The 60,948-nt window shown below is 36.7% G+C and overlaps 1 protein-coding gene and 1 long non-coding RNA gene across 2 annotated transcripts; both read left to right on the top strand.

Moving 5' to 3' along the window:
* The first annotated feature begins 1,400 nt into the window (after positions 1-1,400).
* LOC117341466 lies at positions 1,401-29,721 on the top strand. Its single transcript, XR_004535636.1, has 3 exons — positions 1,401-1,607; positions 27,666-27,903; positions 29,569-29,721. It is a non-coding gene; the product is annotated as an uncharacterized LOC117341466 (long non-coding RNA).
* A 1,882-nt stretch (positions 29,722-31,603) lies between these two features.
* On the top strand, positions 31,604-55,305 carry LOC117340874 (carcinoembryonic antigen-related cell adhesion molecule 1-like). The gene is made up of 11 exons (XM_033902650.1): positions 31,604-31,725; positions 35,434-35,730; positions 36,032-36,313; positions 39,036-39,294; positions 40,825-40,985; positions 42,443-42,554; positions 43,391-43,516; positions 44,168-44,294; positions 46,193-46,309; positions 47,766-47,834; positions 48,099-55,305. Exons 4-11 carry the CDS (start codon positions 39,162-39,164, stop codon positions 48,199-48,201), a joined length of 948 nt encoding a protein of 315 aa, XP_033758541.1. The 5' UTR covers positions 31,604-31,725; positions 35,434-35,730; positions 36,032-36,313; positions 39,036-39,161; the 3' UTR covers positions 48,202-55,305.
* Positions 55,306-60,948: the final 5,643 nt, after the last annotated feature.

Here is a 60,948-nt window from a genome sequence, read left to right as displayed (position 1 = left end):
TTGAGTTTCTTTCAGTTTCTTCGTCAATTGTAAGATAAACATTAATCAAATCTTAGTTCTATGAATTAAACGGCTGTGTTAGTCATCACCTGAGGTCCGTGTATGATAAATGTATAGGTTTTGTTAAAATTTATATGACGGCATTCAAACACATTCCTTCAACATATATGTAGAAAAGCCGGTTCTGGGATATTGTCGATAATATCATACAGATACTATAGATATATCTAGGTCAATTACTGTGTCGAGGTCAACTTCACGACCGCGTGAATTATTCAGAAATGGAAATAGATTTTAAGAACTTAAGCATAAATGCGAGGTCAACGTCATGGAAAACGTCAAGGTTAATAACATGGATTTGTCAAGGTCAAGTCAAGGTCGACGTCATGGAAAACGTCAAGGTTAATAACATGGATTTGTCAAGGTCAAGTCAAGGTCGACGTCATGGAAAATAGGTTAATAACATCTTTTACACATAGTACATACTTAATTACAAATGTCTCAATACTCACACATTCACTCAAATTAACACTCACTCTAATATTCACATATACAGCATAAGTGCTGACACGGCATTCGAACCTAATACCAGAGACATATATATGTCTCTGCTAATACATATGTAATAACTAAAAAGACTTTCTTTCTAGTTTAATTTTGTATCGCAAACAAAACAAATACACGTGATAATGTAATTGTTTTAATGCTTAAATCATTTTCTTTGGCGCACGTTGACACTACGTCAAAATCACACCTTCCAACATTTGAGAACAGTCACATCTTTCTGAGCCAAGAACCCAGACGTTCAGTATTATCCTTCATCCAAGAAGAGGGGAACTTTATTGAATCACATTTCAACTTCAACATTAATTTAGGATTAGTAAGATTGTCTTAGCTCCACCTGGCTTCATTGGCGAATCGGTCTGAACACGGACATATGTCCGTAGTCCGAATGTGTCTGACTATGCGTCCGTCTTACACTAATGTTCGGTTGGTAGCGGATAATATATAAGCTTTAATTAACATACAAATTCGGATTAACGAGTCGTATGTATGATATAGTTTTAAAAGTATTTACCTTGTTTTTAACTACCGTTACGGTATACATCTACAATAGAACATGCACAACTGTGAACACTTCCATCAGGACAGCGACATCGACAGTAAGTAAATATTCGCCCTTCCTTTGAGTATAACAGTAGTCTAGTCTTCGAACCACCACATTCTCCATAAATAGACCTTTCTTAACATCGTCATGCCTCAATGGTCACACATTTACATGCAAAGACAAGTTCAACGCAAGGTAGATTTTACAATTATTTGTGTATTTCATAATGTTAGTTACGCTATTACGAATATTCGCTAATGGATTAATAGGTATTTAATGTCTGGCGGAAATTAATTAATAGATTATTAATACGGTACAGGAAGAAATCGACCAGGTGCTTAATTAGTTTCCCCGTTAGTGCCTCATAATTGCTTTTTCACTCATCTCGATTTCTCTGTCACCGCGTGTGAGTGTTGTCGTCTGCGATTGTCGTAGTAACAAAATGGCGGACTGTAAACGTTCAGTGGCTGAGACGGGTAACCAGGTGAGAAAAACACAGGTAAGTCGTTTTTAATGGAATCTTTTTGTCTGGGAGATCACCAGAATATATAATTCAGTAAAGATATGGCTAAATTTATGGACCAAACTGTCTAGAGAGGAATAAATTGACAGTTACTCGAGCCGAAGTGTCTCTTTCATTATCTGACTATATACACACGTAGTAGTAGTAGATAACGTTTGTGATTTACCTGTACAAGATAACTAACAAGTTACCATAGATACTGTCAGTGATAATGACAACTGATGACAGGCGTGATTGATGAGGTGATAATTTATCCAGGTGTGAAAAAACAGGTAAATTTTCTTTGAATATATTTTTGATGGATTATATAAAATTCCTGTTACGGATATAAATAGGCTCTGTAAGAATTTGTAACCGTTATAATTGGGAAGGATCGGCACATATCTCATAATCACTACATTTAATACAACCATGTTCCTAATTAAGATGGCTGATATTTATAGAGGTTTTCCATTTGTTGCTATGATAACAAACAAGATTGATTGAATTCGAGCCTTGTTCAACCAGAAAGCGTGCTATGACTACAATTAATCATGTATAGAGAACTATATTAATATAGGTTTCATTTTTAATTCTCTTTTTTAAGAATTTCTTGTGAGGATGAGGGTGTACATGTGTGTGTGTGTGCTCATTAACTGTTTGATAACTTCTCTAGAACACATTCTACTTTTAAAAAAAAATAAAAAGTTAAAAAAAAAGTTTTCTGATTTTTTTTCTGTGTCAGTTATTGGTTTTATAAGACAGAGGAAGCATTTAACTAACATTTTATGTAAAGTCTTTTGATTTAAATAATAGATTGACCTTAGGTGAGGTCATAAAGAATCTTAAAAATGTTGATTTGTCTATGTGAGACATGTGATTAAATTACCTACTGGCGTGTGTACTATAACAACACACGGGACGTTTAAATGTAAAGGTAATCTGTATTTTATAACAGAAAAAAATAATATTGGTGAAGATTAAAACACGTTCTGTTGTGGAGTTCTCGAGTTAGGCAATTTGTTTATTATATTGTATAGTACTGGAAGGAGTCAGTGATGTGTTGACTTGTCCTATTAATACGAATATTAAAATGGATTAATAATATAAACAGCACATTATTGAATTATGTTGTGGTTATAACTTGGTAGGTTTTGACATGCTTCAAAATAACCCTTATGGTTAAATCTTTGCATGGATTTCAATTAAAAGGGTTTCTATGATTTTTTTTATGACATAGTCTATAAATATACAACAACATTGTGAATAACCATTCTAATTAAAAAGTTTGTAGTTGGTGTAACCACTGGGATCTGAGAATTTCTTTTTCCAGTCAGAGACATATAAATATACAGTGGAACTTCGTTAACTCGAAGTCGACGGGACCACGAAAAAACTTCGAGTTATCCGAGTGTTCGAATTAAGCGAGTTATCGTTTATGGTGAAAAGTTTGGTCAATATTTGTCAACATTTGTCAACATTATATAATCATTATAACTTCGCTCTGTCGCTCATCAGTTTAGTGTGAAGACTGGTCAATACATGTAAATATATATGTAATGTTTCGTTATGTCACTTGTAATTTGGTGTAGTTTTGCCGATATACAGTCACGATAAAGTTTCTTTCACTTAGTCACTTCAATAACGATCTGATGTGCAAGTCATGTTTGCAAAAGGTAAACGATAAAACGGAATTCGACAAAATAACAAGTTGTTAATGTCAAAACAAATAACCGTTTAAGTTTAACACAGATTGCATACAAAACGTAACAGAACCATTACCTTTTATTGGACATATATAAAATACTGTTTGATCGGCCTACTTACTTTTTATTGATAACCACGCCATTTCCATGTGTATTAGCACCGGAAGTTGGGCTGCGCATGTGCGTATAAAATGTTACTGTAACTGAGTTGGCGTTTTATCCGATTTAATAGACAGCACTGACCGTTACAGTTGTACTCTGAACACCTCGGCAGTAATTACGCTATTGTTTCAGCAGTTTAAAGATTTAATAGGCGCCGGTGACTGTGTCATTTCTACATTTGTAAAAACATCAACCGGGTAGATCTACCGGTGTGTCAGAGATTAGTTCCGCTTGAGCGAACGGGTAGATGAGTTGTTGACTATCGTGTGTACTGATATCGGCGACCGCCTTGGGAAATTACCTGATGCAAGTAAAGCAGTACTTTTTATCACCAAGACTTGTTGTTATAAGATTCAACCGACAATTTCTTTAATGAATTTATGAAACACTTATAATAGCATGTAGGTTAGTAGTGCCGATATGTTGAGTATTACAAACGGAATTTAGCTCTTAAAAAATGTCGGCGTTTGCCACCGATCGACGAAAATTATACTTCGAGTTATTCGAACATTTCAAGTAGGATTTTTATTGTTGGGACCAAATTTTTACTTCGTATTATCCGAGTTTTTCGAGTTATCCGAATTCGAATTTTCCGATTTTTTTTTACTAAGATAAAGAGAGAATTCGGCCGGGACCGGCGAGGTACTTCGAGTTAAGCGGGGTATTCGAGTTATCCGAGTTCGAGTTAACGAAGTTCCACTGTAGTTATTTAGGTCACTGTTCTAGTCACAGGGACAAGGCACGTTACTATATGACCCAGAATGAAAAATTTACCCAAGGGTCTGGACCCTAGACCATTTATCATTAACTAAGGGTCGGACCCCAGCATAGTAAATTTTTCATTCTTATGGACAAACTTTCCTGGTACATTTATGAACATTCCTGGAACTGGAACTATATATATAGAAGCACATTTTGAGCAAGTTTGGTTATTTGAACTAGAGCCATCCAGGTATATACATGTAAGTTAGTATTATTCAATATGATGTGTTTTCAGAACCATTTCTAAGGGAACAATAAGGGTTCTAATTGGCAAAAATTGAAATATTGTCTGATTATGCTGAAAATTTGTATGTAGAGTTTTGAGGAAAAACATCTATTTTCCAAAACAAGAAATGTTATTTGGTTGCCATGGTTGCAAATGATGGGTACCATTAAGGGGTAAGTTAGCCATTGGCTATAAAGAATTACAATTTTACTTAAGTATTATAGAATATTCGTATAGACTCAAAGTTGAAATGAAATTCAGAGTTAAAGTGGATCGAGAAATTGAATGAGTGGATTGTGTAAAAATAGAATATAGTTATAGTGAAAGACAATTTTAAGTTTGGCTAAATTTACTCAAAAGTTGTAGCCGCACCGATTCTCAGTGCTAATTTGGCTCATGAGTGTTGAATTTCTTTTGAAGTCTCAGGTTCAAAAGTTAAAAATAATTTTTGTATATATAGAAAGCTGAAACTTTTAAATCATTTATGGACCGTGTGATTCGTAGATGTTTCAAATTCCTAATACTGACTGATCAATCATTTATGTTTGTCCAAAGGTTTTTAGGTCAGGTGTGAAATCTCACTTAAAAAACACAAACAATAATGTGTAGAAGAGTGTGAAAGCTAATGAATGGAATATTTATAAATCTGGTGGATCGAATGAATTTAAAGATTTTAGTCGTAGTAAAGATCCCAAACACTACCTGGTACTGTGTGTTGTGGAGGTAGAGAATGAATTGTAAAACTCTAGCCTATAGCTACATCATGTCCATTATGTTAGTTTTTACCTGATAGATGTTACAACATTGGTACAATACGATCGAGTACCTGGTACTACGACGATACAGCAAGTGTTTTCTATATAAAAAATAAATAATTCATTTTATCTGTGTTTCAAATCAATCGTGTTAGTGACATTGACGGCTCTCAGATTTGTACTGAGGTTTTCAAAATCAATATTACAGAATTGTACCATGATTTGGTTTTTTTTAGTTTATTTTTCAATCTATATATTGAAACAACAGATTCATTATTTCAAATACAATCTAGAAGGTTTTACACAGGTTAATGAATATCAATGATATCCTTACATCATGCTGGTCTTTTGAACTTAGGACTTTCATGCCAATATATTGTGGGTCTTTTGTATAATCCTTGAGATAGCAGGTTGTAGAGACAGATTGCAGGTGTATTTTTATCATAAACCTATATTTAATTCATCTGAATAGTGAAGCGGTTCATAATGTACACATGTACTTAATTACATCCTTTTGAAATCCAATATTGAAAATTACAAAATTTTGAAAAATTCATTGAAATTATGGGTCTTTTGCAAAACTGTATGCATTGTATATTTAGGAAACTTCAAAATGGAAGAAAAATGTTTTCCCTTTTAGACAGGTATATATTCAGGTATTGAATCTCAATCAAAAGTTCATGACCTTTCGCTCCTTGTAGAATTCCTGTGAATATGTCCACTAAGCTATTTTTATTACTAAAGGGAAATAACTTGTGATTTTAAAGCCCATTACCAGAATTAGATGGGAAAATACCATAGTCATAAAGAGTAAAGCCTTAGTAATGAATACCGAATGTACACATGTGTGTCGACTGTTATATGACTGTAGAATAGACTGACTCAGTTGGGGACTGAATTAATCGAAAACAGTGACATGAAATGTTCGCTTTGATTTTTTTCCCTGTGGAGATGGTTTATTTACAGTTTATAGTGATGTTGTGGATACCATGACACAGGTGAAACACATTTAGCATGTACATGTAATATTTACCTGGGTTCGAGTTTTTGTAAAACCTGAAACATTTGAGCCCGTCAGTTTAGACTATCTCCACATTTCAAGAAAGTATACGATAGGCTTGTTTATTAGTCCCCTACCGGTGAAACCGGAGGTACTATAAGCTTCCTTCCGTCCATTCGTCAGTCCCACCAGCTGGCCGACTGTTCGTCCACTCAGTTTTCCGCACTTTTCTCAGCCATGCTTCAAGGTATGTTGGTGAAAGTTGGCATGTAACTTCAGTATGAGTAGCTCTAGCAGATCCAGCTTGAGTTTCAGGGTTGTTCGGTCAAGGTCAAGGTCTCTGTTGCTATTTGTAGTGGGAGCCGGTAGGGCACATGTACTGCTTTAGCAATAAACAGCAATACCCAGCAGGCTTATTAGTCCCCTGCCGTTTCAAAAACGGGGGGACTTTAGGTTTGCCCTCCGTCCATCCGTCTGTCTGTCTGTCATGCAACAGTTGTCCGGACAACTCCTTCTAAAGTACTACTCCGATCTTAACGAAACTTGGTATACATGATCAGTATAACATGTAGTTGTGCATCCCACATTTGTTTTTTTCGAAAAACCATTTAAAAAAAAATTGGAAATGAATAGGTGCACTTCTAGCTCAGGCAGGGGACCTTGTATTGCTGTTGCAATACTATCCATCCTTGTTGGTTGGAGGTTTTACAGTTGTCGCCTATAACAAAGATATTGCTCAGGGGATGTGAGGGGTCCAGTAGTCACGACCGATGGGACTTGAATCCTGGGCCCCTCTGGTGAGATATGCCCTATCCATCAGGTACATCCAGAGGGCTGACCCTGGTATCGACATGGGTTGGACAAGTTGGTCCTTGTTGGCCCTGTGTTGACCACGTGATGGGCTTGGTCAGTTCATTCTTTAAAAGTATATGTCGGATACCCAACTGTTACAGCCAAGGGTTTCTGTTGAGACATTCAAGGGACCAAGCAAAACGTGTCTTAATACAGAGGTTTTAACATTCTGATATATCAGAGGAAGTTCCCTTCATTTCACTCTCGAGAGAGAATTGAGGAAACTTAATACAGAGGTTGAGGTTGTCATATGGGCCAGGGGGGGGGGGGGGGGGGGGGAGGTTACAAAATAGAGTAAAATTATTTCATTGTTTGAATTGTATCAAAAAATAAAATGCATGTGATATAACTTATAAAAAGTAATGGCACTGCATGTGTATGTTTACACAATCATAAATCATTTCATATAACTTCAAACATAATCTAATAAAAAATGTTTGACAGCTTTTAGAATAAATTCTTTCTTATACAAGTATCCATTGTCTGTCTCACTCTGAACTCGGCCATTGATCTAACCAGGCTTTCAACAAATGGATACATTACTCTGGAACATAAATCGATAAAAGAATAAAAATATAGAATAACACTCCATATCTGATTTCCAAGAGAGGACAGAATTGGCAACCTGGAGAGCAGTTCAGAAAATGGCTAGTGAACAATGAAGTTCATACAAGTTTTAGTGCCTTTTCTAGTGAATGGTTTCAGATGACTGGTTTTGTCGATAAACAGAAATAAAAAGGGCAAATGGTGATACCTTTACAAGCATGATACAGATGTAATTGAATTTTTAATAACCAGGATATTTAGATTTAGCATTTTGATAAATCAACTATTCTGTCTCCTGATCGAGACATACCAGTCACTGTGAGGAAGGTTTTGGGTTCTGTCACCTGACGAGACATACCAGTCACTGTGTGGAAGGTTTGGGTTCTGTCCCTGGCCGAGACATACCAGTCACTGTGAGGAAGGTTTTGGTTCTGTCCCTGGCCGAGACATACCAGAGTCACTGTGAGGAAGGTTTGGGTTCTGTCACCAGGCCGAGACATACCAGTCACTGTGAAGAAGGTTTAGGTTCTGTCCCTGGCCGAGACATACTAGTCACTGTGAAGAAGGTTTAGGTTCTGTCCCTGGCCGGGACATACTAGTCACTGTGAGGAAGGTTTTGGTTCTGTCCCTGGCCGAGACATACTAGTCACTGTGAAGAAGGTTTGGGTTCTGTCACCAGGCCGAGACATACCAGTCACTGTGAAGAAGGTTTAGGTTCTGTCCCTGGCCGAGACATACCAGTCACTGTGAGGAAGGTTTTGGTTCTGTCCCTGGCCGAGACATACTAGTCACTGTGAGGAAGGTTTTGGTTCTGTCCCTGGCCGAGACATACTAGTCACTGTGAGGAAGGTTTGGGTTCTGTCCCTGGCCGAGACATACTAGTCACTGTGAGGAAAGGTTTGGGTAGCAGCATGAGACTGTCCCCTGGCCGAAACATACTACTGAGTCGTCAATAATTGTAGTTTCTAATCCTTGTCAGCCCCCAGAATTTTCAGACTGGTTCACCCGTTGTCAGTATAATGTGATTATGTTGGGTGGGATCTGATGAGTGTCTTCAGCAGTATACTTCAGTGAGGTAGCACTATAAATCGGCAAAAGTTCTGGCCTATCACAAGCACAAACATACTGCAGCCTCTCAAAACACACACATACACCTCATGCATGTCACACACAGGGGAGGCTTTTACTTATATGACCATAGCTGTCGATAGGACTTTAAACATTCCAAACCTATATTTTGTGAGTGAAAGACTGATCTTTGTGAGTATGTGAGTGTTTTTCAACAATACTAAACCAAATCAAACATTATATCTGTGACTACCTGATCAAACAAGGTAACTGATATTGGGCTATTTATTTTATTTATTCAACAGTTTTTACGTCCGCTGTTACGACCTTGCGGCCTTTCAGCTAACGATGATATTGGGTCAGTTGTATCCAACCTTATGATAATGAAATGCGACTCCAGTTTCCTGTGTTAGCTAAAGGAGAGATCCCAATAGGTCTTCCACACTGAGGATTGCTGAATTCTCACGTCTTGTCTTATCGTTGTAGTTTTGTTTGCGTCTCTTAGATTTTCCACCCCCTATACTGGTTTATCTATTTTCTATTGTGTTGCTGATTTTACAGCTGTTAGATAGATTGTATTTTATCCGATATTCATTTGCTATTTGTCACATCCACACTTTGAATAATTAATAACTAGTAGTTAAGTCAACCAATAATCATCCCTGCATTTAAGTGTCGGTGTTCAATCATCCAGAAAGTGTTTGGATAGATTCAAAGTGTTTTGGATAGATTCCATTTTGTTTTTCCAAAGTTATCGAGGTAAACCTTAACTGTGAACTACCGCAACATGGAAACAATAGGCTATATAGTACAGATTGGTAAATCTATGTATATTGTTATTTTTTCTGGGTGGACAGAATCAAAATAATGTGATGGTTCATGGATATGGGCATTTCAGCTGCATAGTCCAAAAGCTTAGCTATTGTGGCTGTGCGGTTGAGTGTCATGTCTATGTAAGTTAATGCAATGTCAAGCGTGGTTAGCTCTTATGGATGGGTGACCGCTCCGTTGTTTCACCGATGTACGTTACATTTGGTGGCAGCGAACGGGCCTGGTATCCTTAAGGATCGCCTTGGACAGCATGGGAAGTACAATGTTCCTGGAGACTTGTTGGTGACCAGGGGTTCTGGTCATGAGGCGGCACCGCTATAACAACAAGAGGGACATTTGTGTTTGATGAGGATGCCAGGTTGAACCCATGGAAGCTTTGGGAGAAACCTTATCAGCGAAGGGGGAAGTGTGATGGTTCATGGATATGGACATTTCAGCTGCATATTTAGTCCAATAGCTAGCTTTTGTTGCTGTGCGGTTGAGTGTCCTGTCTGTGTACTGAAGATAAGAAATGTCCAGCGTGGTCAGCAGTCTTGGATGGCTGACTGCACTGTTGTACATGTACATCAATCCACTTTTCAATAACATTTTGCATTTGGATTTCTGCCTTAGCATGCATGGATATAGAAGTAGCCAAAAAAGTGCAAAATTAGAACATTTTTATCATTGAAATAACGTAGCCAAATGTTTTCGAAGTAAACAGGTTTGGAACATCCTCTAATTTCCATGAGGATGCAGTTGAACTCCAACGCAATCCTCTGGGATATTACAAGGGATAAATGTTCCTGTTGTGAAGAGCTGATAGAATTTTCAGTACAGGGTGACCTGCTACATTGTACTCATTACAGAAAATTGAATAAGTATTCACAATGAAGGACTGAAAAGCATTAGTGTGATGTTAAATTAGTCCTCTATACCTTAATTAAATTCATGGGATAATCAGACTTGGTACCTTAACGAGATGTTATAATAAGGGAGGTTTCACAAAGGTTGTAATAGGATTATGTCATTATATTGACCGTCTGTGATAAAAAGACATTCTAAGGAGCTTTAATGATGTGAGCTACGATCCTTACAATCCATACAATCGATATGATCAGAGGATTTATCGAGCTACACACTACATACCTGTATGTTGAGTAGAATTGTGGTTTCAGCTTCAACCACTCGGCCAGATTTACATCTATAAAATTCCTATAGATAAGACACAACTACATTCTGTAAACTTCGTTATTTCTGCGGGAGCTTAATTTCACGATTATGATAGGTAAACTACACACATGAAAGAAATGTTTGTATTCGATTTGCCTGAACATCAATTCTCCCCTCACATATGTCCACGGGCTAGTGGTCTAGTGGTATGACGCTGCATGGTGTATGTGTCCAAATAAGCATCGGTTAGTTTGAGTCCTGGCACGGGTGCTCATGTGTTGTATCCTTGAACATTGAGATAGGTACTCTGTTGTGTTCCAGTCAACTCCAGTGTATGCATAAGTAAGTATGAAAATTCCATAGACAATTTGTCTACAGAAAATTGAAATCTCATGGCCCAAGTGATTTTTCCATAGACCCTGCATTTTGTATGACAGAGATGAACGATGCCTTTCTTTTAAAATTTATGATATTATTTGGCTTAGCACCCTCTAGTATATGAGCCACGTTATTCCAGTTCATACTTGCTCATATATATGAAGCTATTATAAGTTATTAACACTTTGTTCTCAGTAAAAAAAACGCACCTCAATTGTAAGTTTTGATGTCATATGATCATTTGTCAGAAAATACAGGAATATTGTTTACATGAATCGTAATGTATGTCAGGACTCAAAATTTGCATAGCCAATCGGGCCAACACTTAGATATTTTACATAGGTCAACCATGTTTTCTAGTCTCGGGCCATCGGACCACTTTACTTTCGAACACTCCAACTCAGCTGTACAGCTACAGCTGAGAACATGATACAGCAGTGTAAGAAACATTGTTACATCGACCAGACAGAAATTAAGAAGGATTATACTGTAAAGAATTTTGGTTAAAACATATCTAGAAACAATTTTATAGTTTTATAATCTCGGCCTACAATTTTACGTCTCAGCCTACAATTTTATAGTTTTGTATTCTTGGCCTACAATTTTATAGTTTTATAGTCTCGGACTACAATTTTGTAGTTTTATAGTCTCAGCCTACAATTTTATAGTTTTGTAGTCTCGGCCTACAATTTTATAGTTTTATGCTCTGGGCCTACAATTTTATAGTTTTATACTCTCGGCCTACAATTTTATAGTTTTATACTCTCGGCCTACAATTTTATAGTTTTATACTCTCGGCCTAGAATTCCATAGTTTTATACTCTCGGCCTACAATTTTATAGTTTTATGCTCTGGGCCTACAATTTAATAGTTCATTGTTTTCCCCTACAATTTCATAGTTCATTGTTTTCCCCTACAATTTGATAGTTTTACAATCTCCGCCTACAATTTTATAGTTTTATACTCTCGGCCTACAATTTTATAGTTTATTGTTTTGGCCTACAATTTCACCAGTCTAAAACATGTAATGGGAAAAACTGTAAGGATTATGGAAATACAATGCTTAAAGCATCATGTCATTGTGCGGGGGAAATAAGATTATCTTAGCATTTTTTGGCTATTTTTCATATTACGGCATATAAATGCTCGCCTCATTACACCTGGCATAAGGACGTGTGGTGTGTCGGACAATTAACTGGTCAGCCTGTAGGATACAAATCGTATGACACGACCTAGCCATTGTCTGGGTAATGAGGCTGGTTTTATGGCTTTTTGCATCCGCTCCTTCAGGGAACATTGCGGTTTATCACATCATTTGTTGATGGCGGATTAGTTTGTCGATACTGAGGGCTGTTCTGTTCTGTTGATGTTTGGCTTGGGGCAATTCCTTTATTTCCTGTGGAACTTTTAGTGGTTAGAACTTCTAGTGGCTCTGATTTTAGCTGCATGTATCCATTTTGGTCTCGTCGATGAACTTATCCATGCAATCTAGTGCAAATTTGTTTGATGACAGGTGCTTAATTTATTAATGCAGATTCAGACAGAATTAGAGTCTTGCTGCAAATCAGACCATGCATGCTCCAAAATAATTATACCTATAATAAAACTCCTAGGTATGTACTGGTCGTTGTATACAATTGTCGTTTCCGTGTTACCTGTCGTTTGTCGAGGTGCCTTGCACTGTAGGGGCCCCAGTGGCCGAGTGGTTAAGGTGTACCGACACTTTATCACTAGCCCTCCATCACTGGGTTGCGAGTTCGAAACCTACGTGGGGCAGTTGCCAGGTACTGACCATAGGCCGGTGGTTTTTCTCCGGGTACTCCGGCTTTCCTCCACCTCCAAAACCTGGCACGTCCTTAAATGACCCTGGCTGTTAATAGGACGTTAAACAAAAACAAACCAGACCAAAGCCTTTCACTGACACTATCAGTCTATATACCAGTAGAATGATTCACTGAGGTGACATTGTAGATGGTTCATAGGTTTACACATAATACCTTTTGTAGAAATTAGTATGTAATCATGTGCACATGCACACACTTGTGTTAGAACCTAGTACAATATAACTTACATAATTACACAATCTTCACCTGGTAAAGGGACAGACTTTATATAATTCTTGCAATACACCATAAATTTGCATATATTTAAGTGTACGCTTGCATATAGTGCCCAGATATGTTTTTGAGGTTCATTTTCAGGAAACAAAAATGGAAAATCTTTTGAGTTTTTTTTTTTCAATTTTGACTTGAACTGCATGTATCATAGCTGAGGGGCTGCGGTGGCCGAGTGGTTAAGGCATCCCGACACTTTATCTCTGGCCCTCCACCTCTGGGTTGCAAGTTCGAAACCCAGGTAAGGCAGTTGCTTGGTACTGATCGTATACGGCTTGTGGTTTTTCTCCAGGTACTCTGGCTTTCTTCCACCTCCAAAACCTGGCATGTCCTTAAATGACCCTGGCTGTTTATAGGACTTTAAACAAAACAAACCAAGCCTGGCAGCTGACTACTTCAGTATAGGACAATAGAAATCTGTAACCTACCACAGCTTCCTAACAACCTTTAATTGAAATGATCTGTACCCAATGTTTAGTAAAATGTCGGTGTGGAATGTCGGTGTGGCCCTACCAATACATGTCCACAAAAATATCACACAAGTGAATTCATTTGATAACAGGCTGAATATGTGATTAAAGTCTACCAATGTCAATTGCATTTCAGTAGAAATTCAATTATACCATCCCTTTGTTGTCTTACAGCTGACAATCAGTTAAAGGGCTGTCAATAGCTAGTACACTATAATTACATACATACATGTACATATACTGTATTTGATTTAATAAGCGAACCTGCATTCCCATATCTAAGTGCACATGGCCACATGTATTAACCTTCAGTTTTCTCACAAAAACATGATGAGTGTAGTAATTCAAACAAAAAATGTTCCTTGGGAATTAAATCTCATTGATCTGCTCCTATTTATAAATCTGTAGTCTTGTTATGAAAGACTCTAGATTGTTTTCATCACGTAAAGGTATGTAAATGGAAAATGGTCATTTTTTCCTGCCAGAATTCACCTGAAAACTTTTATATATACCTGTTCATAGTTTATTGAGGGTACTTATTTCATGTTTTTGTAAACTCATTATTCGGTTTGGTTTCATATAGTTGTATGTCCTATTAACAGTATCCAACCATTGGATATATTCTATAAATTACATTGCATATATAGAAATGAGTTTAAAAAAGTGTGTCTTCATCTGGAATTGAACCTGCACTACCCAGGGTCATTATCACACTTACCTTCAGGTGGTTTTTCATCAGTTTCAATGGGTACCAGTTGCATTGATTCATTTTTAGTTGAAATAGCAGTCCCAACGGAAAAGCTAAGCATACATATGGGAATGACATCACATGTTTTCAGCAGTAGAGGAAATAAATGTGCAAGATAATCTGTTATCAATAACGAGCCATTGGATATATTCAATAAATTACATCGCATATAGAAATCAGTACTGAAATAGTGCGGGTCTGCACCAGGAATAGTGCGTGTCTGCACCAGGAATAGTGCGTGTCTGTCTGCACCAGGAATAGTGCGTGTCTGCACCAGGAATCGAACCTGCAATCCAGGGCTTAGTGGCCAGTCACACTACCATCTGAGCTACATTTACACTTTTTAGCTCACCTGGTCCAAAGGACCAAGGTGAGCTTATGCCATACCGTCACGCATCCGTCGTCTGTACGTCCGTCAAAAATTGACTTCTTCATAACCGCAGATCGGAATTTGACCAAATTTGGTCAGAAGTATCTATATGGGGTGGGGACTCAAAATTGTACAAATGATGGGGCTGACCTCACCACTGCATGGGTTAGTATAGCAACGCATGCCTCCACTTTGTTTGATATCCATTACGTGATGCCAACTTTATAGTGCTACCTCAATGAAGCATACTGCAGAAGACACCCAGCAAGACACCCCCACCCAGTCACATTATACTGACAACGGGCGAATCAGTCGTCCCTATCCCCAAAATGCTGAGCACTATCAGCAGGAGTAACAATTACCACTTTTAAAGACTCTTGTAATATTGGACACAACCCAAAGCCTTTCACAAAGTTGGAAACGCTCAACTAAAGGCCGAAAAGTGCACTTGTTAGGTCGCATTCATTAGTTTAGAGATTTCTTATTATAGCCAGTCACTGAGGTATTACGAAATTGCCTTTGGGGCACAAGGTTGATAATCATATTTCAAGGTCATAAGTTCACAATATTCAGTAAGGTTAATTAAGCCATTATGAAATGCAGTTATAGTAGAAACCCTTATACTGCCTAATGCACGGTGCACATTAATCTATGTATTTCCTAAAGGCCATGAAAGTTGCATAAATATTCAGTTTAATTAAATGTAAAATATTAATATAGGTACAATGCGGTATGGATATACAAAAATCCCAGAATTTGAACTCTGCACATGAAAAAAATTACTAATGTAACATAATTTGTAGAAACTTGATACTAAATGGGCTGTCTATAGATCTGTTCTCTAGTGAGCTCGGCCTCTAGAACTAAAAATGTCTCTCAAGGTCGTTGTCAGCCAATCTCCTACTGTTTTCTTGGTGATGTGGCCAACACTTAACGCCAGACTTTATATACTCATTCTGATGAGTGCTTCTTGATTCTAAATCAAACATTGGTAAATATACATTGTGGTTTTAGTGACTGTTAAAGTCACATTGTGTAATAACTAGGTGGTAGTTTTTCGTTCGCCTGGATCATAAGGCTTTCATATCACTTTGGTATAGAAATACATGTATGTATGAATATTGTGGTTATTTACCATTTCCTAATTTGATGTGAAATATTTAAACAAAAACCAAAAAAATGCCTTGACCGAACTTTAAAAAATCATTGGAAAGACACGTTTGCATTTGTATTAAGGTTTTACTTGTGTATTTTAAAATTTGCATCTGGAATTGAAATTGCGATGATTTACAAAAATTTAATAAAACTTTTGCTAGCCACGGGAAGTTTTAAAGGGGGCTTACTGATCAGTTGTTGACCACAGATCTGTCACCAATACTGAGAATTATAATACTAGTCGGTTATAAAATCATATGTGAGACGGCAAAATCAGCTTTTAGTGACCACAACATCTGTGATTGCCAGCATTATAGTCCTTGTGAAGACGTAAATTTAAAGCCGTTATATATTTGTATGATTGAATCAATAATGTACTGTATAGTTGTTTAATTTCGCGGGGAGACAATTTCGCGTTTTTGCCTTTGCGACTTAAATTTGCATGGAGAATATTTCGCGCATTTTCAATTTCTTACAAAAGTAAATCAGTATAAGCTATCTTTCTTGACAAATAAGTATCTAGTGTAGGCTATATATACAGCAAAGAAATGAAAACGAAAGTACCAAGGACCTAGGACCTAGCTAGTACAACTGCAAAGATATACTCAGTAGAGATGTAAGAATTTGATAATTAAAGGCAGACATAATTATTCCTGACAAAAAAGTTTGTTTGCAGAAGATAGATATTAAATTGGGCTCCATCCTTTTGTCACATTGTCCGTACGTCTGTTCGATGGGGTTTCCTTCCACAGCATATACCCCCCACGCACTTCCGTGAGCCGTGGGCCGGTGAGAGCTAGTGATTATATGAGTCAGTATAAAAATAAAATAAAACTCTTAAGCATCTAATGCCTACATTTTAGAATTACGGTTTAAAGATAGCACAATTTCAAAATGTCAAGACTTTAAAAAGAACCTTTTTAGTTGTCCTTTTGACAATTTCAATTGGCTCTTTGGACAAATTAGATCTTTAGCATTATGAACAATAGAAAAGTTATACTTTGCATTGCAGTTCGGTATTAATTTTCAGAAATGTATTAAAAAACATTTACAGCATAGTTAAATCCCTTAAAACATATCCAAAATATTTTCCACTTTTTGGTGACAGTTTTAATTAATTCCCTTTCTGTTCATAATCAATTAATCTAATTGATCATTGACAGCTTTACCAATTGTGACGATTGATCATGAATTTTAAAACGATTCTCAGGACTAGTTTTACTTATAAATTCATATCTTGATTGAGCGCCAAAATTCAGAAGTCAGCAATACTTATGATTTATAAGCATATGAAGTATTGTATACTAAGATGTGTTATGCTAATTGGTTTAGCAGTACTCTGATGGTATTTGTATAACATCAATATTTGTACAATATAACAGAGAAAATCAAACATTCAACTACCGTAGCAAGTATATTTTTTCTGTAAAGACTGGTTAGGCGGGTTGTCTTTATGCCTGATATACATGCTAGAGCAAGGATCGTCCTAATGTGAATCAATATAAAACTATAGACAGCGGAGGGAATGTAAATATTTGCTATACATTCAAACACATTGAGGAACCAGTTTAAAACCATTCCTGTTTTCAATATAAAGGTAAAACTTGAATAATTTTGCCCCAATGTGCATGGATCCTGCTCACATAGAGCTTGTCAAATTTATTTTATTTTATTATTGAAAAAAATATGTATTTAAAGAGAACTTATAGATTTTTCCTTGCTGAAGAATCCCACGCAATATTGTTAGCCTAAAAATACACTATCAATTTGCCTACCTAACACCGACTACCCCAAGTCAGAGGACTGCATGTACTGTAATACAATATATTTTGTCTATACTACTTCTCCTGAAGTACTTAACCATTTGTAATCGAACTTTCCGCACATACATGTGCACAGATGTTTAGGGTTTTATGAGCTGTGTAATAGTGGAGAGTTGATATGTTTAAAGTATGATCCCAGTAGTGAATGTTACAGACAATATCAACACATCAGCAATCATGTAGCTATCAGTCCACCTACATGAGATGATGTGTCATGTATCAAAGTTAAGTCACTCTGACATACATTTTGACCTTTGACCTACATCCAAGAAATTGTTCATCCAGACGCGTAAATATTGTCAATACATGTACAGTAAAACCCTGTTATATCGCCACCCATTATACCGCCAAACTCGCTTATCATCCTGGATTTTTTCAGAACAAATTTCCTCCCACGCTAATGCACGCGTTTTACCGCCAAACTTGCATACCGACAAAATGGTAAAAATAACATCATCTTGACCTCGTTAATATCACCAAATTGAGTCCAGAAGGACGTGTGTTTATATGTTATTGTTACGTGACAGACTGGTGACTGACAGATCATTCAGAAATATTTATCTCTTCAACAGTTTCTTCTGTCAGTCTGTCAGTCGAAGGCAAAACAAACGACAATTCATATATTTTTCGGCGCCTGGTAGATGCACGTTATAAGTTAAACGAGGTAACATTGAAAATCATGTTGAGATTACTGTAGACCATGTGATGAAAAAATTACGATGACATTCTCGGGAAAATAATGAGATTTTATATTTATTTGTTATCAAAGTGTATAAACTATGTACAATTTGATGCAATATTTATACATCCGCAACGAAGTTAGGGGGGGGGGGGGGGGGGTATACTGGAATCAGGTTGTCTGTCCGTCCGTCCATCCGTCTGTCTGTAGACACATTTTGTCCGGACAACTCCTCCTAAACGGATGGGCCGATTCCAATGAAACTTCACACAAATATTAATTATCATGTGTAGATGTGCATGCCACTTTGTTTTTCTCAAAATTATGGTTGCTATGGCAACTGGTCACTATAAACAGGTTTTCCGATAAGAACCATAACTTTAAGTTTGTCCGGACAACTCCTCCTAAACTAAATGGCCGATTTCAATGAAATTTCACACAAATATAGAGGACCATGTGTAGATGTGCATGCCACTTTCTTTTTTTTCAAAATTATGGTTGCTATGGCAACTGGTCACTATATTACTGGGTTATCTTAGTTAGCCTCTATTTAACAGTTCCAATTCACCATTGACTCATGCAGATTGCGGGGGTATTAGTCAGCCATGCTGGCGACAGTTCTAGTTTGATATGAATCAATTGTTTTTGATTTTCAAAGTCTACAGTTGTTACGGAAACACTAGCTATAGTGTTTGGACTGCTAAGTCGGGTTGGAACGGCAAACCTGATATACCGCAAACTTGTTATGTTGCCAAAATCGCGGAGAACAGAAGGTGGCGATATAGCGAGGTTTTACTGTACTTCACATTGGAACTTTATACTTGGGGAATGTTCACCTAGGTGAGGCAGATGTGCGGTTAAAAATAGGTCACTCAGACCCACATTATGACCTTCTCCCTGCATGAAAAAAATTTGGTTGGGCCTGAATCCTGCAATACTTGTCACAGAAACTTCTCACTTCGTTTTATCAACCATTCCTTACTTAATTAGTAAATTCTTCAACTTGTTGAAAAGCAGTGACTGTTGGATTTAAGGAGTAAAATCCTAGTTAAATGGGCATTCCTTCGAATTCTTTCAGACATCAGAAAAATGCAAGTTTTCTGTTGATAAAATCTATGCCTGAATGAGTATTATATGAGATTTTGTGCTTACCAGAAATGAAAGTAATGTGGAAATGTACAGAAAAATGACATTTCGTACACAATTACCGTCAGCCTTTGCGGTAATTTGTGATACTTTGGGTTGAATTGAGAATTTTTATGATATACATAATGCTTGAAGCAGTTTGGTTTCCCTTGAGAGTAAAACTACCATATTAATTTAAAGATTATAATTTTTACAACTTGGAAAAAATACACATTTCCCCATGAAGTTTCATTTTGGCGACATACACTTTATTCAAAGGAAGGAATGTCCCTTTAAAAACATTTTGTTAAATTCTGTAATGCTTCCTATAGACTGGAACATTCAAAACTGGGGCCAGGTTTATATCATAGAGGACCTCTATTAGAGGTGTTATGTTATAGAGTCTAACCCCAGATGTATATATTCACCGGAATTCTACAGGTATAGAACACTCTAAATTAATTCAATACCTATTCTCAATTTCATCTCGTTAACTACAGGTATACATATTCCATAAAAAGCTCACAAATTAGGAAATCTCATTCAAATCGCTTGATTGTTATGTATTGAATTCAATTTCTCCTTTGTACAGACAGATTATTTTCAGTGAAATCTCGACATGTGATAAGTGTACATTGGACATTTCTATTCGGACGAGTTTTGTGTGGGAGATTTTGTCTCTTCAGATTACGGGAATATTTACCACAGTACAGGTTTTAAATGTCCCACTAGTTATAAATAGACCTTTAAACATACGCTGTGTTGTGTGCTAATGTCACACTAACTTCAACTGGACTAATGGACCATGCCATTTTATTGAGACGCCTCTGATGGCATTTTCTTACCTGGTTTCCAACTCACCTTGTCATTTTTTTTACTTTTAAATGCCATAACGACTGCTGAACAAGGGTTCAAAATCATTTCATATAAAGTTATAGAGTACCTGGTCATGAAGCGTTAGGAGTTACTAAGTCTTTACTTTTTAAAAAAAAATCACAATGGGGGTTATTTCCACAGGGGTTTAATTTTACAATTTTGATAAGTAAACTTGGGGTTGATTTCTGCAAAGAGTTTTAAAATTTTTTTGCAAATTTGATATGTACACTATACACTATAGAGGTTATATTTTCACGAGTTTTTCCTTTTCATCTGTTCCATATAGATACCTGCACATACAGTGAAACCTGACTTTACTGACACTGTTTTTGGCTGAGTCAGTGTGTCGGTAAAGTCAGTGTGTCAGATATGACAGTGTGTCAGATATGGCAGTGTGTCGGTAAAGTCAGTGTGTCGGATATGACAGTGTGTCGGATATGTCAGTGTGTCAGATATGACAGTGTGTCGGTAAAGTCAGTGTGTCGGATATGACAGTGTGTCAGATATGACAGTGTGTCAGATATGACAGTGTGTCAGTAAAGTCAGTGTCAGATATAACAGTGTGTCAGATATGGCAGTGTGTCGGTAAAGTCAGTGTGTCGGATATGACAGTGTGTCAGATATGGCAGTGTGTCGGTAAAGTCAGTGTGTCGGATATGACAGTGTGTCAGATATGGCAGTGTGTCGGTAAAGTCGGTGTGTCGGATATGACAGTGTGTCAGAAAGTCGGTGTGTCAGATATGACAGTGTGTCGGATATGACAGTGTGTCGGATATGACTGTGTGTCGGTAAAGTCGGTGTGTCAGATATGACAGTGTGTCAGAAAGTCGGTGTGTCAGATATGACAGTGTGTCGGTAATGTCAGTGTCAGATATGACAGTGTGTCGGTAAAGTCAGTGTGTCAGATATGACAGTGTGTCGGTAAAGTCAGTGTCAGATATGACAGTGTGTCGGTAAAGTCAGTGTGTCAGATATGTCAGTGTGTCAGATATGACAGTGTGTCAGATATGTCGGTAAAGTCAGTGTTGGCAATGACATTGGAGCGTGTTGCAGTAATCTTTAGGATATGGTCAGATATTCAGTAGTCATTAAAGTGAAATGTCACTGTACATTACGAAATAATGTATGGGGCAAAATTTTCATGGCTGATTTGCTTTCGCCAATTCACTACGATTACTGGGTCTCTATGTGTTTGTCTCCTGCAAATAGTGTTTAATGGCTCCTATAAACTCACCCCTACTATTGGGTTAAAGACGGCTTGTAACTTGCTACTACTGGCACAGAGGAAAGGGTTGACTGTTGAAATTATACACACTTAAATATCAGCTACGATCCTTAAAGTATTGCTGTTATACGAAATGCAATATGAGAGTAATTCCCAATGGAGAATTGGACCGAAGTAGAGTGTAAGCATTTTTTACCACATACATAATAATACTTGTATGTGTGAGAATTGGTTTGCTGATATTTGAATACACGTTTATTGATAATTTACAGCAATGTGTTAGGTATAGGGAGCCTCAAGATCACCAGTCATAGCACAGATAGATCTATACATTAAAAAGACAATAGGCTAAGTATACATTTGTCTTTTGGACAGGGTTTTGGGGTAAGTTATTTTAAACTAATTTAAGTGATTCAAAAGTTGCATGATCTGGTAAAAGGAGGAACTTCTATTTTGTTGTTGTTGCAATTTTGAACTTTCAATTTGTGATGTAATTTTTCTTTTTCTAAAAATCATAATTTGATTTATGTTGATGCTCTAGAATGCACAGAATGTATTTACGTTGTAAGTGGATCCACAATTATAACAGGTTATCTACACCAGAGACTTCATATAATTACTAAACCAGAAATTTGACAGGTTATCTACTCCAGAAACTTCATAATTCCGAAACCAGATATTTGACGGGTTATTTATTCGAGAGACTTCCCATAAACCCTTAACCAGAAATTCACTCCTATGAAGTTTTTCAATTTATATTGCAATAATTAATTTTTCTTTGATTTCATGGTAAATACTCAAATGTGATTGGTCGAAAAATTCTTTTCATTCTTCTATGAAAGAAATTCTGAGAATGGTGCGAAAAATGTGACGTCACAATACGACAATTGACGTTGCGTATTGATTTGAGAAAAAGAATCCCATTTAAAACCAGTAAAATTGTACATAAAACATGTTTTAAATTAGAAAATCATTTTCAAAAATTAATTATAAGCGTTGATGTCAATTATCTTTTAGTTTCATCGGGGTATGAAACAAATTTTGTTTGCAAACTTCTGTAAGAATCCGCTATGCGGATTCATACAGTTTGCAAAAAAAAAAATTTCATATCCGCGATGAAACTTAAAAAAAATGACATCAATGCTTAATTAACTACAGCAGAGATATTTACAATATCACAAATCAATATCATTTACCACCGAAATTTAATAAATGATTTGTTTACAAAATAGTTTATAATTAGGAGTATCCTAGCTATTTATAAGTAACTTATCCAATGAAGAATCAATTTAAAGGAGAAAACATTTCAAGGTCAAGATGTCTTTCAGGAAGAAAATGGAAGAAAAACAAAATTAATTTGATGAATTCAACAAATTAGATTCTGTTATATTTGTCAATATTTTTTCCATGTATAGAAAGTTTTCAATCTAAAAGTTGGCAAAGGTTAATCAAATGTAAACACTGCTGAACATAGTAAAATGAAATAGTATATTTTGATGCATCTTCAGTAAACAGTAGTCATTTGGCCTGGTTCTTATCAGCTTAGTCTGTTTACATACTGTCAAAATACCAATCACGCCTTTATAGAGAGAAATCTGGGGCCCTCACAGCTAACTAAGTGCTCGTCATGTTCTCGTTAAATGTAGAGTGATGATTTATATCTGTTGGTTTGGTAAATAATTATTTTCCTGGAGATATTTTTTTGCAAACACGATTTGTCATGATTACCAAGTGTTTTCGTTGAGTATGATGATGTTTATTTGTTGCTATGGTGATATTTTTCAACATAAAAAAGAATGCTCCATCACATGAACATAACATCTTAATTTCTTTGATAATTGGAAATATTTTTAATGTTCTCGCGGCAATTTGTGATCAATTATTCTTATCTAATTAATTAACCTGTCAAGTTGATTGATAAAAATAAACCAATTGGGGAATGAATCAGGTTGTCTCTGACATCAATGTGTCAAGAAATGACCTTGAATGTTTGGTCGCATCATGATCATATGTAGAATGTATTAAATGAAATTCAAGCAAACTTTTATTAAGGTCAAGGCATGAGGACCAATAATACAATGGTTATGTTTGGACTGTATGTATTATTACCTCAAGGTCGGTCTCAGGTGACACTGAATGGTTGACACACTTGCCTTTCACCTTAATTGGCAGCAGGGGTTCAATGCCCTGATTGGACATGAAAGGTATGGGTCAACTGCCTGACAATGTGGGTTTTCCCCTCTGTTTCCTCCCACCGTCAAACGGTTAACCTGTAATTCCATCAGGGCTTGGCTTGGTTAATTTTGTTTTAACGTCCTATTAACAGCCAGGGTCATTTAAGGACGTGCCAGGTTTTAGAGGTCGAGGAAAGCCGGAGTACCCGGAGAAAGTCCACCGACCTAAGGTCAGTACCTTGAAACTGCCCCATGTAGGTTTCGAACTCTCACCCCAGAGTTGGAGGGCTAGTGATAAAGTGTCAGGACACCCTAACCACTCGGTCCAGTTCCATCAGGGACAACAAGCATGATCGATTAATATAATTTAATATAACCATTTTTAGAATCGTTGTAAAATAAAGTTACCTTTATAATTTACAAAAGTACCTTACTAAAAAAGAAATGTATGTATCAATGTTTTTTCAGTTATTCCTTTTTTCAGGAAAAGCATCTTTCCTTTTAGATCTTCTGTCAGATTCTGATCAACCATAATTACTTCCCCATTTTTCCTCTGTTAGTAGGTATTTAGCAATAAGCATGACATCCAATGTGGGCCGAGAATACGTAAAGTTATTTTAAATTCTATGTACAGAGTGCTAACAGTTATTTTGATTCCAGATGGTCACAAAAGTTCATTAGTTGTAAATAAAAATCCAAACACATGTGAGGAGATGAGAGATAAAATTGTTATATTATGAAGTATAAATCAGTCTAACCTGTTTACCCCTTTTCCTTGACAAATGAAATCTTCCAATTAAGAGTAGAGTAGACAAGAGTATACCAGAGTAGACAAGTCTATTATACTGGTTTGAATGGTGGTTTAAGATCTTTGATTTGTGCTAATTTTAGTTCTATCATGTGGCATATAAGTCATTATAGAAAGCATTGTCAGTTTGATAACAAATTTTACAAGCTAAAGAAATGTAATTTCAAACTTAAAAAGGTCATGGTAATTGTATCTATAATGAAACATTTTGATTTGTTCCTTACATTTCCTATTTGAAATGTGTAAAGGTCACATAAAATTACTATTTAAGACTCTTATGAATTACTGATATTGTAGCTCTAAGACAGTTTAAATGAAGGCATTTCAATCTTTTAAATAATTAAAAACAAAAACAAATTGGTCAATGGACTTGAATGAAAAATGGTTCAATTGTCATATAATTAATCAATTCATTCATAAAACAAATGTCATAAAAAATAAGCTTCAAATACTTTTAAACAATTTTATTTAAGCTTAGAAATTTTTAAAGCTTTAGACATAAGTTTTGCTCAGAGCCTGACTATCTAAAGCTTTATCAAACTAATGACTCACTGTACCCAAACATTCATGTATTCAATTTCCTGAAGTGTCTTAAAACGACATAAATGGGAAATATATTTTCACATTTTCAAAATTAATTTTAGATGTATTAATTCAATTTAATTCATCAAGCTGAACCATCTTTTGAAGAACAAACCACTTGGATTTTGTTATTCATTCAGGCCAACAATACCTATTATTTTAGGTAAATGTATTCCGGTTTAAATATCACATCATGAACAGCCTGTCGAGTGTTCCTGGTTTGGTGGAGTCAAACAAGTTAAACAACCGTGATCGTTCTTCAGAGAATTTAAAATGTCTTGCATGCATGCACATGTATGTAACTAAACACAATATGTAACTTTGTGTTAACTAAGAGACCTGGGAGAGATCGGGGAAGACATTTTTGTCAATTGATTTGTAAATTATATAATTTTTGAGCTATCTACATGGAGTATGTGGTTTTCGAAGAGGAATGTTGTCACATATGGGTTAACGGATATCTTATCAAAGTTGATTAAATAACTTGTACAGAGTTCTAAGGTAAGATACAATATTTTGAGATAATTTAGTTATAAATTTTAATCTAGACTGTAGGGATTATTCAGTGTCATACCTTGAAAATCTCAGAATTCAGTGTCATACCTTAAAAAACTCACAATTCAGTGTCATACCATGAAAGTCTTTAAATTCAGTGTCATACCTTGAAAGTCTTAGAATTCAGTATCATATGTTGAAAGTCTCAGAATTCATGCAGTGTCTTACCTTGAAAGTCTTTGAATTGTATGTCATACCTTGAAAATCCTACAATTCATTGTCATACCTTGAAAGTCTTTGAATTCATTGCCATACCTTGAAAGTCTCAGAATTCAGTGTCATCACCTTGAAAGTCTTTAAATTCAGTGTCATGCCTTGAAAGTCTTTAAATTCAGTGTCATATGTTGAAAGTCCCAGAATTCATGCAGTGTCTTACCTTGAAAGTCTTTGAATTGTATGTCATACCTTGAAAATCCTACAATTCATTGTCATACCTTGAAAGTCTTTGAATTCATTGCCATACCTTGAAAGTCTCAGAATTCAGTGTCATCACCTTGAAAGTCTTTAAATTCAGTGTCATGCCTTGAAAGTCTTTAAATTCAGTGTCATGCCTTGAAAGTCTTTAAATTCAGTGTCATATGTTGAAAGTCTCAGAATTCATGCAGTGTCTTACCTTGAAAGTCTTTGAATTGTATGTCATACCTTGAAAATCCTACAATTCATTGTCATACCTTGAAAGTCTTTGAATTCACTGTCATGCCATTAAAGTCTTGGAATTTGACCCTATATATAGTACCTTGAAAACCCCTTGAATTTCAGCACTTGCCTGAAAAAGTCTATGTTGTCATGATGTTACCTTGAAAGTGTTACAGTAAGGAATTAATCTTAATGCCTTGAAACATTCCTGAATTTATGTCTTTGTTGTTGAAATAAACTATAGAAGATGAATTACTCTCCTAATTAAAGAAAAAAACATCATCAGTATGCCATAATATCTGTGTTGAAATTGATGATGTTATCAATTTGGATATGCTACATAAAATGATGACGTTGGGATATTGTGAGTAAGCGTCATACGTAATGGCAATGCTGTCTGATTTACCGTACGTCATGTGAGATTGATTTATTCCATCCCGCGGTAGCCGAGTGGTTAAGTTGTACCGACACTTTAACACTGGCCCTCTACCTCTAGGTTGTGAGTTCGAAACCCGCGTGGGGCAGTTGCCAGGTACTGACCGTAGGCCGGTGGTTTTTCTCTGGGTACTCCGGCTTTCCTCCACCTCCAAAACCTGGCATGTCCTTAAATGACCCTGGCTGTTAATAGGACGTTAAACAAAAACAAACCAAACATAGCAACTAATAGATGATCACCTTATGGGGTATGTGAGAATTGATTTCACCAAAGTTATATCACTGTCCTTGGAATGTCCTTAAATTTCATGACAGATGATTTTAAAAATCTCAAATGGCCAAGAAAAACAGAGCAGTTTCAAATAATTAGCTTGAAGATCAAAGACTTTATCAAAAGGTCAGTGTGGAGAAGAAAAGAAAAAAAACACCAATTAATGACTTCCTTGTCTGGAAACAGGTTTTTAAAAAGATAAAACATCAGTGATTTTAATCAACAGCATGGAAGGAAAGATGCGCTTCAAATTATTGCTCTGGAAGATACGATAGAAAGAGTATGAAGAGTGTGTGTTGAGAAAATTGGCAAACTTTTTACAGAAAAATTTAGTGTTAATCTGACAGATAAAAATGTTTATTATTTTTTACACATTATATTGATAAAAAACTGAATGAAATCTTTTTTTTCTAAATATGAAGAAGAAAAAAATTTAAATTGGAAAAAAAAAATTCAAAAAAATAAATCACTAGTACAGGTGTTATGTCATTGTTGTTACAGCTACATAATTGTCAATTTATTATTTTCCAGTATTTGTGAGTTTAATTCATTCATTTTCTTATATTTTCAGGCACAATGATACTCCAGAAATGATCAAGAGATCTTAAAGTGATAGAGAAGAAAACATCATAGCTGCCATTTCGGAATCTTAGAAAATAATTTTTGAAGAAGATTTTATGGAAATTCACAACACTGTGTTGAAGTTTGGGAGACAGTGACTGTAATAAGATATTCAGCTGAGTGAGTGGATAATATGGAGTGGACTATTATTGTACTGTCAGCCCTGGTTGGTTTAGCTACAGCTAATGGTGAGTATGCGTTTCACTCTTGATATTTTACTGCTTCAGGCAACCAATATCTTTGAGATTAATGGTAGGATTTATAATCATGATATATAAGCTAATAAAAAATCTGTTCGTTCCATCAATCCATTTTATTTTTTGTATTGTGAATCTTTATCCAATAATGGGGGCCGCGATAGTGAAGTCTGTTAGAGCGCCAGACACTTAACCTCAGGTGAAGATCTGAGGTGCACGGTCCGACACTCCCTACCCGTGTCGGTGCATGGTCCGACACTCCCTACCCGTGTCGGTGCATGGTCCGACACTCCCTACCCGTGTCGGTGCATGGTCCGACACTCCCTACCCGTGTCGGTGCATGGTCTGCACTCCCTACCCGTGTCGGTGCATGGTCCGACACTCCCTACCCGTGTCGTTGCATGGTCCGACACTCCCTACCCGTGTCGGTGCATGGTCCGACACTCCCTACCCATGTCGGTGCATGGTCCGACACTCCCTACCCGTGTCGGTGCATGGTCCGACACTCCCTACCCGTGTCGGATTGTGTTTCACAGGAAGCTGTGAAACGGGCCGGTCTCTCTGTACTGTCCTGGTTGTTTCCTTGAGCAAGACATTTTTCCATAATTGCTCTGGATGTCACAAACAAACAATCTTTATATAAGATTGTACAAGATTTCCCGTCCTTTTAAATTGTACCCTGAATTACTTTTTTAATGGTTACTAGTTGTTAGATAAAGTTGTTAAAAAATAAAGCATTTCGAAGAAATTATGTGAAGATATCTTTTTGAAATATGTGGGATTTGGTGGAATGCACACCTGATCCAGCTGTTGTGTTCTAAATGTGAAGGGGCTGCGATGGCCGAGTGGATCAGGTGTCCCAACACTTTATCACTAGCTGTCCACCTCTGGGTTGCAAGTTCGAAACCCACTTGGGCAGTTGCCTGGTACTAACCGTAGGCCATTAGTTTTTCTCCGGGTACTCCAGCTTTCCTCCACCTGCAAAACCTGGCACATCCTTATATGACCCTGGCTATTAATAGGACGTTAAACAAAAATAAACCATAAAGTCCTAAATGTGTATTATCCATCATTATTGTTTGTTAACCAATGAGACAGACGAGGCACGAGATCAAATATAGCAGTGTAGCACAATGCGATATCACTGTATTTTAATATTTGACATTTAACTGTATGTTATATGGAAGAGCTTGGTTGTTGGAATAATATTTTTGTACAAAATGAACTCGACAATACTCCCGAGTACATCACGGTACGTACCGCCATGGCATTTTGAGCAAGACTACACTGTCCAAATCTGATTAGATGAGCCAGAGTCAACTACCAGTATTCATAATAAAGCAACAGAGAGCTGTGTTTAAGGTGATTACTGGCTCGAGGCGACTTGTCTCACACTTGTGACGTCACAGCCCAAAATCTATCTAGTGACGAACAGCCCAAGTGCTGTTGGCTATTGACAGACAGGTAAAAATAGCCAGTTTTCACAACTTATATTTCGGGACAGAGAAAGCAGTTTTCGATGGCAGTTTTCGATAGCTTCTAATGTGCAGTTCAGCTAATTAATTCACAGTTGAAATCATTCAGTGTTTACTCTAATATGGAATGAATGTATAATGTTCCAATCTGTACTATGCTTGTTTATTTTTGTAAAAACAGTTCCGCCGGGAAAGCCTACAATCGACGGATTTAATATCTCTGCTGTGGTCGGAACTGTAGTATCACTGACGTGTACGACAGTCGGAGGGATACCTAATCCTACTCTTTGGTGGTACCAGAACGGCGTACAGGTGAAACAAGACTCAGTCTTAGTGGTACGTACTGTCAACAGGTAAAAATATAAAGGTACATACTGTCAACAGGTAAAAATATAAAGGTACATACTATCAACAGGTAAAAATATAAAGATTCAGTCTTAGAGGTACATACTATCAACAGGTAAAAATATAAAGGTACATACTGTCAACAGGTAAAAATATAAAGGTACATACTGTCAACAGGTAAAAATATAAAGGTACATACTGTCAACAGGTAAAAATATAAAGGTACATACTGTCAACAGGTAAAAATATAAAGGTACATACTGTCAACAGGTAAAAATATAAAGGTACATACTGTCAACAGGTAAAAATATAAAGGTACATACTGTCAACAGGTAAAAATATAAAGGTACATACTGTCAACATGTAAAAATATAAAGACTCGATCTTAGTGGTACGTACTGTCAACAGGTAAAAATATAAAGGTACATACTGTCAACAGGTAAAAATATAAAGGTACATACTGTCAACAGGTAAAAATATAAAGGTACATACTATCAACAGGTAAAAATATAAAGATTCAGTCTTAGAGGTACATATACTATCAACAGGTAAAAATATAAAGACTCAGTCTTAGTGGTACGTACTGTCAACAGGTAAAAATATAAAGACTCGATCTTAGTGGTACGTACTGTCAACAGGTAAAAATATAAAGGTACATACTGTCAACAGGTAAAAATATAAAGACTCGATCTTAGTGGTACGTACTGTCAACAGGTAAAAATATAAAGGTACGTTCTGTCAACAGGTAAAAATATAAAGGTACATACTGTCAACAGGTAAAAATATAAAGACTCGATCTTAGTGGTACGTACTGTCAACAGGTAAAAATATAAAGGTACATACTATCAACAGGTAAAAATATAAAGACTCGATCTTAGTGGTACGTACTGTCAACAGGTAAAAATATAAAGGTACGTACTGTCAACAGGTAAAAATATAAAGACTCGATCTTAGTAGGTACGTACTGTCAACAGGTAAAAATATAAAGGTACGTACTGTCAACAGGTAAAAATATAAAGGTACGTTCTTAGAGGTACGTACTGTCAACAGGTAAAAATATAAAGGTACATACTGTCAACAGGTAAAAATATAAAGACTCAGTCTTAGTGGTACGTACTGTCAACAGGTAAAAATATAAAGGTACATACTGTCAACAGGTAAAAATATAAAGACTCAGTCTTAGTGGTACGTACTGTCAACAGGTAAAAATATAAAGATACATTCTGTCAACAGGTAAAAATATAAAGACTCAGTCTTAGAGGTACGTACTGTCAACAGGTAAAAATATAAAGACTCGATCTTAGAGGACCAGACATTTGTGATTCTAACTGACATACTACAAAAAATAGGCACAAGACAAAAAAAACAATCAGTTCGAATGTAGAGACCCTTGAGAAGGAGACCATAATAATATGAGGCCTGATATTCATGAAACTTTTCTCATGCTTAAACACGAAATCTGTATTCAACCTAACTTTCTTTAAACATTGCTAAGACATCATAAAATATTCTAAAAGAAAACCTAAACATCAAAAATAATATGTCTTTCCAAAATTTCTTCAAATATCACTGAAACAAAAATTAATTCTGGTTTTTCACCAAAAGTATTTGACCTCAAATTTCACAGGTAGGTTCATTCAATGCAGCCCTCATAGGCTATAGGATCTTTTGTGCTGATTATCTCTTCATTGATTACCGATGCATATAGTGATTGGTTAATTCCTATAGGAAGCAAATATAGCATTTACTGACATGTCAATCTCATTCATGGTCTGATTTTGAGCCTTACGGAATTTGTCTAGATGTTGTAATTTGTACGAGTTCCATTTTTGGTAATGTCATGGAGCACTGTTTTGTAACTACAGGGGACAGACCACTGTGAACACCTACACCTTCACCCTGCAACGAAGCAACGAAAACGATGTATTTAACTGTACAGCACGTAACACACAGGCCGCCTTATGGACTTCTGTACAGTATATTAACATCTATGGTTTGTACCTACTTAAACATTTCAGTACCCACACATATGTCTAATATATGTATACTTTTACAATTAAATTGCTATCAGGTTTTTAATTTTTTTTTTTTTTGGTAACATATGAAATGCAAAGCACCCACCAAATTAGCAGATTTGTAAACCAAATTGTTTGAGACATACATTTTGATATTTTGGAAGATAATTCCATGGTAACCATGGTAAACCCTTTACTAGCAAATATGGGTTTGGTATAGTGATATATCGATACCCATGTCCAATCCATCATGTCTCCCAGTTCCTTACCTAAGATATACTGTAGATGTCCATGGTTTAGTGGTCATCTTATTTTACCGCTTTTCGCTCTAGAAGCATTACGCTAAACTATGACTGCTAATTGCACTTTCTATAAGCTATTTTTATATAAAAACTAATTTTGGTGTGCCAATTCATCAATTCCTTAATCTGTTAAAATTTGGAAATGCGCTCAAATTTGAGTGCGCCAAATGAAGTACAGAGGAGCCCACTTATTTGCATATCGGTTATTTGAATATCCCGCTTATTTGCATAAAATTCTCAGGTCCCGATTTTTTTCTTCTTTATCTTTGTATTTTAATCCCGTGTATTTGCATCGACTAAAACACCGACTCCCGCTTATATGCATATAAAAATTCCAAAAAATCGAAAAATTTTAATTGATTTTAGGGTATTTTTGTGATTTTCCCGTAATAAAAGTTTTATGAAAAGTGTTTTTAACTTACATATTGATTCGACACGATGTACAACGTTATCTAATCATTGGTTCCCACTTCGTCAAAACAGGTTATGTTCGATGCATCGATATCGACATTTAGTTATTATCCAGACCATATCAGTAGCATTGTGAAGAAGAATTACTGAATAAAATATTGATATGTCTCATCTTTTGATGAGATTTGTTTATTTATTATAGCATTGATCCAAACCTGACTTGAACACTCGCTGAGGCAGGTTGCGATCGCCATGATTGTTTACTAGGCGCGTTGCATTGTGGGGGCATATGTGTAAGGAACGACAACTCTTTGTGTGTGTGCGCCATTTTCCAAAACAAACCCAAACGACAATGCACATCTCACTGTCATTTAAGACAGTCTATTGCTTAAGCAGTTCATCATCTATGATCAAACAACTAATATACTCATAGCAGGAACAAAACACATCTCAAGACGATAATGAATGTTTATTGAAACGATCACATTGTACATCGTAGTGCCAACCCACGCGTGTATGACCGATTTCGGACCCACAGACTCGGAGTGACAAGTAGCCTAGTAAACGAAGAAGTACAAATGTATATGCAAATATTTGTACATTTACAAAGAATAACAACCCATTTATTTCGTATTTACTCTTATATTTTAAATAATGTTTTTTTTTAAATATGTTTTTAATGCAAATAACGTAAACAATCATATAGCGCCCGTTTTGAGTACCTACCTGACAATCTACATAGTGTATAAGAGGGGCCAAAACCCAACTCCGCCTATACGAATACTCCGGTTATTTGCATATTTTGTCATGGAAAAAGGGCTATGCAAATAAGCGGGTTGCTCTGTACATTTACAGTATCTTGAGAACCCTTCAATGGATTTGGTTCATACTGAATTGCAATTGTATTGTATTACCATTGCTCAAAGTGAAACGGTCAAAGGAGCTGACCCCTTCTTCATGCCATACCTCCTAATGTTACATAATAAGCAGGACATTCATATGTCAAATACAGTCAAGTCTGTGCTTGAGTGACCACATGAATTAAGTGACTCTCTCATATGTGACCACATTTTCCCTAACAATTCTACTGTAAACATGGAAATTTACGCAAGGGGGGAATTTACACTTATTACCAGGAGTCCTTTTGATCGCGAAAATTTCCCCATGCATATTATTTTGATATCAATTTGCGTAAACTCGAATTTAAAATGAAGGTGGATCGATTGTGAAAATTACCCCTACTCGTGTATTTTACATATCAAATTCCAAAGATAACCACATTAACAGAATTTACCACACTAGTTATCTGAACCTGGATTAAGAGACCACCTGTCTTATGTGGTCTTTTTTATTATCTCCCTTGTAAGGTAGCTTGATAGGTTTGACTGTTGCTTTTTAGGTCATCTGACCCGAAAGGTCAGGATGGCCTATAGCCATCATGCTTCGTCCGTCGTCGTGCGTCGTGCGCCGTGCGCCGTGCGCCGTCCGTAAACTTTTCACATTTCAATCTTCTTCTCAAGTTCCACCAGTGGGATTAAGATGAAACTTGCCAGAAATGATCCTGAGATGGTCCTGACCAAGTGTTGTTATTTTTCGGGTTGGTCCGAAATCCAAGATGGCCGCCATAGCCGCCATTTTGAAAACACATTTTAAACTTCTTCTCAAGTTCCACCAGTACTGTTGGGCTGAAACTTGCCAGAAATGATCCTGAGATGATCCCGACCAAGTGTTGTTATTTTTTCTGTCGGTCCGAAATCCAAGATGGCCGCCATAGCCGCCATCTTGAAAAACACATTTTAAACTTCTTCTCAAGTTCCACCAGTGCTATTGAGCTGAAACTTGCCTGAAATGATCCTGAGATGATCCCGTCCAAGTGTTGTTATTTTTTGGGTCGGTCCGAAATCCAAGATGGCCGCCATAGCCGCCATTTTGAAAAACACATTTTAAACTTCTTCTCAAGTTTCACCAGTGCTATTGAACTGAAACTTGCCTGAAATGATCCTGATATGATCCCGACCTAGTGTTGTTATTTTTCGGGTCGGTCTGAAATCCAAGATGGCCGCCATAGCCGCCATTTTGAAAAACACATTTTAAACTTCTTCTCACTTTCCACCAGTGCTGTTGGGCTGAAACTTTCCTGAGATGATCCCGACCAAGTGTTGTTATTTTTTAGATTGGTCTGAAATCCAAGATGGCCGCCATATCACCCATCTTGAAAAACACATTTTAAACTTCTTCTTCAGTTCCTTGGTGCCATTGAGCTGGAAATTGGTGAGGATGTCAAGGAAGGCGAGCCAACATAGTGTTGTTATTTTTTTGGCCTCGTAAAAACTTTGACATGGCAGCAATATGGCGGCCATTTTGTAACATGATTGCGCAATCATGGTTTTCCTGAACAACACCTATTTCAAACTTCCTCTCAAATTCCACCAGTGGAATTCAGCTCTAACTTACCAGAAATGATCCTGAGATGTTCCTTACCAAGTGTTGTTATTTATCGGGTCGGCCAAAAATCCAAGATGGCCACCATGGCAGCCATCTTGAAAAACACATTTTAAACTTCTTCTCCAGTTCCACTGGTGCCATTGAGCTGGAAATTGGTGAGGATGTTAAGGACGGAAGGCCATCAAAGTGTTGTTATTTTTTCGGCCTCGTGAAAACTTTGACATGGCAGCAATGGCGGCCATTTTGTAACGTGATTGCGCAATAATGGTTTTCCTGAACAACACCTATTTCAAACTTTTTCTCAAATTCTACCGATGGGATTCAGCTCTAACTTACCAGAAATTATCCTTAGATGGTCCAGACCAAGTGTTGTTATTTATTGGGTTGGTCAGAAATCCAAGATGGCCACCATGGCCAACAGTGCCACTATATACTTGCTACAGAGAATGCGTACTACAATAATATAAGGGTTTTAATTTAGAGTCAGATGACCGTTAAGGCCCCTGGGCCTCTTGTTTATGTTCACAGCTGTTCCAGGAAATCCAACCATGACTGGCCCAAACACCTTCTATGAAGGGACTTCAAATAATTGGTATTGTCAGGCTGTTGGAGGCTACCCGGCCCCCAGTATTAGTTGGTATCTAGGAGGTGCTTTCCAGACCGGAGGGGGAACCACCGTTGACACAGTCGACAACACCTATACTGTCGATAGCACATTCACTCGTACAGCTCAGGCCACAGATAACGGGAAACTGCTGGAGTGTAGAGTCACTCATAGCACACTAGATCAACCAAAGACTACTAGTAAAACTCTCACCGTCTATTGTAAGTAAAATAGGTTATTACAAATCTAGTGGTAATGTACATAATGGCTGTGTAGCTACAATTAATAATTAATTTGGAGATTGAGGCTACCTCGATACTCCTCCTTCCTTCTCCTCCTCCTTCCTTCTCCTCCTTCCTTCTCCTCCTCCTTCCTTCTCCTCCTCATAGAGAGAGTTATCAAATTTCTAGAAAAATTGGAACCTTGTCATAACTTCATAATTGTGACAGATATTGCATCATAAATGCCACATGTTTTTCTTTTCTCTTGTAATTTGTGAGGAATTGACTTGTTTTTCAACAGCGCCACCGACCGTTACCATAACCCCTAATGTCAGGAATGTACTGTCTGGAAACAGCGTCACACTCATTTGTTCGGTAACTAGCTCTCTGTCCCTTTACACTGTTGCCTGGTACAAGTTGGGAGTAAACACGGCCCTGACCTCTAACACCGTGTATGCAGTAAGTGGAAATTCACTGACAATCCTGAGTGTATCCCAAGAGTATGCTGGAATTTATTACTGCACATCAGCCAATGATGCTGGAACCTCAACACACAGCAATAGCGTACAGGTTGTCCTTTACAGTGAGTAGAATTTAAATCATCTCAATGTTCATATTTCAGCATTAATCTCAAATTCAGCCATAATCTTGTATCAGCTGCAAATAATTAATTTTCAATTGTTTGTACGCAGAATGCGGCTTTCTGATTGGTTGAGATTTTTTTTTCATACCACTATGAATAAAATTCCGAGAATGGCGCGAAAAATGTGACGTCACAATACGACAATTGACCTTGCGTATTGATTTGAGAAAAAGAATCCCATATAAAACCAGTAAAATTGTACATAAAAATGTTTTAAATTAGAAAATTATTTTCAAAAATTAATTATAAGCGTTGATGTCAATTATTTTTTAGTTTCATAGGGGTATGAAAAAAAATTTTGTTTGCAAACATCTGTAAGAATCCGCATAGCAGATTCATACAGTTTGCAAACAAAATTGTTTTGTATATCCCGATGAAACTAAAAAAAATTGACATCAATGCTTAAATGTACGTAATACCAGAGTTATCGACTACCTATAGTGTCTTCATTCCTTGTACGATTTAATCAAACTTAAAAAAAAATCACAAAGGACCATAACATCTCGGAATAGTTCTAGTTTAAGGGTTGGTGGGACAAGGTCAAGGTCAAGGTCATTGTTACTTATTTTAGCCCATCTGGCCTAACGAGCCAAATGAGCTTACACCTTGATTATTATAGGCGTTCGTCATCTGTCTTTCTACCATCCATCAACAACTTTTCCATTTAAATGACTTTTTCTTAATAACCAAGATTCATGATATTTGGCTGATTGGTTTCTTGGGTGAGGCCGACATAATCTGCAAATAGAAAGGACCTTGACCTACAGTACTCCCTCGACCTATCGCCACTCGATAATAGCGCCACCCACGCATACCGCCACCTTGTCCCCTAGAACGGATTTTTGCACTCTTTAATTCCCCCGTTAAGTCCGCCACCCTCGCATACCGCCATCCGCCATATGCTTTCAAGAACAAATGTGCCGAATCATTGTATATTTCCCTCGATTTCACCGCCATGTTTTTATCGCCGTGGAACGCTTTAGTGTCCTATTTTTAGATACTGGTACTCCCCATTCAAGCACAGGTGAAGTTACGCTTCAGTGATTCTATTCGCTGATCGAATCGTCATCGGTATTGGCAAAAGGAATGCTTGTTTTTGTAATAAAATAAGTTATGAATTCTACTCACATTGTGTATGTGAAAGACAGCTGACTGTCCGACAATTTGTTGACGCCGATAAACAGACAGAAATTACCGAAGTGCAGACAGAAAGCGAGATTATTGACTACGTTACCAGTTTTGACGACAGTGAAACGGACCTTAACACTGACGATGACGGTGACGAACCACAACATATTCCGAGCGGAACAGAGGCAAAAGCCACTATAGTAACGGTAATGTGATTTCTAGAAACGTCGGACAAAACAACATAATTAGAAATAAACTCTTGCAGAATGATTTTTAAAAAAAATATCGGAAATTATCACAGACAATAGCGACAAAAGCATATCAGTGATTTTTTTTTTTACCAAACTACAAAAACAATAACCATGTTTAGACACTTTTACTGTTCAGTACCTGAAATTGAAATGTTTGTGTTTTCTGATTTGATCACAATAAAAGAGATTGGAATCCTACATTTTTGTTTTTTCTCAAATTCGATACTACCGCCACCCTCTTTATACCGCCAATTACAACAAGAACAAAAGGTGGCGGTATAACGAGGGTAGACTGTATATTTAAGATCACAGGGGTCTGTTTGTTAAAACATTTAATTGACCTGTTCTCACAAATCACGAGTCCTATAATCATGATGTTTGGCTGGTAGTTTACTTGGATGGACACCCACAGAGTTTGCAAAAGTAAATTGCCTTCACCTTTATTCAAGGTTAAATTTGTTCATACATTTTACAACTTCTCACAAACGGCAGAGCATATAATCATAGTTGGCTGGTAGGTTCCTTTGCTTAAGAGCCCCACAAAGTTTGCAAAAATATGGATCCTGTCAATGCGGGAGACACAATCCCTGTGGGGTCTATACATGTTTGTATTTTGCTATGAAATTAGATCACTTTTCATTTTGTTAACAAATTGTCCTTAAAATTAAGTCCTATAATTGACTATACAAAAATAAAAAAATGGATTAGTGAATTGAGATATTGTGATAACTGGAATTAACCAAAAATAAATTCTATGAAATACAAATTTTATACATGCCGTGAAATTGTGTTTGCTGGAAGGGACTTCAGACATTTGATTTCAATTATCAGTTTTACTATGTAACAGATGTTTTCAACATCATACCAGCTTATTTGTACTAGTATTGGTAGGAATTGACACTGCTATATGATGAAGTTTCAGTCATTTTGGCTCTATACTGTATCTAACTCTCAATTTGATTTGAAAGTTGTTAATATATTGTGTGTCTTTTGTACAAACCCTTGAACTGTAGTGTTGGGAAACAATATAAAAGTCCTCGACTAACAATGCGATTTCTCAAATGATCAATGGTTGATTAGTTATTATAATCAATCAAGTTCAGAACTTGATTATGGTGGATAGGTTTTATCTAGGTTTAGAAATAACATTTTAATGCCTGTATTATATTAATAGTAAATTTAATTACAATTTTGTCCATTTAATTACTTTTGCACCAGTTTGAAGTTAGACATTTTGTTACGATCCCTTTTCATTCATGGTGTTAATATATATAATGTTTCAGCTCAACCAAACAGTGCTACCATCAACCCTACCAGCGTAACGACAAAGCTTGGTGACGACTTCACCGTGACATGTTCGGCCAGTGCTTCTCCTAGCAACAACGCCTTAAGCTACTCATGGAGAGTTAATGGCAATGAAGTTTCGTCCAATGCTGTTTCTGACAGTGACCAATGTCCAGAAGGATGACTCGGGGACATATACTTGTGAAGCCTCAAACTCGTATGGCTCAACTACTGCAGATGTGGTGATAGATGTCCAATGTAAGTACACTCCGACAGAAGCCTATAGAAATAAACGTATGTTTAGCTGTTAATGATGAGATAGTTTTACTAACGCTATAGACAAAGACATTTGACTTCTTTGATAGTCCTTCCTTCAAAATAGCAACAACAATCTTTGTGGTATATTTATGTAATCACAAAAATATAGGGTCATTAGGGTTATCGGAAACAGAGAATTTTAGGCCAAATTATTTAAAGAGGCTTACCCGCAGACGGACCGGTAAACGGCACATCTCCGATCACTAAATAAACTTCAGTACACGTTTCTATGTGACAAAATTAGAGGCTTTCCGACTTTATTTCTTGATAACAATTACTAGAATATGTATTTAAAAGACGTTTTAAAACTCAACCTGAGAGGGAAATGTATGGAATATAACGGCAAATCTTCTTTGTAAATCGCCGCTGCCTTTGAAGTTATCACTGTGCGGCACTATGCACGTGCTTGTTTCTTTGATGTGTCTAATCAAATTAGACTCCACTTTATAGCGGGACTTACTGCGGGTTGCGATTAAATAAATAATATTTAAAAAATGAGGTTTTAATATCACTTTTCAGCGTTTTATAAGGAAAATAAAATGAAAAACTCAACAATTCCAACAATCTGTCATGTGTAAAAAATCTTTTTCTATTAGCCAATTTTTCTGATCTCTCTGCAGACAAGCCCCTTTAATGTCGAATGGCTGTGGTGTGCATGAATAAAATATAGTCATACACATAGAAATTGGTCTCACGCTTTGTTGTCAGTTAATTATGCTCTCATAGACTGCAAATCTATTTCATAATTTTTTATCATGGATTTGACATCCAAATGTATAAACATTTGTAAACACATGTATATAAATATTTAGTCAGCCATTAATCCTCAATGCATTTCTATTTTTAGACCGTATATGGCATAATTAATATAGTTTATACACAACACAACAAACAGTAGAGAAGTTCAAATATGAATGAACCTATAACTTGTTCAGGTTTAATTACTTAAACTTTGGCATTCTTAGGGGCTGCTCATCCTTACAACGAATTACATCAAAACTAATTACAATATTACATAATAAGTTTAACTCCTAACAAGAAAAGGTACACCTAAACAGTTTTAATACTAGCTAGTGATACTAGTGGGGCATGCAACCCCGAGCTTGAGCGATCACAAGCCACAGAGTAAGCAGTTGTTAGCTTATAGCAGGCGGCTCTGCTAAGACTGTTTCAGATGGGGCGACCCCCGAGCTTGGGCGATCCCAAGCTAAGATCGACATAAGATGTACATACGCAAAACATAATATAATGAATTGGGGCAAGAAATTCCTCGAATTACAAGTCCACATCGAAAAAGGTTATATCTGTCATTAATATAAACCCACACTCTCTTTTCTTAAATTGTTAAACCTTCGTCAAAAAGGACGATTACGGTAACTTTAGACTTGTTATTAGAAGTTTAATGATTGGTTGAAATTATTCCTTGTAACATAAGGTTTTAATAATAAATTCAACTTTTTTTTTCTGTAGATGCACCAGAGAGCGCCGTGACACAGTCATCTCAAACGGCAGCTGTAGGTACCACTGTTTCTCTGTCATGTGACACAGATTCCAACCCTGAGCCTACACGCTACGCCTGGAGTGAAGGAAGCACTTCTCTCTCTTTAACTGGCAAAGTCATCTCTATATCGGTGAGTCAAAATTTTTAAACTCCTCGAAATATTTTCTCCCACATTATCAGTTGGTGGGATAATGTAAATCACTTCACTTGGAATTTATTTTTGAATTAATATGTGAGGAGAATCAATTATGAATTCAAAACTTTTGTGATTATTTATACATAAATAACATCTTTGGATGGTGGCCTCATAAAGCTGATATGTGAGTCCAGCAAGGTCAATTCCTCTAGTAGCTCATCATTCGAGAATTTAAAGTCACTTAGAGATCAGCGTTTCATGAAATTCTGCACATGTATTCAAGAATATGTCTGAAGAGGAAAGTCCGCCAAATGCAGTATTCATGAAATATAAGTGCATTACAGTATTCAAATCAACCTTCATCAGCCAAGTGTCATATTATTTCATTTGTCCATCCGTCTGGAATTCAATATTTCATTTGTCCATCTGTCTGATATTCATTATTTCATTTGTCCATCTGTCTGGATTAAAGACACAATCTTCTCCATACAACACTAAAAAGGTCTTTTCATACAAATCTCAAGAAACATTTAGGTCACCTGAGACAATATTTCAATCAACTAATTTTTATTGCCTTTTGTCCTGCGTCTATAACAGTTTTTCTAAAAACAAAAACCAGGGCCAATTTCACTGAAACAATGCTGAAATGTTTCATGGCTAAAGGTCAACCAAAATTGTGAATTATATCTTCCCAACCCCTATGGAGCCTGAGGGGTTGGGGCAAAAAGTGGTCTAATTGACTGAAATTTTGAAAATCTTCTTATGTAGAATCAAATACTATTCATAGATGGAAGTGTCTAAAGAGAAATCACATTTTGTACTTTCATTTGTTGAATCAATTCCGTTGGAATCAACTCAGCCTTGGTTACAATTTTCAGTATAGGAATGTAGTTTGATGGTATACGGTATGTACATTTTTGCCTTGACTGAACTCATGGGTCAAAAATGGTCAAACTTACAGAAATTTCTAAAATATTCTTCCCAATACCCATATAATATAATAGAATCAAGTTTACTCTTCAAAGATGGAAGGATCTAAAGGTGTTTTGCCAAAATTGTGAATTTCATGACCCTGGGGTCCCCCTAGGGAGGGGGTTAACTTTATTACTATCATATAGGATTATATGAGGAAATCACATTTAATTGTCATAGAAAATAATACAAGCTTGGTTCCAATTATCAGTATATATGGAGGGAAGTTTGATAGTATGTAGGCCAATACTGGACCCCAGTGTCATATAAACCGCTTCACAGTTTACTTACAATACAATATTTGTTATATCTCTGTGATATAAAAATAAATATGCAATTAAATCCGAAATAGCTGCTCAGATAAGACTCACAAAACTTCTTTTTCAAATTTTATCAATCTTAAAATGATTTACAATGAATCTGACACAGCTAAAATGAAATATATTAAATTAATAACTTGTTAAATTTCCTTGTACCAGGTGGAGTCTGGCAGTACAACATACACCTGTCGGGCCTCTAACTCTGTTGGTGAGTCCGGAAATATTGACTTTTTGGTTACTGGTACATCATCAGACACAGGATCCGAGCCAGGTTTGTACTCTAGTCCATACTTATATATATATGTAATACAACAACAAACGTTTTACCATAAGGTGTTTGATATGTAACTGAACAGGGCTTTTTCTCACTGGTTTGGGAAGGGTCCTTTTTGTCTCAGTTTGTGAAGAAAATTGGTGAATTGGGAAAGATTTTTTCAGGAGTAAACTGCAAATTTTGGGAATTTGGCTTTAAAATGAAACAATTCCAGTTGGGAATTAGGACCATCAACGGCCCCAGGAAGCCCTCAGAAAAAGCCCTACTAAATAAGCTTGCAGACAACCCAGCCCACCTTAAATGTAGCACAACTGCCTGTCCCAGGGAGAAAGCAGACTTGTAAATCTACCAGATCATGGACAAGACAAATCTAACCAAAGGGGGATATACCAGACCCCACCATTGAAGCCCCCTCACGTCACCTACACACAGTGTTTCGTTTGTCTGGAGATCTCTTCCTACATTGTCAATGGATTTCTTTATAATGTAATAGGCCTGTTATGTAGTTGTGTTTCCCTGAGTAGCAATTGGATTCAACTATTTTTACAAAAGTTTTTATCCTTTGTTTATTTCATTATTTGATTTTTGTCCGGAGTTCTCTCCCCTATATATTTTTCAGCTGATCTTCTTAAAACATAGTAGGCATGATAATCATGATATCTTGCCGTGTTTCCCTGAAATATTTTTAGTAACAAGAAACATATTCAATTTCAATAAAATAAATTCATTATTTGAATTTTAAAACCTGAAAATAAACAGAATTGCAATGTAAACATTTGAGATTTCCGACCCATTTTTTTTAACATTAAACATTATAAAAACTATTTTTTCAGATACAGGGGCTTCTACTGGAGATACAGGGACAGGTCTGTCTGTAGGAGTCATCGTCGCCATTGTGTTGGGTATCCTCTTCATCCTCTTCATCATCATCCTCATCATTGTGTGCTGTATATGCTCAGGTCTGTATAAGTGTTTTATTCATGTCCTCAATTCTATTATCTGTAAGCTTTAGTGTATTTTTCAGGCAAAATGGCAGGTGTCAAGTAGGCGAGACAATTGGGGTTTAATTTTGGGATTTCGATAGATTAAGTTACAGGGGTGGGAGTGAGGGCTGCAGTGGCTGAGTGGTTAAGGTGTCCAAACACTTTATCACTAGCCCTCCACCTCTGGGTTGCGAGTTCAAAACCTTCGTGGGGCAGTTGCCAGGTACAGACTGCTAGGTACTGACCGTAGGCCGGTGGTTTTTCTCCAGGTATTCCAGCTTTCCTCCACTTATAAAACTTGACACATCCTTAAATCACCCTGGCTATTAATAAGATGATAAACAAAATAAACCAAAGGTGTGGGGGTTATTTCCACAGGGTTTAATCTAATGATTTTGATAGGTATGTTATAGGCATAGGGGGTGTTTCTGACTGCATATGTCTTCCTCACCAATTCCACAATATCACACACATAATAAAATAATACACAGTCAGGGTGTAATTTTTGTGGCCAAATGGTTCTATTCCATGTAAAATTCCACAATCACAGAGACATATATTATCATTTATGTTCACATGACTCTTTGTTGTTTAATGTCACACTAATTTTTATGACATCTGACACAGGAAGCTGTAAAAAGAAAGATAAGAAGAAAAGTCGAATCACTCCTAAACCGCTGCCTGTTGAGAAACTTAAAGAACAGCCTGCCTATATTGAAACCTCCACTCCCAGATACAAAGCAAGGCCGTACAGGTAAGCAAATTGTTTATAATCTGATATATCTTCAAGTTAATGGAAGTTTATGGGTATACTAATCTGTCCTCCACTACGAACCCAGGGAACTTAATTGGATTGTGTATATTGTCTGTCCATCATTCAACCATCCTAATCTCCGTATATCCCACCATCCTAAGAATCCATCCCACCATCCTTCTATCCCACCATCCTTCCATTCCACCATCCTTCTATCCCACCATCCTTCTAGCGCGCCAGCCTGCGAGCCCACCAGCCGGCGAGCCCACCAGCCGGCGAGCCACACCCGCCAGGCCACCTAGCCGGCAGCACAAGCCGGCGAACCACACAGCGGCCAGCCCACCAGGCCGGTAGGCACCAAGCGGCCAGCCACCGGGCCGGCCGAAGCCAAACCCAGCAGGCGAGCCCACAAGCCGGCGAGCGCACCAGCCGGCGAGCCCACCAGCGGCGAGCGCACCAGCGGCGAGCGCACCAGCACGGCGAGCGCACAGCCGATAGCCACAGCGGCAGCCACCCAGCCGGCAGCCACCTGCCGGCGAGCACCAGCCGGCAGCCCACCAGCCGGCCACCCACCAGCCGCCCGAGCCCACCAGCCGGCGATGCCCACCAGCCTGTCCACCAAACCGGCAGCACCACCAGCCGGAGCCACCAGCGGCGAACCACCAGGCGACCCAGCCACCGCGACCCGCACCAGCCGGCGGCGAACCAGCCGGCGAGCCGACCAGCCGGCGAGCGACCACCCGGGAAGAGCCACCAGCGGCGAGCCCACCAGCCGCGAGCCCACCAGCCGGCAGACCACCAGCCGCGAGCCACCAGCCGGCGAGCCACCAGCCGGCGAGCCACCAGCCGGCGAGCGCACCAGCCGGCGAGCCCACCAGCCGGGAGCCACATCCGGCAGGCACCAGCCGGCGAGCCACAACCCGTCAGACACCACATCCGCAAGCCACCCAGCCGGCAGCCACGATTAACCGCGACCAGTCCGGCGAGCCGACCACCGGACAGCCACCAGCCCGATGCCAACACCCGGCGAGACCACCAGCCGGTCGAGCCAAACCAGCTCCCACAGCGAGCCACCACCAGCAAGCGAGCCAACCAAGCGTGCAGCCCACCAAGCAAGCAGCCACCACCGGCGAGCCCACCAGACGGCAACCAGCCACCATCCAGACGAGCCCACCGCAGCGAGACACAGCCGCGAAGCACCAGCCGCATGAGCGCACACAGTGACTCAGAACGCCAGCAACATCCCAGCCCACAGCCGCTAACACCCACAAACCTTACCACCAGCTCAGCCACAACACAGCCGAGCCACATCATGAAATCGAGCACCAAAGCCGCGGCCCACAATCCTCTATCACAACGTATTCTTACATCCAATCCTTCTACCACCATATCTATCCCCCCAAATCGATAAGCTCATACATCCTTCCCACCAACGGCCTAATCTATCTCACCATCCTTATACCACCACCTATCCACGTCCTCTATCCCACATCCACATCCTTCTACCCACCATACTTCTATCCCACCCTTTCTATCCCACCATCCTTCTATCCCACCATCCTTCTATCCCACCATCCTTCTATCCCACCATCCTTCTATCCCACCATCCTTCTATCCCACCATCCTTCTATCCCACCATCCTTCTATCCCACCATCCTTCTATCCCACCATCCTTCTATCCCACCATCCTTCTATCCCCACCATCCTTCTGTCTAACCATCCTTCTATCTCACCATCCTTCTATCCCACCGTCCATCTATCTCGCTGTGCTTCTATCTCAGTGTCCTAATCTATCCCAACGTCCCAAACCCTCCCTCCTTTTCCCTACCTTTCTGTACACTGTCATGAACTTAACTGCATAAAGATATAGTTTAAACCAAACATTTTATTTCTAATAGCAATGGTTTGGAACCCTCAATTGTGTCACGGAAGCATGTTGATGTGGACATGGAGAGCTCTGATGGGTATGGCTATGGTGTGGTACACGGCGGCAACTACCCTCCTGAAACATTCAGGTAAATATATCAGAAAGTTACAGGTGGTATACAGGTGTATGGTTTAGACAAAAATTAAAGGTGGTATACAGGTGTGTGGTTTACATACAGGTTACAGGTGGTATACAGGTGTGTGGTTTATACACACATTACATGTGGTATACAGGTGTGTGGTTTATACACAAATTACATGTGGTATACAGGTGTGTGGTATACAGGTGTGTGGTTTATACACAAATTACAGGTGGTATACAGGTGTGTAGTATACATACAAATCACATGTGGTATACAGGTGTGTGGTTTACACACAGATTACAGGTGGTATACAGGTGTGTAGTATACATACAAATCACATGTGGTATACAGGTGTGTGGTATACAGGTGTGTGGTTTACACACAGATTACAGGTGTATACAGGTGTGTTGTTTACATACAGGTTACAGGTGGTATACAGGTGTGTGGTTTACATACAGGTTACAGGTGGTATACAGGTGTGTGGTTTACATACAGGTTACAGGTGGTATACAGGTGTGTGGTTTACATACAGGTTACAGGTGGTATACAGGTGTGTGGTTTACATACAGGTTACAGGTAGTATACAGGTGTGTGGTTTACATACAAGTTACAGGTGGTATACAGGTGTGTGGTATACAGGTGTGTTGTTTACATACAAGTTACAGGTGGTATACAGGTGTGTAGTTTACAGGTTTGTGGTATACAGGTGTGTGGTATACAGGTGTGTGGTTTACATACAGGTTACAGGTGGTATACAGGTGTGTGGTTTACACACAAATTACATGTGGTATACAGGTGTGTAGTATACAAAAGGTATACAACTGTGCGGTATATATTCCTTATGATGGTCACAGACTGTCCTTTGAATGTCCCCATTCCCAATGTTGTAGGAAAGACAACGGCACCTTGACAAACAGCCTAACAATTATACATATATAATTGAGAACTTCTCTGAGATGGTTATGTTGCTATGATAAAGTGGTATATAAAACTGCAGACTTCAAAATCTCTGCTTATGACAAAGGCACCTTTGGAAACAGCCTAACATTTCTCTCAAAATCAAAAAAAAAAAATCAAAATTCAAAATCTCTGCTTATGGTGACAAAAACTTAACTTTTAAGATATAAGTTTGTGTATCTATGGGTTACCATTCTTATGTATACACTATCAACATTACGAGTTGGTCTGAGTTACTTTGTATAATGATATATGTTGACTGTATTGAAGGGTTTTCTGGTCTGTCAATACCTATATTTCTCATGATGACGCTCATAAAGCCACATATTCACCTCATCAAGTCAGTTATTAATAGATATTTATATGTATACAAAGATGAATTTTTGTAGATATTTATGCTTGATTCTGCCATTTAAGGTTCTGTTGATAGTCAGTTTTAAAGAGATATCAGATATTCAGAGTTTTGAGTTTAATTTGCTGGTAACAATATAACATCTCTTTCTAGGAGTACAACATCTCGTTTCCTCCTGAGAGCACCACCTACCGCTGTGGAGAGCGAAAACGGAACAATCATGTATGTTTATAAGTTTTTGCCAAACATTTCTATACTAATTAAAATGACCTTTTTTATCAAAATATGAGATAAACAATGTGTTTTTTTCTCCATTATAAAAGTTTAAGCTAATGCTACAAAAGGATTATGTATTTCTTTCAAAGTAAATACATTGTATTGTAATTTACTCATAATTTGAAAACCCTTTTTAAAAAAAAGATATGTTTGCAGATAATTTTTCGGTATTTTTTGCATGGATAATATAATGGTTTTTACTATTTACAGATCTGTATATGATGACAGCAATCATCAGATGTCAAAACGTAAGCGACCCGTCCACCTATCAAAGGAACATACCTACGCAGAACTCGAGCACTACCCGTCGTAAAGAACGACGACGACGCAAAAAGAAGCGTCACCACAAACGTGAATCGGGAGAAGGAGAAGAAAGTCCGCCAAGGAAGGAAAGAAGAGAGAGGGACGAATCTGAACATAGGGATGGCAGTCCGAGAAGGAAGGAACGAAGGGAAGAGTCAAGTCATAGGAGGACAAGGAGAGAAAGAAGGGAGGAAGAAACTGAGGATCTCGGAGAGCATGGTTATATAAGTGAAGGAAGTCCAGAACACAGTCGACATAATCTGGTTACAGAATAGTAGAGACAAAACGACATCATAAAAATAGGAGTATTCTTATAGTCCAGTATATATATGTGATTTGGAAAAGGTCCTCGGCTTTTGACAGAAGTTAATTCTGGAAATGTTGTGATGTTATTTATATCATCCCACACTTACGCAAAACTCAAGCATTTTTACAATTGAAAAAAGCTACGGCGTCAGAAAAAGGAGTGTCACGCATGGATCAATAAGGAAAACATGGTGAAAGTAGGTCAAGCTACCATGTTGATTTCTTTTTCTTAGGAATCCTAATTTAAGAAGTAGGTACCTGTATGTGAAATGATATAATTTTCTGTAATGGATGGAAATTAGAGGTGCATAAGTTTGTGATAGTTTATTTTGATATATTTTGAGCTGTGATATTATAATATTGCTGTAAATGTGTGATACAGTTTTGTAAATATTTTGTGACACAACTTTTTTTTAGAAGTAAAGAATTCAGACACACAATGTACATTAAGATATGCTCACCAGGAATCTTTACTGACAGCCTGTTAAGTGTAATGTTAACATTATTTATTTTACAATAATTGTAAAACAAGTCATACAAACTTATATTAATCACACTTGTTGGCCTGAATGAGGTGGTTTTACTTTGGGAGGAAACCAGAGTACCCAAAGTTAACCCACGTGGTCGGGCATGAGAAGACCCCGTAAGTTTTCATGTCCGATCGGGATTAATGTACTAGAAATGTATTTGTTATGCTTAATTAACCCTGTTTACCAAGGAAATTATTTTTGTATTCTTTTTCTATTGTAATTGTTCAGTAAACCAAACCAATTTTATTGTCATTCTTTACTATTGTAACATATATTAAATAAGATAAACAACATTTCATTGTGATAATTAATTTAATTTTAATTGGTATAAAACTTCATTCATGTCTGTTAGTTTTGGGTGACCTTATATTATGGTGTTAATTAGACATCATTCTTGTTTTTGACATTAAAGTTATAACTCTCCTTATAATGGGTATTTAACAATGATACCCATTGCAAAAAGAATTGTGATGCTACAGTGAATATAGAAATATCAAAATTACATGCATTTTGACTGATTTTCAAAGAACTTTTATGACTTTTTTTCAATGGATTTTCTTGAAATTTGACAAACCTGTTGAGAATTATTTGTATTTAATAAATTTCCTCTAAAATTCACAAACTTGTAGAGAAAAATTTGCATCTTCCTCTGATAATTTTTGTACAGAAATTATTTTCTTTACATAAAATTTTAGCAACATCATTATTAAGTAAGAATAAAGAACAACTAAATGTCATATGTTTATCTCAGTGCATGTATTCTTCTATTTCTGGAAACTAAACATGGAAAAATATGTAAAAATTATTGAATGGAAGAGCAAAAAATATTGTTTGCTAGTGTAAGGAATTTCAAGAAAATCCATTGAAGAACAAAGTCATAAAATATCCAATGAGAAATTGTCAAAATTGTTAAAATACAACATGTCCCAATACTTTATAAGTGTCTCTATATAGGCCTATTACATTTTCTTATACCTACATTTGCAAAATGATATTACATAATCGCAAAATTGATAAAGACCTTTGCAAGTTTAGAAATTAAATATCATTACAAGTGAACTTCATGGTCAACCTAGCCTAATATTTAAATAGTGTATATTATTAACTTAGAAATATTTACATGTAATCAATAACTGTGCTGTTTTTTCTTTATTTATTTGAATTAAACTTCCTTGTAATTAATTGATTATTTCAATGTTTTATTGGATGAGTGTCCAAAACCTTTTTGAACATGTGAGTTTTTTTTTAATGTTTACCTATTGTGAGGCAATGTATGACATTCTTATAATCAAATTTATCTTTATCAATCAAAATAACTCTACATTAGAACTATTTCTTCATTTATATGTTTAAATTATTTCATCGTAGAGTTTTTAGAAAATTGATTTTGACCCGAGATATGTAACCCACTCATACACACTTAATAATTAATGGAAAAAAAATGTTGAAAAGATATTGAAAATAACATGTACCTGGAATACAAAAATATACTGGTTAAATCTATGAAGATGATAAGTTTTTTTTCCTTTTTTTTTAATTTTTTTTTATTTTTGAGTTTATGAATTTATTTTTAACCTGTGAAGTTAATTTCACATGATTTTATTAATACTCTTATTTCTAAAATATGAACATCTAATTATTTTTGTAGTAAATAAATGATTATACTTTCTGTCTAAAAACTTTTCTTTTAAATTGTGTTTATTTGGTCCAATACAGGCCCTTATGATGTTTCGACCGGATATCAATGCCAAGATGTTGTCTGGATTCCTGTAGTGAAGATATTCATTTAGATTTCAAATATTCATTTAGATGAATCTTTCATTCATTATTTTATATAATATATAGATTCCATATTACCAGATTTTTTTATTATTTAAAAATAGGAAAATTTTATCAATCTCCCCCAGAATGTTTTGAGATCCCCTATACATGTATAAGCTACCGTAAGGTACCAACATTTTATTTGTTAATTCTAATGCAAATAAAAAGAACACTTGAAATGGTTAGAAGTTTAACTGGAAAGATAAAGGGAGACAATTCTGGGAAATTTAGTTCAAAACAACAAGTGAAATCCTATTCTCAGCCCAATCATCTCCCTACCTTAACACTAGTAGCATAAAGGGAAGGAACTCTGATAGATCAGAATGTTGGATCCAGAATTTATCAAATTCAATTTTAAGAAATGGAAGTTAAACAATTTTCGAGAATCAGTTGACATTTGACCAGAGTAACAAAATGGTTGCTATAATGTTAATATATTACTTATGAAATGATAATGAATATTGAATATATGTATAATTTAAGCTTGAATATTGATCTATAAGCAGATTTCTTTTGGGATAACTCAATATATTTACTTTAAGGTAAAAAAAAATGCCTGCTTTGAAATTAAAGTGCTATGGGTTGACAGTGATAAGGGAACTAAGGTTAGATATTTAGTAGTAGTTGTTTGGGCAGGATAATACAATTATTATATTATCCTTTGTTGTAGTTAATTTACAATAGATCTTAGGTGCTACGCAAAGAGAAATTAATATGTTTTTGTTATACTTACTGTGTGTGGAATGGCCGTAGAATTCAGTGATCTTCCTGTGGGTGTAGGAATCAGTTTTATGACCATTCTACATCGCTAAGTTCAGTGCCATTAACCTATACTGTATATTATACTGATAATTAAATGAAATTTTCTAGAAAAAAAAAATCACAATTTGATATGTTACACAAGTTGGGATCCTAGTAGAGTAATCATGTTTTTGTTTTACAACATTTGGTATTGTATACTCGATTTGTTTTTTATTGATAGATACAGTCTCATGTTTCATATATATACAGTTGTGTATGTCATTTATTATGAATATCATGAAGACAAAACTTATTTGTACATTGATAAATGAAAGCAATGGTTTTTTCAGAAAAAAAATCTTTATATCAGTGACCGAGATGGAGAACTTATCTATGAATTGTATATCATATACAGTGGTGTACTTCGCTGTTAGATGAACTAATGTTTCAGTACCACATATCATTGACTGAATATGGTGTACTTCGCTGTTAGATGAACTAATGTTTCAGTACCACATATCATTGACTGAATATTTCAAAAAAGATCATGTATATATTTATCTGAATTTTGGGAAATAGGTGGGATTTTTTGTTTGATATCTGTTGAAACAAAAACGGTATATTCCTAACTGTTTCCCGGGTTCTATATTTAGATTATGTTGATATTATCATTTTAATATGATGCTATTATAACTCTACAGTAACAATGAGAATGATATTCTATTGCTCTTAGATTCTATTGTTCTTCCTTCCGTCCATTTATAATTTACTGTTTGAACTTATATCATTTAGAAAATATATTTGTTATACTACATTTTTACTGTATTTGTAAAACTTGATGTGATTGGACAAAAAATCTACCGGTATGTAGTTCATGTGTGAGTCTTTTTGATTGGCTGACAGAGGGAACATATGCTGCTCATTTTGTATACAGTATTATATTCACATTGCTGAATCTCATAGTGGAAAATGATACAATGTAACTGTTTCACAAGAAAATAATTTCATCAATACTCGATACACAGGAACTTGTCACAAATTTCCAATTAACCAACGGTCTGTATATGTTTATTATATATTGAAGGCGGGTTGTGAATTTTTACCAAGTCCCTGTGCCCTAAAGCGTTTTAGATTCTCAAGTTTTATCCCTGTCATCTGACCATAGAGGCTGAATTCTCCCTTGTGACAAGTTGTCTGTTGTATCATGCAGGGAAATTACATTGTTACTTCTTTTTTCATTCTAGCTAGGATTTCGCTTTTATTTATTCATTTTGATAGATAGTTTTGTTTTAAAAAGTATTACGCATTATACCAAGAAACTGTAAAAACTTAGTCCATAGATTTACCTGAAATATCACAGTTTAATAAAGAGATATTTTATTCCAATCAGGCTTTTAATAATCAAATAAGAATAATATGTCACTTTTTGGAGAATTTTCATGTTTTGTTTTTGTTTTCTTAATATTCCACTCATTGAGAGTACTTCTGAACCCTCCATCTTTCCGCATTGTCCTGAGCATCAGATTAAAGGGAGGTAATTCCTACCTTTGATTGTTGAATGCATTATCGATTTGAAACTTACAGACCACTGTGTAACACTTAGTATATAAAAAGTAATACAGATCCAAACATGTATTTGAATTTGAATTTTCCAGTTTTAAGAATGATGTTGTATTACATACATCAGTTAGCATTGTTATTTCCTTTAAATGGATGTTATATCCTTACAAAGTTATTGAATAGTTCTGCACTGTTAAATGTGTTATTTCATTGATTAGAACACATATATTTTGAGGATTTATAAAATGCCTTTGTGCTGATGTTTGAATTTTTTTTTTCATTTAAAATGTTAAGTGTTTAAAATAAGTATCTTTTTAGTTTGAATGAATTTTGTAAATTTCTGTTGCATTTGTATGAAAATATATTGTGCTATAATTATGAATTATAGACCTTAGGTGAGGTCAATATGGTGTTATACCAACCTGGTAGAATCAAATATTAACCGACGAAGAAACACGAGGTCAGTATTATAAATTCTACCAGGTTTGTATAATACCATATTGACCGAATCAAAGGTCTTCAATTTTTATATTGGATCTGAAATTTTTTTGCAAAAGGCTGGAGTTGCATTATATTTATCATGTTTATGACCTCATAACCATTGTGACATACTTTTATAATACATCTTACTGGAGGAGTCTCGGCTGAACACCGGTGGCCACACTGCTGAAAGGTTAGAGCGCTGATCTAGAATTTGGAGGTCTGAGGTTCGAGTCCTGGCCTGGCTGTTGTTACTTTCCTTTCCAGTTATATTTGTTGATTATGTACAGATACATGATTTATTCAGTTTTCAATGCATCAAAATAAGAACGATATGCCAGTAATTTTCAAAATTACAAAATATATAGGGAACTTATAATGATAATAATACTTTGAAGTTCTTACATACTGTTATATCACATCATTATTTAAAAGAAGTCTCTAAGTCGTTCACAAATTATTACCCATGATAATTGGCCTTTAGGAACCTGCCATCAATGTCTTTCTCAACTCCCTGGGGATTATGAAGCTGGAGCTGCCATTTCAGTGCTAACAGCTTTACACACGACATTTCCTGTACTGCCTTATCACATACTCAAACACTGAGTCTACTGGAAACTCAGCTGAGTAAAGTATCTTGTTCCAGGATACAACACACTGTGCCTATGCCAGGACACGAACTAGCGACCCTTCAGTCTCCCTCGTGTCCTACCACTATTGGCCACTGGGCCTCTGACTGATCTGTGATATTACTCTCTTTATTTGGCAATTCTAGAAATAGTGTTCATTAACCATTGTATACCTGTATATTCTTTAGAACATTTTTCTATAGGAAGCATTTCTATTTTTATTCAAAAAGTTTTTGATAATTTTGCTTGTTATATTATTGTTTATGTTAATATCAAGGCTAAAATATTCTCATTTCTGTAGCCTACATCTTATAAACCCTACCTTTCCTTTATAAACTAAGATTAAAGTTGAACTATTTTGCAGATTTAAAATTCAGGATAATCAATTTACCATCCTAGATTTAAGAGGTTTTAGAAGTCGTATAAAACTTTCCATGAGATTTGGAGTATCAAAACCATCCATGTACCATATATTGTTCAACAGCCATCCCCCTTTCAAACCTGATAATGAAAACTCATATTTGTGAATTTGAAAACATGCTCTCAGGTGTGTATGTACCATGTTCTAAAGCCCTGATGTTTTTTATTGCTTGGCTTAAGGATTGAAGACAAATTTTAATGAACAATTAATATGCCTTCTGAGGAAAGGACTTTATTTATATTCCTGTTATCTCTTCATTCTTTATATCTTTGATAAATAGATATTTTAAAATGAAATAATTCCGTCCAAAGAATCTTGAGAAAATAGTCTACCTCCAAATCATAGACTTCAGAAAGCTGTCTCATTTTTGTTATAATCTTACCTGTACTTGTGGGGATCTCTACTGATAATCAGAGATGTCAAAAATACTGGGTTCTCTCCCTTTATCTATCAGAAAAGATTCTATAAACTTGATAATGTTGATGATGTTTTTACTTTTAATTTTTGTTTTGGGGATAAAAGATTTAGATTTTATGTCCATGTCATCAAAAACAGATTACACATGTGCATTGTTGTTTAAAAATATTTCTTAGATTATAATATTAAAGTTCCTTTTGTACCTGTAATGAATTTGATATTTCTTTATAATTTGATCTTGTTGGTAAGAAATATTTTCATTTGACTTTAAGGGGCATTCCTTCGTTCAGACATCAGAAACATGCACAATTTCTATTAATGGAATCTATGTCCGAACGATAATTACCGGTATATGAGTGTTTGTGCCTACAAGTAATGGAATAAACACTGAAATGCACAGGAAAAAGTGTATCATATACAAATACTGTATGTCTTTGTGGCAATTAGTGATACTTCGGGTCGAATTAAGAATTTTCAGGACTTAATACTTGAAGAACTTTGGTTAACTTGAGCGTAAAACTGACGTATTAATGTAAAGGTTATAACTTTTACTATTTGGAAGAAATACATAATTTCGAGTAAGTTTGATTTTGACGACCTAAACTTTATTCAAACAAAGGAATGCCCTTTTAAACATTTACGTTATGAGCCCATAATGTAAACAATGAGGTCGCTTTGTTTAACGTTGGTTTTCATTGATGGGTACAGGGTAACAATTTTCAAGTGTCCATCAATAAAAGGTGGATTTCCACAAGGATTGTATATAGTAAATTAAAATATTGAGGATTGACTTGAATATATGTTTATGTTATGGAGCTATAAAACAAAAAAACTGAGTGTATTCTCATCATAAACTTATATACACACTTACTTAGGTGTTTTTTGTACTATATCTCTATACAGTAACATAAAAAATATACTCCTTAAATAACTTGCAGATATTGATGATTATAGTATTTGATTTACATGTTATTACAGGATACAAATGGGGCCGCGGTGGCCGAGTGGTTAAGGTGTCCCGACACTTTATCACTAGCCCTCCACCTCTTGGTTGCGAGTTCGAAACCTACGTGGGGCAGTTGCCAGGTACTGACCGTAGGCCGGTGGTTTTTCTCCGGGTACTCCGGCTTTCCTCCACCTCCAAAACCTGGCATGTCCTTAAATGACCCTGGTTGTTAATAGGATGTTAACAAAAACAAACAAACAAAAAGGATACAAATTTCCACCAGTTGATTTGTACATTAATTTATGGGAATAAGATATATGCTGCAGAATGCATGTTATAGTCAAAATCAAAATTAACTAAAAAAATTACAAAACGAGGACACAATATGAGCAAAGAATACATACCCGGTATTTATAGAGACACTTGGGAAATTACAAGGAAAAGAATAAGACTTGGTGTTCAGGAAGAGTGTCTTCTGTTTCATTAACAACACCCGTCATACAAATCTAGGCCACGACGACACCCGTCATACAAATCTAGGTCACGACGACACCTGCCATACAAATCTAGGCCACGACGACACCTGCCATACAAATCTAGGTCACGACGACAACCCCCATACAAATCTAGGCGAGAATCTAAAATAAGTACTATTATACAGAAGACATGTTTTAATATGCATTAGACGTGTATTTTAATTGATGGCCAAAAGACATGTCTTTCTTTGCATTCTCCTAAATAAAGATTAGTGTTCTAAGACACTTAAAATACATGTATAACCTATTAAAAACAATGTTCATTTCCGGTCATTAGCTCTGAATTTCCCCTACAATATACAAGTTTGACTAGTAATTATCTCCCTTGAATTGTAAAGTACATGTAATAAGCAAACATGCTATATTACTAACATCGTTTGATTTGTAAATTTAACACAAAGTTTGAGCTCTATGGCAAAAAAATCCAAAATCCCTGCAAGGAATCAAGGAAAAAATAAATATATTTCTAAGTGATAATTTTAATAAAACCAGTCTTTAAAGATTATTTTGCTATAAAGAGTTATCTATACGAGAGTGGTTGTCTTTAGAACATAAATATTTAATGAAATGAAATCTGTTTATTAACGTCTTCACAAAGAATTATTAACATCTTCACAAAGCAAAGTAAAGACAACTTACCTAACTCCAGACTTACATAGCTATCATGTTCTAAAGTATTGTAGGTGTCTGTTAATACACACTAATTCTGATCAACACTATAAAGATTTATGATGTGTTGATTGATCAATACTCTTGTAAATAAAAACTACTTCTCTAAAAGTACGAACCAGAATATAACCAAATCACGGTTTTATCATCCTTTGATCATACCGACCACACTAATACAAAATCTGGCCTTACCTGGGCGACGGCGCTCGATCTGGTTGATTGAATGTAAATGATATCTCTCAGAATGATAGGGACTTAATTAAAGGAGACAAAAAAGTTTAAAACGAACTAAAGAGTGTGATTCTGTATTATAATTATTAACGGGCTAAACGTCCGCTATTACGGCCTTCAGTGGACGAGCGTGTTCTCTGGTAATGTTTCAGTGAGATCGCACTATAAATCAATGTCAATGCGAACATACATGTACATGTACCATAGTCTTCCTGATCGAACCTATGTACCACAGTCTTCCCAAACACACGCATGTACCATAGTCTTCCCAAACACACGCATGTACCATAGTCTTCCCAAACACACGCATGTACCACAGTCTTCCCAAACACACGCATGTACCATAGTCTTCCCAAACACGCGCATGTATCATATTCTTCCAAAACACACGCATGTACCATAGTCTTCCCAAACACACGCATGTACCATATTCTTCCAAAACACACGCATGTACCATAGTCTTCCCAAACACACGCATGTACCATAGTCTTCCCAAACACACGCATGTACCATAATCTTCCCAAACACACGCATGTACCATATTCTTCCCAAACACACGCATGTACCATATTCTTCCCAAACACACGCATGTACCATAGTCTTCCCAAACACACGCATGTACCATATTCTTCCAAAACACACGCATGTACCATAGTCTTCCCAAACACACGCATGTACCATAGTCTTCCCAAACACACGCATGTACCATAGTCTTCCTAAACACACGCATGTACCACAGTCTTCCCAAACACACGCATCTACCAGTCTTCCCGAACGCACGCACTTACACACGCAAGTACCATAGTCTTCCCAAACGAACCCATGTACCACACACACGCATCTCGCACACAGGATAGGGGTTTCTTAAATGAGCATATCTGTTAAATGAACTATTCTCGTATAATAGAATCTTTCCCTACCTTGAGGGTGTGACAGAGAAATCTCAACCTGAGGGGGAGATTCTTGAATGTCCAACCCGAGGCTTGCCGAGGGTTTGGACATTCAAGAATCTCCCCCGAAGGTTGAGATTTCTTTGTTACACCCTCAAGGTAGGGAATGATTATTTTTCTCCCACCTCTTTTCTTTATGTGTTTTCCCATCGGCGATCTCCGCCTGTTTGTAAACAAGTACACATGTCAAAAAAACCGCGGGAAATATGCACACATTTCCATTCGTCCATTGCACGTGGGGTGACGTCACTCACTCATCACTGTCCGACTTGGAGTAAATCACACGAGGTCGCTTTGAAATCGACTTTGTGTTGTCATTATGGCTGTGGAAATGGATGTTAAATGTTCCCCCACTGATTGTGGATCCATAAAACACCGATCTTGTGACATCGGACGGAGTTGGGCACAAGGAAATGCTGTTGTGCGATCTTTTTACCTGTGACAGTTGAACAATTTTGTCGCGATCGGTGCAGGTAGGTGCACTTGTGCTCTCAGTTTCAGTTGTAGGCATACAGTTGGGGGATTCATTTGTATTTGAAAGAATGGCAGACATTTTTTGTTTTTGGAAACTGTTCAGTTGTCTGTCGTTGTTTAGAGACTGGGGATTTTTGTATTATTGTGTACACAATTTGTTTGTTGACGTAGCAGACGACGTAATGTAAACAAAAAAGTAGTTTCGGTAGTACTTCCGGTGAAGAAAGTGAGCGCGTGCAATCTGTCACACCCTAGGGTATGACAGATTGCACGCGCTAAAAAAGACAGAGAAATCTTGTACACTCAAAACGGGAGACAAATCAGTGAAAGGTGGGAGAATAGTATATCTACTCCACAATCTTGTTGGAGAATTGCGGTTTGTCAACGTCATATAACCCTGTCATCTACTCCACAACGTCATATAACCTTGTCATCTACTCCACAATCTTGTTGAAGAATTACGGTTTGTCAACGTCATATAACCTTGTCATCTACTCCACAATCTTGTTGAAGAATTACGGTTTGTCAACGTCATATAACCTTGTCATCTACTCCACAATCTTGTTGAAGAATTACGGTTTGTCAACGTCATATAACCTTGTCATCTACTCCACAATCTTGTTGAAGAATTAGAATTTACGGTTTGTCAACGTCATATAACCTTGTCATCTACTCCACAATCTTGTTGGAGAATTACGGTTTGTCAACGTCATATAACCTTGTCATCTACTCCACAATCTTGTTGAAGAATTAGAATTTACGGTTTGTCAACGTCATATAACCTTGTCATCTACTCCACAATCTTGTTGAAGAATTAGGTTTGTCAACGTCATGTAACCTTGTCATCTACTCCACAATCTTGTTGGAGAATTACGGTTTGTCAACGTCATATAACCCTGTCATCTACTCCACAATCTTGTTGGAGAATTACGGTTTGTCAACGTCATATAACCTTGTCATCTACTCCAGAATCTTGTTGGAGAATTACGGTTTGTCAACGTCATATAACCTTGTCATCTACTCCACAATCTTGTTGGAGAATTACGGTTTGTCAACGTCATATAACCTTGTCATCTTCTCCAGAATCTTGTTGGAGAATTACGGTTTGTCAACGTCATATAACCTTGTCATCTACTCCACAATCTTGTTGGAGAATTACGGTTTGTCAACGTCATATAACCTTGTCATCTACTCCACAATCTTGTTGAATAATTAGAATTTACGGTTTGTCAACGTCATATAACCTTGTCATCTACTCCACAATCTTGTTGGAGAATTACGGTTTGTCAACGTCATATAACCTTGTCATCTACTCCAGAATCTTGTTGGAGAATTACGGTTTGTCAACGTCATATAACCTTGTCATCTTACTCCAGAATCTTGTTGAGATAGAATTACGGTTTGTCAACGTCATATAACCTTGTCATCTACTCCAGAATCTTGTTGGAGAATTACGGTTTGTCAACGTCATATAACCTTGTCATCTTCTCCAGAATCTTGTTGGAGAATTACGGTTTGTCAACGTCATATAACCTTGTCATCTTCTCCAGAATCTTGTTGGAGAATTACGGTTTGTCAACGTCATATAACCTTGTCATCTACTCCACAATCTTGTTGGAGAATTACGGTTTGTCAACGTCATATAACGCTGTCAGAAATGGACGTTTTATACGGTACCGTGTTTCGACATGGTTCAATTTAGATTGAAATCAATACACCAACACTATATGTGTGTACATACTACATGTACAAATAAGTACACACTACATATGTGTAGCTGTTTACAAGCTTGCGTTTCCAGGTGATTTTAATTAAAGGAATTTATTTATGTATACGTAATTTTGTTACCTATTTTCATCAGCTTTGTTCTGTCCAAATCTTAAATACTGATTTGATTCAAACCTGGTCTTTGTAAAGTCACCTAATCCCGAACCCAGTATACAAATGGTGATTAAGTGTTTGGAGGGGCCGTTATTGTCTCTAGTAACTTTAGAACAATATTAATGTCTATCTTTGAATCAACCACATTCCTCAACTCGATTATCG

Source organism: Pecten maximus, chromosome 13 (assembly GCF_902652985.1).
Source record: "Pecten maximus chromosome 13, xPecMax1.1, whole genome shotgun sequence".
In the NCBI taxonomy this organism is placed as follows: Eukaryota; Metazoa; Mollusca; class Bivalvia; order Pectinida; family Pectinidae; genus Pecten; species Pecten maximus.
This window is presented reverse-complemented; position numbering and strand designations above follow the sequence as displayed.

Bases quoted from the DNA above. Each gene is read 5' to 3' on its own strand.
- LOC117340874 (XM_033902650.1), top strand. From the start codon at position 39,162: ATGGCAATGAAGTTTCGTCCAATGCTGTTTCTGACAGTGACCAATGTC. The intron at 39,295-40,824 runs GTAAGTACACTC...TTTTTTCTGTAG, and splicing joins TGTGGTGATAGATGTCCAAT to ATGCACCAGAGAGCGCCGTG. The intron at 46,310-47,765 runs GTAAATATATCA...ATCTCTTTCTAG, and splicing joins TACCCTCCTGAAACATTCAG to GAGTACAACATCTCGTTTCC.